Source organism: Narcine bancroftii, chromosome 11 (genome assembly GCF_036971445.1).
Source record: "Narcine bancroftii isolate sNarBan1 chromosome 11, sNarBan1.hap1, whole genome shotgun sequence".
NCBI lineage: Eukaryota > Metazoa > Chordata > Chondrichthyes > Torpediniformes > Narcinidae > Narcine > Narcine bancroftii.
The window spans coordinates 28,649,869-28,716,334 of NC_091479.1; the positions used below are offsets into that span (position 1 = coordinate 28,649,869).

A 66,466-nucleotide genomic window follows, 5' to 3' on the forward strand; every position below is an offset into this window, starting at 1 on the left:
ATATGTGCAGAGAGAAGAAGAAGATCAAAAGAAGGCGACAAAGGTTATGGTACAGACTATCCGACAGATGAATGCTGAATCCAGAGGGGAAAGAAAACAAAACCTTCCTCTAAACAATCCAAAATATCCAAGAGAGGGAAGACCCCGGAGATTCGTTAAGTGCTATTACTGCAATGAGGAAGGACACTTTAAGAGGGAATGCCCCCGATACAAGAGGGAATTGCGTGCCCTCGAACTTATGGAAGAAGATTAGGGGTGTCAGGGGTTCCAAATGTTAGGGACCAAATATAAGAGGGAACCCCTGATAAAACTAAAAATTGGTTCCAAGGGAGAAGAGGTGGTGTTTATGGTGGACACAGGAGCGGAACGAAGTAGTGTAATAACTGTGCCAATCGGAACTGAGCCTATAAAAAGTAATTTGACAATTTCTGGGATAGAAGGGGCTCCCAGAATGGTATCAATAATTCCCCAAGTAACAGTGAAACTGGAAGAAAGAGAAGGGGTACAAGACCTCTTGTTATTACCTTCGGCTGGATTTAACCTCCTAGGAAGGGACTTACAGGCTCTCCTAGGTTTGGGTGCTCTCCCTGTGGACGGAGAAGTGCGAGTCCACCTCTGCGCTTTAAAGGAAGAGGATGAACGGCAGATTGACGAGAGAGTCTGGTATAAGGAGGGAAATCGAGGAGGTCTGGACATCCCACCTTTACATGTCACATTAATACCAGGTCATCAGCCGGTAAGGAAACGTCAGTATCCTATTTCTTTGGAAGGGAGAAAAGGGCTACAACCGGTAATTGAGACTTTAATACGAGACGGACTATTAGAAGAATGCATGTCACCTTATAACACCCCTATACTCCCAGTAAAAAAGTCAGATGGATCCTATCGCCTAGTTCAGGATCTAAGAAGTTTGAATGCTATTGTTCAGACCCGCCACCCAGTGGTACCTAATCCCTATACTATTATGAGTCGGATTCCCCCAGACCATGAGTGGTTTAGTGTTATCGACTTGAAGGATGCCTTCTGGACTTGTCCGTTAGAAGAGGAAAGTAGAGATATGTTTGCGTTTGAATGGGAAAATCCATGGACAGGTAGACGGAGACAGTTTCGGTGGACTGTATTGCCCCAAGGGTTCACTGAATCTCCAAACCTGTTTGGACAAATGCTAGAACAAATCCTGATGGACTATCCACAATCTGATGATTCCCAACTAATGCAGTATGTGGATGATTTACTATTATCAGGACCCAAGGAACAAGAAATGAGGAGAGAGACCATTAGACTCTTGAATTATCTGGGGAAAAAGGGTCTACGAGTGTCCAGAAACAAGTTACAGTTTGTTGAGAAAACTGTGATATATCTGGGGCACCAGATAAGTAAAGGACAGAAACGGATTACCCCTGAACGAATTGCGGGAATCACTAGAATGCCTTTACCCCGTAATAAGAAGGAAATAAGACAATTCCTGGGACTCTTAGGATACTGTAGGTTATGGATAGAGGACTACTCAGTTTTGGTGAAGTTTATGTATGATAAACTGACAAATGAAAATGACTATCCATTGAAATGGACCCAGGAGGAGGAGGGATGGTTCGAGGACTTGAAACATCACCTAACACGAGCCCCAGTGCTCACTCTGCCCTCTTTAAAACAGCCCTTCCAGCTATTTGTCACTCATAACCAAGGAACAGCTGTGGGAGTTTTAACACAAGAAAAAGGCGGTCAGCGACACCCAGTAGCTTTCCTTTCCAAAATGATGGACCCAGTGTCTCGCGGATGGCCGACGTGTATCCAGGGAGTAGCGGCTGCTGCTCTGTTGGTAGAGGAAGCACGTAAACTTACTTTTGGAGGAAAGATGACTGTGTACACCTCCCATTCTGTAAGTGTTTTATTAACACAAACTGCCCATCGATGGCTGACTGATTCTCGCATATTAAAGTATGAAACCATTTTAATGGTTGGAGAAGATTTACAGTTTGCAAAAATTAATAGCTGCAACCCAGCTCAATTTTTATACGGCAGTGAAACAGAGAAAGAGGTGGAGCATGACTGTGTCGAGTTGACAGATCTTCAGACCAAGACCCGAGAAGACCTTTGCGATACTCCGCTGGGAGAAGGATATGAATTCTACATTGACGGCTCCGCCAGATGTGTTGACGGAATGAGAAGAAATGGGTATGCTATAATAGAAGGAAATACTTGGAAAGTAGTAGAATCCACGAGACTACCCGGAAGCTGGTCAGCACAATCCTGTGAACTATATGCCTTGCAGAGAGCCCTCAGAATACTGGCAAAGAAAATTGGAACGATTTACACAGATTCCAAATACGCATACGGGGTAGTGCATACCTTTGGTAAGATCTGGAAGGAGCGTGGTCTAATTACATCAAGAGGAAAGGAATTGGCACACGAACAGATGATTACTCTGACTCTAGAAGCCTTAACATTACCCCAAGAAATAGCAGTGGTCTACATACCAAGCCATCAAAGGGGAGATAACCCGACAGCAATTGGAAACAGACTGGCTGATGAAGAAGCCAAAAGAGCAGCCATGCAACAAGAAGTCCGTTTGCTGACTTTAATCCCAATAAGGCAAGGCATAAAGACAGCTCCCATTTTCACTGCTAAAGAAGAAAAGAACATGGATCAGCTGGGCGCAAGCCAGTTACCTGATGGAACATGGAAAACACCAGATGGAAGAATTGTTCTAAATAAAGAAATAACTCGCAATATTTTAAAACACCTGCATCAACAGAGCCACTGGGGCACCCAAGCCTTATGTGACACAGTGCTTCGAGAATATGTGTGTAACGGAATCTACACCTTGGCCCAACAAGAGGTGCAAAATTGTTACCTATGCACAAAAATTAATAAGAAGATAATGAGGACAGGGACCATGGGAGGTCAACCATTAGCCATACGCCCTTTTCAACGTATCCAGATCGACTTCACAGAGTTACCTCAAGTTCAAAGATGGAAATATCTGTTGGTGATAATAGATCACTTTACCCGATGGGTAGAAGCCTTCCCAACAATAAATACTACAGCCTCTACAGTAGCTCGCCTCCTCCTAGAGCAGATAATCCCCAGATATGGTATAATGGATTCTATAGACTCAGACAGGGGTCCACATTTTTCTTCAAAAATCCAGCAATTGATTTGTGATGCATTACAGGTCTCTTGGAAATTACATACCCCTTGGCATCCACAAAGCTCAGGGAAGGTCGAGCGTATGAATGGAACACTAAAAATCCAATTGACAAAGTTAATGGTGGAAACTAAAATGCCTTGGATAAAGTGTCTGCCCCTAGCCTTATTGAGAATTCGTACTGCCCCACGAAAAGATGTAGGGCTGTCCCCTTATGAAATGATGTTTGGGCTTCCCTTCTGGAGTACAGTTGAGGGGTGTCCCACCTTGGGGGAAGGGGATATATTTGTTAGGAACTATTTACAGGCACTGTCACGCTCTCTTACAGATTTACGAAAGAGAGGACTATTGGCACAAACACCGCCTCTAGACTTTTCTTTACACAAAGTGGAACCAGGAGACTGGATTCTTATCAAGACCTGGAAGACTGAAAAACTCCAGCCCCAGTGGGAAGGTCCATACCAAGTTCTCTTAACTACAGAAGCTGCAGCACGAACAGGAGAGAAGGGGTGGACACACGCATCCAGATTTAAGGGACCTGTAGAGGCGCCACAGGACCCTGATACGAACTCAGATTGGACTTGTATTCCTGGAGAAAAACCTCTTACCTTACGATTTCGCAAAAAGACTTAATTCACAATGTTATTGTTATGTTCTTTGATTTTTCTTAGTTTGCCTATGTCTTTATCAGGTGTGAAATGTAAGAAATGCAGAGATACAGTGGTCCTGTTTCAGGACCACATTTGGGGAAGAAAGGAAGGTAATTTCATTTCCCATACCTCAGTTCCTGAGAAATGCTGGGCAGAAAATACCACCCAACATCCATATACCCCTTGTGTGGAAAAAGAAGGAAATAATATGGGTCATTATATACAGATTCCTAATACCACTCCTTTCCCTCTTAACGGTTGGAAAGGTGACTCAAGCCCACCATGCCCTGATGGACTCTGGTTTTGCATACACCAACGTACTGTTCCAATGAGAAGTTACACTCCACACTCGAGATTGCCTGTCCCTTTAAGACAGCCGGACTTAGTTCGAGTCCATCCAAATAACCATGTAAGTTTCGGTAATGCAATTGGGGGAGATAACCTTTTTGTAGATCTGGCAACTAAAATTGCAGGAACTTTTAATGTAACTAATTGTTGGGTCTGCGGGGGTCCACGGATGTCAGAACAATGGCCTTGGTGGGGAGAACCTCTCAATTCATTGACCATGATTTCCCGCATTTGGACAACTAACCGAATGAGATCAAGAGAAACCTGGTCTCTCTCTAACGTCCCCTCTGGTTTTTATTGTCTCTCTCCTACTGGGTATTTGCCAGCTCTCTCCTAAGGACTTTCTCCTAAGTCCCTGCAAGGCTGTATGGATTCGCATTTCGCCTGGTGTTTTCACTTGGTTTCCTAAACCTCAGACTTGGTTCTTATCCACTGTTTTTAAAACTAATTGCCTACCCCTGTCTAATAGCAGTATTCAGTTTTGGAATTGTACCACTTCCACCATCACAGGACCATACCAATCAAATCCTGTTCTTAAAAGAGTTTGGGAAAGGGGGTATGGAGTATCCCCAAATGGATTATTCTGGGTATGTGGTAATAAAGCTTATACTCGTCTTCCCTCACAGTGGAGTGGAACTTGTTTCCTAGGAATAATCCGCCCAGAATTTTTCCTTCTACCCCACGATCACGGTCATAAATTAGGCGTGAAGGTCTTTGATACATTACATCGTGAACCCCGCTCTACCACGGTACATTTGGGAGAATGGAGAGATGATTGGCCTCCAGAGCGCATAATTCAATATTATGGTCCCGCTACATGGGCTCAAGATGGATCTTGGGGTTATCGTACTCCTATATATATGTTAAATCGCATAATTCGCTTACAAGCAGTGCTTGAAATTGTTACAAATCAAACAGCTATAGCCCTGCAATTACTTGCATCCCAGCAAGGTCAAATGCGCTCTGCTATATATCAGAACCGTCTAGCCCTAGACTATCTCCTAGCCACGGAAGGAGGTGTATGTGGCAAACTTAATTTGACTAACTGCTGCTTACAGATTGATGATAATGGAAAAGCCGTTCGTAAAATCGCTGATAATATTCGTACAGGTTCAAACCTGGCATCCTTTCCCACAATTTAATTGGATGGACAAATGGTTTGGAGGAACCTGGTGGCGTACCTTCTTGTGGGTCATCGGAGGTATTTTATTCCTCCTACTTATTTTGCCCTGTATTATTCCCTGTCTACGCAGCCTGGTGATTTCCATGGTCGAACAAGCTATGCAACCAGGGGGGATGGGAGACCCTGTAAGACTTTTATTTCAGCGTGAGATTAACGTATCATAAAACATTTCTCTTCCCTAGCTTAGAATCCCCATTCATATCTATACATATATTCAACACATTTTAAAGAGAGAAAGGGGTGGATTGTGATATAGAGAATTTAGGTTAAAAAGACTTAAGTTAAAATGTGATGATTAATCATAAACAGGGAAGCCAGAACGGACAGAGAGTTTACTAGCAGTCAAGGACAGAAGGAGCTGCTGAATATGTTTTTTTAAACCTATCTTTTCATGGTCATAGTGAGAGACATGCAGGAGACAAAGGATTGATAAGAAGTGTGAGAAACAGAATTTAGTGAATGTAGAGTTCACAGCGTACGTAACGAACGTGATAATTAATAATGCAGTTATACTTAGAATGTTTTTGTAATACTAACCAATTAAAACAGTATTAATAAGAAGGGGAAGGGCAAATAATAAAGGTATAAAAATCAATGCACTGTATGTATCGGGGCTTAACTGGTGAGAAACCAGTTGAGTCCAACTCTGCAGACTTGTAAATAAAGCTTGTCGTGTCATCAGTTTTAAAGAGACTCATGTGTGAGAAGTTTTATTTCTGACACCTAACCCCTATACCATTATGAGTAAAATTGATTCCCATAATCAATGGTTTAGTGTCATTGATCTCAAGGATGCATTTTGGACGTCCATTAGCTACAGAGAGCAGAGACATGTTTGCCTTTGAATGGGAAAACCCCTTTACTGGCCGTAAAAACCAATACCGGTGGACTGTCCTTCCTCAGGGCTTTACAGAATCGCCCAATTTATTCGGTCAGGTCCTAGAACAGATATTAGATGAGGCTCCTCGGAGAGAAAATTGCCAACTCATACAATACGTTGATAACTTGTTAATTACAGCGAGAACTTATGAATTAGCTAAAGATTTTACTGTTGCACTTTTAAATTTTCTAGAGAAGAAAGGTCTGAGAGTCAGCGAGTCCAAACTACAATTTGTGCAATCCGAAGTTAAATACTTAGGACATCTAGTGAGTCAGGGAACCAGGAAAATTAGCCCAGAGAGAATAACTGGTATTATGCAGATTCCCCCTCCCAAAAATGCCCAGGAACTCAGGAAATTCCTTAGGTTAGTGGGATTCTGTAGAATCTGGATGGAAAATTATTCTAACCTTGTCAAATTCCTTTATGATAAACTTCCCAGTATAGGAACCGAACATCTTGACTGGACGGATGAAGAGATCAAAGATTTTAACTTCGTTAAACATTGCCTTACGCGTGCCCCAGTTTTAGCGCTACCCGACTTAAACAAACCTTTTGACTTATATACTAATACCAAAGCTGGGGCAGCCACAGGAGTGCTCACCCAAAACAGGGCAGGCTATAGACAACCAGTGGCTTTCCTGTCAAAGCTTTTGGACCCCGTTTGTCGTGGCTGGCCAGAATGTGTACAAGCCATCACAGCCACTGCAATTTTAGTTGAGGAAGGGCAAAAAATTACTTTCGGCGCCCCTATGATAGTTCACACCCCTCCCACAGTCCGCAATATTCTCTTACAACGTGCTGGGAGATGGCTCACGGACCCTAGAATTTTAAAATATGAAACGATCCTAATGGATAGCAACGATTTGACCTTACTTACAACTAAAACTCTCAACTCAGCAGCCTTCCTCATCTCTCCAACTACTGACCAATCCTCAAACGATTTAGAACATGTGTGTTTAGAAGTTATCGACTTACAAACCAAAATTAGGGAAGACTTAACTGATGTCCCTTTAAATGAAGGAGAAAGATTGTTTATTGACGGCTCTTCACGTTGCATTGCAGGAACCCGCTATAGTGGGTATAGTGTAGTGGATGGTAAGCAAGGACTGGTGATCGAAGCCGGTCGCCTCCCTGGTCATTGGTCAGCACAATCCTGTGAACTATATGCCCTCTGTAGAGCACTCCACGAACTAGAGAACAAGGTAGGAACTATCTACACTGACTCTAAGTATGCTTTCGGTGTAGTCCATACCTTCGGTAAGATATGGAAAGAACGAGGGATGATAACTGGCAAAGGACAGAAGTTAGCCCATGAACACTTAATTATCCAATCCCTAGATGCTTTAACACTCCCGTCCGAAATTGCCATAGTACATGAGTGGGGACACCAGACTGGTAACAGTCCTGAAGCTAGAGGCAACAGGCAGGCTGATGCAGCTGCCAAACAGGCGGCACTCAGAGAAAAGATTCACATGCACCAGCTACTGCCCACACCAATAGAGATTAAAAAGACCCCCATCTTTTCATGGGAAGATGAGGTCTCAATGAAAGATAAAGGGTTTCGCCAGACTGCCGACGGGTTGTGGTGGACAGCAGACGGACGGCAAGTCCTTAACAAAGCCCTAACTCGCCAAATTATAGATCAGCTACATCAACAAACACATTGGGGAACCCAGTCACTTGTTGATACCTTTGGACGTTCCCTTCACTGCCCTGGCATATACACTATTACTAAACTCGCTACTAGATCTTGTCCCATCTGTCAGAGAATCAATAAGAAATCGATGCGCCCTGTACTGCCTGGCGGTCGCGACATTGCCGTTCGCCCGTTCCAGCGCATACAAATAGACTTCACTGAACTTCCTAACATCGGTATTTACAAATTCCTCCTTGTCATGGTCGATCATTTTACACGATGGGTTGAAGCTTTTCCCACCCCGAATGATCGCGCCAGCACTGTTATCAGAATACTCATTGAATGTGTCATTCCACGATACGGTAGGATGCAGACCATTGATTCAGATCGAGGTACGCATTTCACCTCTCAGGTTCTCCAGGGTGTCTGCAAGAAGCTAGGAATAGACTGGCAACTACATACCCCATGGCATCCCCAAAGTTCGGGTCGAGTCGAACGTATGAATCAAACTTTGAAACTTCAACTCACCCGACTTCATGAAGAGACTGGTCTTTCCTGGATTAAATCGTTACCATTAGCCCTGATTAGAATTCGCACAGCCCCTCGTAAAGACATTGCAGTCTCACCATACGAGATGATGTTTGGGCTTCCATTTATGGGATTCCACACTGATTCTCCCATCCCCGAGGCTAATGACCAATACATTTCAAAATTTTTACAAGGGCTTTCTACTTCCATCCACGACTTGAAACAAAAGGGACTATTAGCCCAAACTCCACCCTTAGACTTTCCTATACATTCTATTAAACCTGGTGATTGGGTTTATGTCAAAGCATGGCAAGATAACCAACTGAAACCTGCCTGGGATGGTCCCTACTATGTACTTTTAATTACAGACACCGCCGTACGAACAAGAGAAAAAGGCTGGACCCACATTCAAAGAATCAAACCAGCTTCCGAACCACAACATCACGACACACAGACTCAACCCTCAACCTGGTGTGATGTTCCTCATCCTTCAGACCTGAAACTTACACGGCACCGCGACAAAGTGCCGTGATGTTACATTTATTGTTGTATTGTTTTTTTAACTGTTTATGTCACTTAATTACTCGTTATGTTTTAAGTCCTCCTGGAATAGGGGCAGCAGAGGTTACAATTGTGCTACTTTACAGTGTAGACAGGGCATAGATTTCAGACAGATATTTTTTTCATAAGGCTTTCCAATACGGACCAGGGGAACAGAGTAGCGATAGTCAGTTAACAGCCTACATAGGTATTATTACTAATCAATGTACATTTCGCACACAGGGAGAGAATACATGTTCTCATTCACACACATTGGCTTCTACTCACAACCTCACTGATACTCGGACTAAACTTAACAGGCAAGCTGCAACACACAGTTAAATCACAAGAAACAATCCCCCCCAGCTTGGTCTCTTTTCATCACAAACAACACCCCGTGAAGGGGAGCACCAGTTACAAACAACGTGAGCTGCTACAGTACTCTAAAGCTGCTTGGCATTTCAATATCAGACTCCAGACAGCCTTCGGAGATCGGTGACCCGAGGGTTCGGGGCTGAAGAGGAATGTCAGATACTAGCCACAATTCAACGGAACCGCCTGACTCTCGCTACTCGTTCACTGCTGAAGGCAGCATTTCTCACAGACTTCTTCAGGACTCGTTCGCTGCTGAAGGCAGCATTTCTCACAGACTTCTTCAGGACTCGTTCGCTGCTGAAGGCAGCATTTCTCACAGACTTCTTCAGGACTCGTTCGCTGCTGAAGGCAGCATTTCTCACAGACTTCTTCAGGACTCGTTCGCTGCTGAAGGCAGCATTTCTCACAGACTTCTTCAGGACAATGCTTCCAACAGTTGGGCGGTTAAAGACACTGCTTCAAGACTTCAACGAGAATCTGCCCATGCTCATGTTCAGACTTGGCAACCTCGGACTGATGTGGGATGGACTAGACTCTTTACTGAGAACTGGAGCCTGATACTCACAACCCTAATAGCAGCTGGACTTGCTACTCTGACCTTTATGGTGCTCCCCTACCTAAAGACTTTAAATTCATCGAACCCTTCTGCAGAACACGACACCCCAAAGCCTTAACTCTCCAATGACACAGAGATTACAATTCGGTTATTGACCAGCTGGGAAAAACAACACCTTACACTTTACAGCATCAGTATTACTGATCTAAAAGAAAAGTGAGGATTGTGAGAGATGCGAAAACTGATCTAAAATTATGAACATGAAGGAAACTAAAATTCATACATCAGTTAATGGCTGTAACCAATACAAACAGGATGAGCTTGGGGATTAGGATGCAGGAAAGCAGAGTCAGCACGATTAACATAAGAATCTTCTAGTCTTTGTGACAAGAGCCACCATAAGTCTAGGATAAGGAGTGGTAAGGAACAATAGAATGTAGGAAGTTGAGGTAGTCTGGATCAGATAAGGGTCTCCTAGCCCTAGACAGAAGTACCAAGTCCTACATATCTAATTAGTTAACCTTTCACAGATTTATACATATTAAATTAGCCAACCCTAGACAGGATGAGCCAACTCTGCATACCAAGAGACTGTAGCCCCGAGAATCAGGAAGGTGTGAATAAGGACAATAACATGAAGGGACACCAACAGGATACCCCCTGGTCCTCCAAGTATACTGAAACTACACGTAGGCAGGAAAGATTGCCTATGCCAAACTCATTCAGGGGGCAGAAGAATGTAAGGGGGAGGGTATTCTGATACTGAAATTGACTGTATAAAAGTTGGGTGAGCCCCAGTGTATGTGTAAGGGGAAGCACCCAACTTTGCATTGTTGTTATAATAAATGTTCTTTGTTCTCAATTTTTGTCTCGAGCAATTTATTTAAAGGTAAATTCTGTTTCTAACAACCCCGACCTCTGGACTGGACTGACCTTTCAAATTGAGGGGTTGGGAGGGGCGGTCACCCTGGCAAAGGAAATAAAAGTCCGTGCCACGGTGGGTGATAGCTCTTCCCCTATCTGGTTACATGACCTGGTGGCTGCTACTGACGAGTGTATCCTGGGTATTAATATGTTGGCCGGTTCGGCCCTTAATACTAGCCAAGGGGGATTTGCATTTGGAATTCGGACTATTACAAAAAAACTAGTAGTGGGTCAGGCTAAGTGGGATCCTGTGATGGTGCCACCCCTCATGAAACCAGTGTGCATTCCACAATATTGTCTCCCTGGGGGGCAGGAAGAGATTACTGCCACCATCGATGCTTTGCAAGAAGAAGGGGTAGTGAGACCCGCAACGTCGCCCTTTAATAGCCCTGTTTGGCCGGTCCAGAAGCCGGACGGCTCCTGGAGAATGACAGTTGATTATTGCTTTTTGAACAAACATGCCCCACCACTTGCTTCAGCAGTTCCGGACATTGTTACCCTTATTGAAAACATTGCTACTGGGAACTCGGGAACATGGTATGCTGTCATTGATCTCGCTAATGCAAAAAAAACTAGTAGTGGGTCAGGCTAAGTGGGATCCTGTGATGGTGCCAGTATCGCCTTCCCTCTCAATTCACCATTATATTGATGATGTCATGATCCAAGGGGCCACAGAAGAGATGGTACAGGAAGGTTTGGAGAGTGTCCAAGATACCCTGATGCAAAGAGGGTGGGCCATTAATCCCGCCAAGATACAGGGCCCTTCCCAGACATTTATTTTCCTTGGAATTCAGTGGCATGCTGGAGAACAAGTGGTTCCCGATAAAGTTCGCAATAAAATCGCAGACTTGGCCACTCCTAATAACAAACAAGAGATCCAGCGTTTCCTGGGGTTATTGGGATATTGGCGACGCCATATTCCACACTTGGCATTGCTTTTACATCCTCTGTATAAGGTTACCCGAAATAAAACAGACTTTGTATGGGGTGACGATCAGGAAAGGGTGTTCCAGTCCGCCAAGCAGGCTATTCTTCAGGCCTTGCCCATTGCTCCCCACATTCCAGATACCCCCTACGAACTACAGGTCTCCATTACTGATGATGTGGCCTGCTGGAGCCTCTGGCAGAAACAAGAGGGTTGCTGAGTCCCGCTGGGATTCTGGTCACATAGCATGCCTGAGACTGCCACTCGTTATTCTGCTTTTGAACAACAGTTACTAGCCTGTTACTGGGCCCTGCTGGAACTGAAAGAATGACAAGTGATGCAGATGTTCAATTGAGACCTGCACTTCCAATAATGAATTGGGTTCTGGTTAATGACGCTAATCTAAAGATCGGGTGGGCTCAGCAGTCTTCTATTGTTAAATGGAAGTGGTCTATTCAGAGTTGAGCAACTAGAGGGCCTGAAGGGGTGGGCCGCATACATGAACAGGTGGCTGATCTTCCGTCTCGTCATGAGGACGTTGAACCCGCCTTGCCCCCTCCCCTACCTCCTTCATCAATTCAGAGGGGTAAACCATATGATTCGCTCACTCCAGCAGAACAAGAGGATGCCTGGTTTACTGATGGTAGCAGCCGGTGGGTGCAAGGAAAGCAGAAGTGGAAGGTAGTGGCTTACCATCCCAAGTCAGGAACTCATTTATTGGAGGAGGGAGATGGTGGCTCCAGTCAGTATGCTGAGTTGAAGGTGGTCACTTTACCACTAGACCCCCATGATCACCCTCTTCGCTTGTTTACTGATTCCTGGGCCGTGGCTAATGAACTAGTGATATGGATGCCTGATTGGCAAAAGAACGACTGGCTGATACATGACCACCCAGTATGGGGCAAACAGTTGTGGCAGCTGTTGTGGGATGCTTCCCATCATTGGGAGATAACCATATATCATGTTGACGCCCATACGAATGTGACGACGAGCATAGCACGACAAAATGCAGTAGCAGATCAGCTTGCCACTATCAGCCGCGCCGATACCGACCCCCTGGCTCGATGGGCACATGAACAGAGTGGCCATTTGGGGGAGAAGGGATCAGCTCTGTGGGCCCGTACACATGCCTTACCCATCCATCAGGACAATGTCCGCCGGGTTGTGCGGACATGCCCAGCATGCCAGCTTGTAAAGTTCCGCACCGTTCCTCCTGGTCTGCATGGCCGAATAAGACGGGGAGCTCGCTATGCCAGACTGTATAGGCAAACATTACATCCTAGTAATGGTTGACACCTTTTCAGGCCTGGATTTGCTCTTCCCACCAAGATGGCTGACCAAGCTAGCACTATCCAAGGACTAAACCATTTAATTTCTTGTTATGATGTACCAGAGGGAATTCAGTCTGATAATGGCTCACACTTCTCCAGGAAGGCAATCTGTGATTGGGCAGCTGACAACAGTATTTTATGGGTCCACCATATTCCTTATTACCCGCAGGCTGCCGGGTTAGTTGAACGAATGAATGGCTTACTGAAGGAACAAATTTGTTTAACACCACTGGGGACCCTGAAGGGGTGGTGCCATGTGCTGCAGCAGGCAGTCAACCATTTGAATCATCGCCCAATGAAGGGACGCACACCTTTCCACTGACTTCTGAACGACAGCCTATTCCAGAGGAAAAACAGTCATTGATCCCATTCCCGAGCTAGAGAATGTCGGACAAAAGGCATGGGTGGCATCACCAGGTAGTGGCCCTCCTGTAAAAGGGGAAATAGTGACACCTGCCCAGGGTAACACTCGGGTAGCTATTGGGGCAGCAGAGTTTATTTTGTGTCGGACTCTGGCCTTATCCTACCCTCAATTTGGTCTGTGTCGTCTGAGTCCACCGTGCTCGTTGAATGAAGTGATAGGAGAAGGTATTCGGTTTCACAATCAGTTTATTACATAGTACAAGAATAAAGCTTAACAGAGCTCTGGTTCAGTCATTGGTTCATAAATCACCTTCTCGGTGAGCTATTCCCCAAGACTCACACCTACTGTCCAGTCTCTTCTGTTTATATAGATCAACATTTTTACATTGACCAAGAGTTGGCTTTCTTTGATAGACTCCTTGCATAACATTTATCTCAAGCAATTTCCTGCTCTGCAATTATCGATGGTGTGGACCTCCTATCTTAATCCCCAAGGCCAGAACATCCTGTTGTTTTGATCAGAAGTCAATTCATACCCCAGATATTTCTAATTATTTCTTTGTTCTCGGCTGGCCATAGTCTTCTGTTGTAATCAACACCTCCCGTGTACCCTTATGACATCATTCCTACTAAATTGGTTTATCCATTTTATTTGTCTCTGACATTCTCAGTCATGGTACTCTTATCGCTTATCCTTGCAATACACTTATCTTCCTGTCACTGGCCTGTTTCAGAATAAATCACTGTCCCTATGGTTCCTCCAACCTCATCCTGTCTAACTTCTCCTATCTGCTATCCTCTTACTCCCATGTGTGCTTTACAATGAGCAGTGTAACTTTGGGGATGAAAGTATTTTCTCTCTTTGTATTTGGAGGCAGCAAATTCTACACATACTATAATCAGCCAACTTTTCTACATACTGTGGCTGTTACTTAATTGCATTAATATTTCCCTTAAACAGTATAATTGAAGTAAATAGTAAATTGTTACATAGTAATGGATTAATGAATATATAATGAATAGTACATAGGCATATTTTCCATGATTATTTAACCCCTTGGTTCCAACAGGGGAGACCGGCAGTGCGAGTCGGGGAGAGGAGGAGAGTCTTCATGATTTGGAACGAGGTTAGTTGAATTCCAGACACTAAAGCCAAGCCATCAGGGCCCTTGCTCGGTCTGCAGGCTTATGATGTTTCCACATTCTCTTTGACAAGCTTGTCGCACCGTCAGCTGTTTGTGGGCGGGAAGCCATTTATGAATGGGCTGCATCTGACAGCTGGTTCGTGTAACAGCAGGTCCTCGTGTTATTGTGCAGAGGACCAGGAGCTGGCTTTAGGGAAGAGGTGAGAATGGAGAGTTGTCTGGAATGTTGTGAGTTGTAGCTGACCTGTCTGTGTGAGTGTCCCAATACTCATTTCTTAGTCATTCACAACAATCATTTAAAAGTCTGCTCTATCTTTCAGAATACAGTTATAATAACATCTTAACTCTTCTACCCAGCACATTCACTTCATATGCAGAGGGCATGAACTGCCAAGGTAAAAGCAGATAGGACACTTGCACTCTCGGTTTTTTGAAAGTGAACCTTCCATATTTTATTAAAATTTTAGACCTATTATCCACTTTCGATGCAGAGATGATGGGCAGCGTAATGTTGATGTTGTCATTTAAGCAACTGACTGGTGCACAAGGATGTTTTTCGGTCAGGGAATGGTCTATGAGTGACCGCAGCACATTCTGCAGGCCACTGCCACCCGGTTCAGGATCTTTCTAAGGAGGATCTGCCATGGTCTTCGAGGCAGATCCTCCTCCCAAGCAATTCGAATGGGATGTTCTCTGGGGTGACAGTGACCTGAACTTCCCTCATCTTGTAGGAAGATGGTGAAATCTTGTTCCTCTGAGATCGTACTCATTCGATGAATGGTCCAATGTGATGGGAAGTAAATCGGTGTAATTCTTTGCGGCATCGTGATATGTGTTCAGCTAAGTCGTCAGGATATCCAAGAGTCGTGAAGTAGTCTGACAACTTGCCCACTGCACGATGTTTATAGAGTAAATGGCGATTGTGATGTCACTGAAACCAGCCAATTAAAACCCAAAGAAAATCTCCTTTTAAGGTGTAAAAGCTGCCTGATGTTGATCTATTATAATTTATATGATTATAAGTTGAGGAAACATCCCCCCCCAAAGAAAATCTCCTTTTAAGGTGTAAAAGCTGCCTGATGTTGATCTATTATAATTTATATGATTATAAGTTGAGGAAACCCCCCCCCCCCAAAGAAAATCTCCTTTTCAGGTGTAAAAGCTGCCTGATGTTGATCTGTTATAATTTATATGATTATAAGTTGAGGAAACGCCCCCCCCCCCACAAAGAAAATCTCCTTTTAAGGTGTAAAATCTGCCTGACCTTACAGTTCTACACGACGAATTACCAGACTTTGGACATGGTACAGATATTCAAAGATGATTCCTAGAACCATCTCACAATTCCAGCTCTGAAACAGGCAGCCTGGCCCTTCTTGTCCAGGCCCAACACTTTCTCTCTTTCTTAATATTTCATCTAAAATCACAGAACAGAACATGAATTACTCCATTCCAGTACATATTGTTACGGAGTCCAGAGGACCCCAAAACCCAGCAGCAATAGAAAGGCACCACAGCACAGGGTTACTTCAAGAAAAGTAGTTGTTAATTATATTTGAAGAAGAAAACAGAATTAAATTGTAACTGATTCCTGTGAGAAACCCAGCTAAGTGAAGAAATAATTTCACAGAGTCAGTGGGTGAAGTGATAGAACCTTTTATTCAACGTTCTTGCAAGAGCGGGTGTCCTTCAGAGAAGGGACATTCACTGATATATTTACTTTCATTTTTATGCATTTCTTTGTGTTCATAAACCACTCCTTGGTTAATTGAATTGGTCATTTAACTGAGGAACTGTTCATTTAACCTCTCAAAAGCTGTTCCTCTCCTCGTCTTAAAGCCCGCCCTTGTTTACTTCTCCCATTCCCCTGATTTTGCGACCCCAAACTCTTTATTTAGTCTTATCCTTATTTGGTCAGATGCTTTGTCACATGTTCCTTTCAGTCTTTTAAATAGATCATTCTTGGGCGCTCTCATTAGCCCCAATATGACTCGGACAAAGACTGAGGGGAATGATAGGCTTTATTGTACTAGAGACTGCTGGCCCGGGTCCAAGGCTAGGAAGGAGCGGGAAGGAGAGGGGCCTCGACCTTTATGGCTGGGGTCACATGCGCAGGACTAAGGGAGGAGCCAAGGTAGAAGGACACCCGGAGAGAGGGGCAGCCAGCACATACAATCATATCTCTACAGTCACCCCCTTTAATAAAAATGGAACCCACCAGAACACAATCAACAAGCGGGGGTGACACCACAACCATACTAACAGCTACATATAGTAACACAACAGCAGCAGGACAAAACCCAGCAAACCAGGGGTGGGAAAAGCACCCCCACCCCCCCCCCCACCACCACCAACAGCTAGAGCAGAGGTGGCCGATCAGCGGCTCGTGAGCCACACGTGGCTCTTTTACCTTTAATATGCGACTCGCTGCCAGTCTTCTCCCCTCCCTCTTTGCCTGGCACTCGTGCTGCTGGTCTCTCCCCACCCCCACCTGACTCACACTGCCGGTATCCTCCCACGCCCCCCCCCCGACTCACGCTGCTGATCTCTCCCCCCCATAAGGTGTATTGTGGGTTTGCATGGATGAGATGCACTGAGTCAACCAGTGGGTCCGTCTTATGGCCCCTGACGTGCTTCCGAAGCAGAACCGTCTCTGGGGTGGTCAGCCAGGGAGGGATGGAGGAACCATTCGGTGATCTAAGAAAAGCAAAGAGGTGTTAACGTGGGGTGGTCATATTAGCGGTGCATAGTAAAGACCAGATGGCGTGGAGGGCTTTGGGCAAGACGTCCTACCAAGCGGGATACTGGCAAATCTTTAGATCTGAGGGCCAGGGCCATTGCCTTCTAGATGGTGCTGTTCTCCCTTTCCACCTGGCCATTACCTCTGGGGTTAAAGCTGGTGGTCCTGCTGGTGGCTGTGCCTCAGGCCAAAAAAGTACTGTTGCATTTCTTCACTCATGAACGAGGTCCCCCGGTCACTATGGATGTAGTCAGGGCACCCAAAAGGAGAGAAGATACTGCTCAGGGCCTTGGTGACCATAGCTGAGGTCGTATCTGGGCAGGGGGTTGCAAAGCGGAACCTGGAGAAATTGTCCGCCACCATCAGGATATAGGCGTTCCTATTTGTGGTCAGGAGGGGGCCCTTGAAATCGATACTGAGTCATTCGAAAGGGCGGGCAGTCTTGATGAGGTGTGCCTTTTCTGGTCGGTAGAACTGAGGTTTACACTTGGCGCACATTTGTCAGTGTCTGGTCGTGGACCAGTCATCCTCTACAGAGTACTGGAGGTTTCACGTTTTAACGAAATGATACAACCTCATGACTCCGGGGTGACATAGGTGGTCATGGAGGATGTGGAGATGGTCGAGATGCATGCTGGCGCACGTCTCTCGGGCTAGGGCATCCGAGGGGACATTGAGCTTATCCGGCTGGTACAAGATGTCATAGATGTAGGTGGACAATTCTATCCTTCACCTCAGAATCTTGTCAATCTTGATTTTACCCTGTTGTTTGACACTGAAAATGAAGGCCACTGCCCTCTGGTCAGTCGACAGGTAAATCTTTTACCGGCCAGTTAGTGTCGCCAGTGGCCACCACTTCAACGATCGCTTGAGACTCCTTCTTGACAGAGGAGTACCAGAGTTCGGAAGTTCGGGACTGTGCAGGGTGCAAGATAATCGGGCTGCCTGTTTGGTTTAACGTGACAGTCAGTGCGACATCGGAGGCATCGCTCTCCACTTGAAAGGGGACAGATTCATCCACGGCATGCATCATGGCATTTGTGATGTCTCCTTTAATTTGGTCAAAAGCAGCCTGGGCCTCCGCCGATAATGGGAAGGTGTTTGTACGAATTAGGGGGTTGGGCTTATCGGCGAAGCTTATTGAGCATAATATGAAAATAGCCCTGGGCACCTCTTAAACGCCTTCTGGGAGTTTGAGACAGGGAACTCCATGAAGGGTTGTATGCGGTCTGGGTTGGGGGCAATGACACTATGAACCATGGTACATCCAAGAAGGGCCAGGCGCTGCGTGTTGAACACGCACTTGAAGGACTTGGCCATATGCATGAACTTTGCGAGATTCACGTCGTGGTCCTGCTGGTCATGGCTGCAGATGGTGACATTGTCAAGGTAGGGGAACGTCGCTGTCAGCCCGTGTTCCTCCACCATCCATTCCATCACTCTCTGAAAGGTAGAAACACCATTAGTAACCCCGAGACACACCCACAGGAAATGAAAGAGGTTTCCGTCTGCCTCAAAGCCTGTATATATTTGATCAGCTGGACGAAGGGGGAGTTGATGGTAGGCTAACTTGAGGTCACAGTCGAAAAAATGCTGTACTAAGCAACTTAATTGACCAAGTCGACAATACGGGGAAGCGGGAACACATCCAACTGGGTGAAATGGTTGATGGTCTGAATATAATCAATTACCATCCAGGGCTTGACCGCACCTCTGACCACGAGGACCTGCGTCCTCCAGGAACTGGTGCTAGGGGCTATGATTCCCTCTGCCAGGAGTCATTGAACCTCAGCCCGGATGAACTGCATGTCTTCCAAGCTATAGCATGTACTCTAGGTGGCCATTGTTTTACAATCCAGGGTGAGGATCACGAACTGCGATGGAGGGCAGCACCCGTAGCGTGGTGTGGTTGCAGTATGGTGCCGGAGACTGGGTACTGAGTCCGCAGGACGGTGCCGGTGGCTGTGTGCTGGGACCACAAGGCAGTGTCGGGCACTGTTGGCTGTGGATGGTCAGCGGTACTTAGGGTCTCCTGAATGCCATCATCACGCTCCTGAACTGATTCTGAAAGTCGAGGCCCAGGAGGATTGGTGCGCTGAGGTGAGGCCAAATTAACAATACGAAATTGTTATAACACTCCCCCCACCCCCCACCACCATAAGCGATGCTACACAGATACCCCCAGATTCTGGTCTGTTGGTCCCTTGCAGCCATTGAAACCATCCTGGTTATGGGTCGGACCGGTAGGGAGAGTCTCTGGATCATGTCGGGGTACAAGAAGCTTTCCGTGCTGCCGCTATTGAAAAGACCGTTTGTTTTGTGCCCATTCACCTTGATCCACATCATGGAGTTTGAGATCGCGTGAGGACTGGCTTGATTGAGGGTGACTGATGCAGGATAGGCATCCCTTCATTGTTGTCATCTGCAGGGAGGCCTTCCCAAGATGGGAAGAGCCTTTTGAGTGAGAGCGAGTCCTCCTCGAGGAGTCGTTGCCAGATATAATCTGACCTCAAATCCCACACGCAGGTGTCTCAAATCAGTTCTTCCACGCATTGGGTCAGGAATATAGTGGACATGGGTTTCCCTAGTCTTTTCCTTGTGTGACCAGGGACCAGACAAACTCTTCAGTGGACTCACCAGGCTGTTGCTTTCTGGACGTCAGCAGGTAATGGAGGTATACCACGTTCACTTTAGTCTTGTACAGCAGCCATTGCCTCGTTGTGAGTCGCACTGCCTTGGATTGTCAGGAAGGCCCACTGGCCGACTCGTGCCTGAGGATTTTTAACTTCTTCTTGTCGATGTCGACCACCTCAGCAGCAGCATCGAGGAAGTTATTGAAACAGTTCATCCACTGCTTGAAGAGCACCAAAGCATTTGGGACTTGGGGGTCAACTCATCACCCCTCTCTCCCATCACTCCTGCCTACCCACCAACTCTCCCTCCCCATCACCCCTCCCTACCCATCACCACCTCCCACCCCATCACCCCTCCCTACCCCTCACCACCTCCCTCCCCATCACCACTCCCTCCCTACCCATCACCTCCTCCCTCTCCATTACCCCACCGTCCCCACCAACTCCTTCCTACCCAGCATCCCCTTCGACCCAAAAGAAAAATTAGGAAAAGGAGATTATCAAAGAGAAATATAAATTCGAACCAACTGCCGTGAAACTGCAAATCTCCACCAGGATGAGCCATTGAGAGCTTCAGTTTTCCAACCAACCTCTTGTAAATATGGCTCCATATTTTCCAAACCAAAGTGATATTTATCATGTAAATGATGTTATTTTTCCAGAGGAATACAAGATCTCATTTTGAGATCCCAGCTCTGAATCCCCAAATCCATCCACCATCTCCAAATCATGGCTGAACATTTCCTTCAAACACCTGAAGTTGATCGTTAAAATTCAGTTTGAGACATTGTAAACCTTCATTTTCATCTCTATATTTCCCCTCAAAATTAACATTGGATCCAATGGAAGTTTAACCTTAATATTTTTTCTCCAAAAATACTTTAATTTATATCCCAAATGGTTGAACCTTAAGACACAGACAAGTCAAATGACAAAAAGAACCTATCTCTTTATCACATCTGAGACATAATTCTGAAGATATCAAATCTTTTTTCATTTTTGAGGCAGGAAATAGAGTTGATGCAAACAATGATTTTGTACAAATCTGTAGGTAACATTAATAATTTGCGTTGTAGCTCTGGGAGTTGAAGCTCTGCCTTTATAGAGGCTGGAAAGGTGCATTTTATACAGTTGGAGTTCCCGCCGTTAGATTGATTGGCTGACATCAGCCGCATGAATAACATAAGCAGGATTCATGCCTACGGGAAAATTCTTCCATATGAATCCCCTTCTTCCCCAGCCTGGTGTTGCTCTGTTAGCTGGGCAGCCTGGCCAGCCCCATTTTAGGGCTGCCTGACTTGTACTGTCCTAGCTTCCAAACATGCTGGTTCGTGATACGGGTGTCAAGTTAATGAGTTATGCCGCTGTTTGTTACTGTGCGTTGTGCCAGTCTGATTTCCATGGTGGCGGTTCATGACCCACCCCGTCCCCTAAGAAACATTGCTACAGTTCCTAGTGTCCTTGGATGCAGTCCCTAATGCCTTTGGAGATCTGCCTCTGCGACGAGGTGCTGGCATCTCCACAGGTTTGTCGGGTTCGCGTGTGTCAGCTTGAGCCTGTCTGTGGTGGAAACCTATGGTTTGCCACCAATGTCTAATTCGAAGATGGCTCCGTTGTTTGGGATGATTTGGAAGGGGCCTTCATAAGGCTTCTGTAGCGGTGGACGGTATTGGCCCTCTGTGCATGAACATGGACTCACAGTCTTTGCGGACTTTGGAGATGTTCAATTTGGCTTGCCTGTGTCTGGAGGGTGGGATCGGAGCCAGGTTACCGACCTGTACACACAGACTGTCCAGGAAGGTGATTGTATCCTCCTGTTGTCTTCTGGACAGTGGGACAAAATACCCAGGGACCATGAGTGGTGCTCCGTTGACGAGCTCGGTGGAGGGTGTGTGGAGGTCTTCTTCTTCTGCGGTGCTGTATGACTGCTGAGCAGACCCCACAGAAGTTCATCCACTCAGTTGGGGCCCTTGAGTCTGGTCCTAAGGGAAACCTTGAGGTGCCTGTGGAAGTGCTCCACCATCCCGTTGGACTGCGGGTGGTATGCTATCATGTGGTGTAGCTGAATGCCCCACTGGTTGGCATCATCAGTCCACAGGCTGGGGATGAATTGGGCTCCTATGTCAGAGGTTATGTGGTGTGGTAGTTCAAACCTTGGTACCCAGGACTAGAGGAGTGCTTTGGAGTAGGACCTGGTGGATGTGTCAGCCAGGGGATTGCTTCTGGCCACCGGGTGAAACGGTCAACCACCATGAACAGGCAGTGGAAAGCCTGTGAGATTGGTGAGGGCACCACTATGTCCACGTGGATGTGGTCAAACCTTCCTTCCATTGACTTGAAAGTCTGCGGGAGGACCTTGGTGTGTTGCTGTATCTTGTCTGTTTGGGACTGCATGCACGTCTTGGCCCACCCACTGGCTTGTTTCCACAATCCATGCCACACTGACTTCCTGGTCTTTAGCAGGACCGTAGTCCTGATTGATGGCTGCACCAGCCTGTGGATGGAGTTGACAACTCGTCGCCACCATGCCTTTGGGACGATGGGTCAAACCAGTCTGGCGGCCACATCACACAGGAGGTCAGTGTTACCTGTATCTTCTGGGATGTCCTGAAGCTGCAGCCCCATGACGGCGGACCATACTGAGGGATCTCGTCGTCTTGCTCCTGTGCCTTCTCCAGTGTCACGAAGTCCAGTCCATTAGCCAGACAGTAGATACTCTGCTTTGACAAGGCGTCCGTGACCATGTTGTCTTTTCCTGAGATGTGTCACATCAGTGGTGTACTCCGAGATGTAAATCAAGTGTCTCCATCGGGGTACCGACCAGGGATCGGAAATCTTAGCCAGGGTGAATGTCAGTGGCTTGAGGTCCGTGAAAGCCCTTCCCTTGAGAAAGTACCAGAAGTGGCAGATGGCTAAGTACAGCGCCAGTAGCTCTCTGTCGAAATCCCGAGGGCTGCAGATGCTTGCTGAAGAAAGCTAGCGGAAGCCAACTTTCTCCTTTCTGCTGCTCCAGAACTTCACCAATTGCTGTTCCTGAGGCATCGTCTGTGAGAGCTGTGGGTGCGTTTGGCCTGGGTAGACTGGAGCGCAGTTTCCACAAATACTCGTGTGGAGTCATCCCAGGTCAAATCCTTTGCCAGGGTGAAAATTGGGCACATCACTCGAACAGCTGCAGCGATTAACCTGTGAGAAAACTTGACCATCCCCACAAACTCCTGTAGTCCTCTGGTCGTTCTGGGCCTCGGGAATTTGCGGATGGCCTCCACCTTGCTGGGTAGTGGTGTGGCCCCGTCTTTGGTAATCCTGTGACCCAGGAAGTCAATCGTGCTCAGTCCAAACTGGCATTTGGCCAGGTTGATTGTAAGGCCCAACTCACATAGGTGATTGTAGAGTCTACTATGAAGAAACCCACACACTCTGACTTTACTGAGGCTGGATAGGCTACTTTCATACAGTGGGAGTTCCCGCCATTGGCTTGATTGGCTGAAATCAGCCGCATGATTAACGTAAATGGGATTCCCGCCCATGGGAATATTCTTGCATTCTTGCCTTCTTCCCCAGCCTGATCTTGCTTTGGTAATGGGCAGCCTGGCCAGCCCCATTTTAGGGCTATGTGTCTTGTACTGCCCGAGCTTCCAACCGCGCTGGTTTGCGATCCTGGGGATCATGTTAGTGAGTTTTCTGAGTGGCAGGCGGTGACCAGTGGGGTGCCACAGGGATCTGTACTGGGACCCCAGCTGTTCACAATTTACATTAATGATCTGGATGAGGGGATTAGATGTAATATCTCCAAATTTGCAGATGATACTAAGCTAGGAGGGGTTGTGTGCACGGAAGAGGGGGTCAGGAAGCTCCAGTGTGATTTGCATAAATTGAGGGACTGGGCAGATACATGGCAAATGCACTACAATGTGGATAAATGTGAGGTTTTCCACTTTGGTAATACAAACCGGAGGGCAGATTACTATTTGAATGGCAATATATTAAGAGATGGGGAAGTGCAGAGAGACCTAGGGGTACTTGTACACCAGTCTCTGAAGGCGAGCATGCAGGTACAGCAGGTGGTTAAAAAGGCAAATGGTATGTTGGCCTTCATATCAAGAAGGTTTGAGTAGAGGAACAAGGATACCTTACTGCAGCTGTACAGGCCTTGGTGAGACCCCACATGGAGTATTGTGTGCAGTTTTGGTCACCTTATCTAAGGAAGGATGTTCTTGCAATGGAGGGAGTGCAGAGGCGATTCACCAGGCTGATACCTGGAATGGCAGGAATGATTTAGGAGGAAAGATTGCGCAAATTGGGATTGTACTCGCTGGAGTTTAGAAGATTGAGAGGGGATCTCATAGAGACATATAAAATTCTGGCAGGACTGGACAGAATGGATGCAGATGGGATGTTTCCAATGGTGGGAAAATCCAGAACCCGGGGCCATGGTTTGAGGATAATAGGCAAACCATTTAGGACCGAGATGAGGAGGAATTTCTTTATCCAGAGGGTGGTGAATCTGTGGAATTCATTGCCACAGAGGGCAGTAGAGGCAGGTTCATTAAATATATCTAAGAGGGAATTAGATCTATTTCTTCAGTATAAGGGTATTAAAGGTTACGGAGAGAAGGCGGGGATGGGGTACTGAACTTCAGATCAGCCATGATCTCATTGAATGGCGGAGCAGGCTCGAAGGGTCGAATGACCTACTCCTGCTCCTATCTTCTATGATTCCATGCCTCTGTTTATTACCGCACGTTGTGCCGGCCTGATCTCCGCAGTTGTGGGATTATCTTTACGTAACATTTTCCAATCATTTTGATCTATTTTTCTGCCTAAAACATTTTCCCACTTTCATCTTGATTTATGCAATTGTGTGTGAGAGTCTGTGAGACCATGTGTGAGTGCATGTGCATGCTGTTTTTTCTTTGGTTTGGCTTCGCGGACGAAGATTTATGGAGGGGGTAAAAAGTCCACGTCAGCTGCAGGCTCGTTTGTGGCTGACAAGTCCGATGCGGGACAGGCAGACACGATTGCAGCGGTTGCAAGGGAAAATTGGTTGGTTGGGGTTGGGTGTTGGGTTTTTCCTCCTTTGCCTTTTGTCAGTGAGGTGGGCTCTGCGGTCTTCTTCAAAGGAGGTTGCTGCCCGCCAAACTGTGAGGCGCCAAGATGCACGGTTTGAGGCATTATCAGCCCACTGGCGGTGGTCAATGTGGCAGGCACCAAGAGATTTCTTTAGGCAGTCCTTGTACCTTTTCTAAGGTGCACCTCTGTCACGGTGGCCAGTGGAGAGCTCGCCATATAACACGATCTTGGGAAGGCGATGGTCCTCCATTCTGGAGACGTGACCCATCCAGCGCAGCTGGATCTTCAGCAGCGTGGACTCGATGCTGTCGACCTCTGCCATCTCGAGTACTTCAACGTTAGGGATGTAAGCGCTCCAATGGATGTTGAGGATGGAGCGGAGACAATGCTGGTGGAAGCGGTCTAGGAGCCGTAGGTGGTGCCGGTAGAGGACCCATGATTCGGAGCCGAACAGGAGTGTGGGTATGACAACGGCTCTGTATACGCTTATCTTTGTGAGGTTTTTCAGTTGGTTGTTTTTCCAGACTCTTTTGTGTAGTCTTCCAAAGGCGCTATTTGCCTTGGCGAGTCTGTTGTCTATCTCATTGTCGATCCTTGCATCTGATGAAATGGTGCAGCTGAGATAGGTAAACTGGTGATTAAAACCATGTACCCAGATGCTTTTTGCTTATGTGGAACTGACGACACTGGGTCCACACGCAGGTCACCTTACTTTCAGAACTAGCAGATGTAATTAAACTCAGCCATGGGGACTTATCTGAAGATACACTTTGAAATGGAATTCCACTGTGAGGCCCAGGGAAAGCAATTGTCAAATGCAACACTCTGAAATTGACGAATTGGTCACAACCTGTCTTGCTCGAGAAGTTTTAATAAGTCTTTGTATCTACGAGATAAACCAGGAAATCATAACATCCTGGTTCCATAATAATTAATCTTCTAAATTGTAGAATGTAATGTTCAGTTTTGATTTTGACTGACAAATATTAGAAGGAGTAGGCGCATGATTAATTGTTTTTGGGGTATATAAGCCTGTGGTCCTGCTGCTGAAGTTTGGACTCTCCGAGGGGTGGGAACACCCCTTGTCAAGAAGGAAGAACAGCCAGAGTCCGTGCAACATCCCGGTCGGTGGAGGTGGAGAAGCTGCTACCAGCGCCCTGACAACCTACTACAAGTGTGCAGTCGTTGCCTTGCTTCGGCAGTTGGGACCAGTCCAAGCGTTGATAAGTATAGTTGGGAAGGGCTTGCATATTGTAGTGTGAAATCAGCTTTTGAATTAGTAATAAACATTTGTATAAATTGAACTGCTCTCGGTGTGTGTGTCTATTTTCTTTTGGTAGCTCAAACACTGTGACCAATCTAAAATGAACAAAATGAGAGGTATAAGTTTACCCAAGACACATGCGTACATGTTTTTGTGCATGAGTTCATGAGGATGGAGGCGTAGGTGCATGTGTGTGTGTCTGCACGCTTGTGTGTGTGTATCTGTTCATTTGTATGTGCACATGAATGTGTGTCTGGATGTTTGTATGCGGGTATATGTGTGCATGCACTTGTGTGTGTGTACATAAGTCTGCATGCCTGTGTGTGAGTGTGTGCAGGAGTGGGTGAGTGTGTATGCATGTATGCATGTGTACATCTGTATGATTGTGTGTGTGTTTGTGTGTGCGCATTTATGCATTCACATGTGTGTGTGTTATGGAGAGGCAGCGTCCAACACCAGGTGGCGATGCTGCACTCATATTCAGAGGACACACTACCTGCCAATCAAGGTCACCCCAAAGCCATCAAGGTGACCCTTGCAATTGGCCTACCTAAATCACCAGGAGCTGCACTCCAGCCAGCCCAGCCAGACGCAGCCCTGACCTTCACCCAATTGGCCCACCTAAATCACTAGGAGCTGCAATGCAGGCAGCCCGGCCAGACTCACGCCTCACCTTCACCCAATTGGCCCAACTAAATCACCAGGAGCTGCAGTCCAGGCAGCCCAGCCAGACTCACACCTCACCTTCACCCAATTGGCCCACCTAAATCAGCAGGAGCTGCAGTGCAGGCAGCCCAGCCACTCAGCCCTGACCTTCACCCAACTGGCCCAACTAAATCACCAGGAGCTGCAGTCCAGGCAGCCCGGCCAGACTCACGCCTGACCTTCACCCAATTGGCCCACCTAAATCACCAGGAGCTGCAGTCCAGGCAGCCCGCCCAGACTCAGACTCAGCCCTGACATTCACCCAAATGGCCCAGGTGAATCACTTCGACTGACCCCTGCTGAGCCCCTGCACTTAGCTTTGAGCCATTGGCCACAGCAGCCAACGGGGCCCAGCCTGCCCTGAGTGACTGGCCCTCCCAGTACTGCCCCGAGAATTAATAAGGACCATGTGCCCCTTTGGTCGGCCTCTTTCGACTCCTCGTCGCTCAAAAGTAGCACCTTCCTCACTGGGTTGGGGTGAGTCTCAAGGTCAGGTAGCTGGAGCCGTGTCTGTACTGGTCAAGGGGTGGGGGATTGTAGTATAACCTTGATCCTAACTGTTGAATGTTTACGTTCATGTAATTTCCCCCAGTCTCTGTTGGTTTCTCCCTTGTTATTGGAAGTGTATATTTACCCCCTGCGTACTGTGCGTGTTGAGGTTTGTCCCGTTTCCATCCCCGAAATAAATGTGTGCTTTGTACCTTTGCTTTGGTCTGGTTCTTAACCTATGGGACTCACACGAACCTGACAACAATGGAGGTGGGAAGCAAAGTATTTTATCAATAAATGGAGAATCAAATCATGAGAAAAAAAAAGACAGATATATCCAATCAGAACATGGCAAGAAATTAATGTAGTGAAAAAAGGTAGGGATCTCAAGAAAAGTACCAGTGTGTCAAAATATGACCAAATGCAATAGAATATTAAATTTGGGTTATGACAGAGGTATAAGATATTTTGAAGATTGCTACACGGAAGAAATTCTTCAAACAATTAAACACAAATTTGGAGTGGCCAATGGGACCTTCTATTTCCTCTCGCTTAGATTGTTCTTAATAGAAAGATGGGGACCAACATTGACCCCACCTAAAATTAGTGAAATGGAACAAAGAGTCTGGATAGGGAATACACCCAAATTTATCAATGAAATGTACGATGCTCTCCTGAGAGAAAATTCAAAACCAGGATAGCAGAGTTCACAGGAAAAAGATGGGAGTCGGACTTGGATTTGACGATTTCAGAAAGAAGCTGGTCAGATTGGTGTAAGGACAGCACGACATCAATTAGAAAAGCAGGATATGGACTGGTTCAGTCTAATATTTTACACCAATTTTATCTTACCCTAGAGAAATGACCTAAATATCAGAAATGTGTTTCAGATGTGGGAAGGATGTTTTCTAGACATCAAATATAATATGAGGAAAATGATTTATATAAATTAAAACAAAGGTGGAAAGAAGATTGAAACATACAAATTCAAGAATAGGGTCAAGATTGTGTCAAGAGAGTTACAAATATGATTAATGCCAGATATAAAAATAAAAATCTCCACATCAATTCTGCTATAGTCCATATAAATTAAATGGACTTATCTCCAATTATTCCGAGAAATGTTTTCAATGTAATCAGGTGATCGGGACTTTTTTTTTCCATTCGGTTTGGACCTTTGTAAAAGTGGAAGAATTTTGGAAGGATTTCAGTAAATTATAAGGACAAATTATGAAGATTAAAATACAAAAGGACGTGAGAATATTTGTGCTTGGTCACATATATGAAGCAGATACAAAACTGAAGTTAGATAAATATCAAACAAACTTTCTGAGTCTAGCAATAGCAGCAGTGAAGAAATGTGCACTAACGTGGAGAGCAGAGAGTTTTGTAACGAGGGATGGGACATTGAAATGGAAAACGGTGTCACATTAGAAAAAAAATGACTTCTGGTTGAAGGAATCAGATCGGGAACGGTACATGGATATGGAGAATAAAACTCCATCCACATCCTCCACATCACCCACTCTTCTTAGTTCATGGTTAATAATTATTAGCTAGAAAATCAAATAACTCTGGGAATAATACCTACTGTATAGATTGAGGTGTTTTCTCTTTCTCTTTCTTTAGGGAGGAAGAGGGAGGGGGTGGGGAGAAAATAGACCAAAGGTTTTGGATCATTTTGTATTCTGTTGTTATAAGATATCCTCTTTATTGAGTTAATGCTTGTATTGATGTAAATGATAAACAAAAAAAGATTTGGGACTGAGACAGGAACCTTTTGATGGGTCACGTGGTCATGGGTGAAGGTGAGGCCATTTTGGCAAGACATCACCGAATAATTAACCAGAATAATAGGAATGGCTTTCACGGGCAGCCCAGAGTGCTATCTACTAGGTAATGTTATGGACGTCAGCAAAAAATTTAACAAATATACAATCTCATTGATAAAAATAGCATTGGCTGGAGCAAAAAAAAGTGGTGCGATCACTTGGACGTCGGACTCCCCTCGACTTATCGCAGAACGGATGGCAGAAATGGACAGCTGTAAACCCATGGAAAAAGTCACATCTAACGTAAAGAACAAATATGACACTTTTGTAAAGATCTGGCAGCCAGACCTGGACCACATTGGGGCCCAGATATAGACATAAAAAAGAAAAAGGACAATAAATGTAACTATTATATTTATTTAAGCATGGTTTCCCCAATTGGATACTATATATTTTAAAGATATATAAACTTTGATGGTGAGCGGATTCATTTGTTTGGAAGAAGGGAGGGAGGGATCTTTTGGCTTTTGTTTATTGTTTGTAAGAAAAAGTTTCATATATTATGATATTGAAACATTTAATAAGTATATTTTTGAAAATATTCATAAATAAATATGTTTGTTCCCCAGGGCTGAAGCGGCTCCTGGTGGTCAAGGAGGTCCTGCGCGCCCCATAACTGCCTGGAGATGGGGATGTACGCCCAGATGGCGTTGTCCTTGGCTGAAGGATGCAGCGTGCGGCAGCCGATGGCAGACAGAGGCATGGAGAGCATCGGCAGAGCGGCCTGGTAATCACCTGTGTTGACTACGTCATTCTCATCATTGTCAGGAGCCCTCCGTGTCGTCCACTGCCTGACCCAATCTGGCATCAGCACGTGGGGGCCCGCTGTGTGGCTGTCCTCCTTCCCCACTCATGTTCATTGTGCCGGGAGAAGTGACGTCATTGCAGATGGTGGCATCGACGTCATTACATCAGCCAGAAGTGACGTCACACCATGAGCTTGAAATGACATCGCTGTAGTTGTCGCCAAGCGTCACTGTCTGGGGCGGGGGCTGGTCCAGGTGCTCAGGGCACACACGGCAATCGTCGCTGGCGGAGCCGGATGCTGCACCTTTGTAGTCAGGGAAGGCAGAAGTTGTAGCAGGGAGGTCATAGAGGGCCGCTGAGCTGTTGGCTGGTTTTGAGAGACACCTGCCGCAGCGACATTCTCCTCCCCAGCTCGGTCTAGGGCTGCAGCTGCAGTGTGAGAAGGCCATGAGGGAGCCTGGGGGAACCTGGAATCGAATGCTTCGATGTGCAGGGCTGAGGTTTCCAGGGTTCGGACCACTTCCACTGTCTTAGTTAGGGTGTAGATATTATCTTCCAGCAGCTTCTGCTGGATGGCCCTCGAGTGTAGCCCTCAGATAAATGGGTCCCGGATCAGCCTTCCCCGGGTTCAGCCAGACACAGTCAGGCCAACTCTCGCATGTGTCCCAGGTAAGACTCAGCCATCTCCCCGGGTTGCTGGGCTTGGGAGCTGAGGAGGTATCTTGCACAGACCACATTCGTGGGGTGCTTGTACAATTTCTTGAGAGTGTCCATTGTGCTCTTGTACGTGGGGCAGCCTTTGGTGCCTGGAAGTCATGGGGACCCAGCTTTGACCGGAGTAGGTCCAGCCTCTTCCGATTTGAGTCCAGGATGCCGCCTGCGTGTGCCTCGATGATTGCCTCGACCGCGTGCTGCCAGATCTCGAAGCATGTCTGGGCTTCTGGGACGACTTCAAGGCTCCCTGCACTCAGGAGTTTTTCCATGGCAGCCATGGGAAAATTTTGTGGATTAAATTGTGGTGCGCTGTTAGCCAGAATCAGACACACACAAGACTGCACAACAAGCTTTAAATCACAAAGACTTCCACAGAGCCAGGCTGGCTGTAGCTGTAGTAACTCTGAGTGAGCTTTGGGAAGCTGGCGCAGGCTTATATCCCATAGGGTGATTGACACCCGATTGGGTGGGGCTTGATCCATTCAGGCCGACTGATTGACAGCCGGCCAGGTGTTGTCCAGTCCCCTTACAGGTACAGAAGATTCCCCCTGCAGTAGGCCGGTGGTGTACCTCCACAAATTCCCATCCAAGCAAACCTTCATCAAAATCTCCTCGTGAGGGTCACATGATGTAGTGAAGTGAGACGGACGCTGGCCCAGGGGCTCTCCAAACACATACATTTTACATCTTTTAAACACCCTCAACCCCACTTATGGTCAGACAGCTGCAGTATGGACCACAGACCAAAGTCGAAGCAACTAGATTCAGCTATTGAGCAAATTCCAACATCTGTGGAGAAAACTATTCTTGGGGCTGGCTGCCAAGAAAAAGGAGTCCAAATACTTACAAATAAAGAAGGAAAGAACTTGGATCAGCAGAATGACATAAAAAGTAAATCTGAAAGCAAACACGGTAAGGAATAGAAATGGAAACCTCCAGAATAGATCGAGGTGTCTCATGGTGATGAAAATGGCGGGGTCACTTCGAGGCCTGCTGGTGAAGTCAGTGGCCAGTCCATCTGACAGGAAAAAAACCTGCAAATTGATATTGCCTTTCTATAAGAAATCCATCTTCCCACACAGGAGCATAAGAAACTGAGGAAAGAATCGGTAGGACAGGCATCATCGTCATTCTTTCACTCCAAGGCCAGGGCGATCAATAACAACACTTTGAGAGACGATGATTGATCCACAAGGCTGAGATGTATTAGTTGATGGTCAGATTTACTCAGAATCCTGGATACTTTTAAATTTCCCTCCACCTAACAGTGATGATTCTTTATTCAGGATATTTTTCTCAGGGTATCGGGGGAACGACAAAATATACTTGGAGGGGTGACTTTAGTTTTTGCTGGATCCTGTTCTGGACAAGTCAACCTCGACAATATCCCAAATAAAAGCAGCCAAAACTACCTTGGATTTTCTGAAAGATTGAAATTTGATAGATGTGTGGAGGCCAATCCCCCCATTATTCCTCGACTCGGATTGGCCTTTCTTTGTTATCAACACAGCAAATTCGGAGAACATTCGTGCGAATACTTATCTTGAACCTTTGACCCTGTCTATCTTGATGCCAGAAAAAAAACAACTAATTCACAGAGATGGCCTTTGAACCCCACCCATCTTCAAAAACCAGATTTTGGCAAGGATATTAGTGACCAGATAAAGTTATTCTGGAAGTCAAACTGTGCCTCCTCGCCCACTAGTTTTGTATATTATGGGGACAAACAATATCACATACAAAAGGGATGAAGAAGAAATACATGTCAGAAATAGAAGAGCTGGAAACAAATTTGGAAATTGGAAAAGGTGTTCCAACAGTCTGGTTCCAAAGAATTCACATACTTAATAATGAAACAAATCAAATACAAATACATGTGGCATAGTTAAAAGAAAGAAGAAAGAAATCTCCCCATAGACCACCCCCATTGCCCCCTCCATCCCCTTGCTAAAAGGAAAAGAAGAAAAATGAGTACAAGGGACCACCAACGGGAGCATTGATTACTTTATTGTCCCTTTTCATAAACTGAGGCCTAAAGGAGAAAGGGAATATTCACACCCACCCTTTGTAAATATGGGCTCCACATTCTTCCATAATATATGGTTGTTGCCTCCCGCTAACCGGGACGCAACCCAGTACACAAGATGCCTGACGAACCCGGTGACTGCGAAGATCACGCGGGAACCAACAAACTTCATCCCAGGTGACATCCTGCACAGCGGGAAGCAATGAGCAATGGCGGGAACACCCACCAATCCTAGGCCAGTGCTGACGTCTCTTAAGTCCTGTCGTCAGCAGCGGGAGGGTATACAAGAGATTCCTGTTCAACAAACCATTCTTCGACTTTGACTTCTTGGGTGTGTATCGTTCATTCCACACTTCACGGTAACTGTGAAGACTTTCACCATTGAACACCTCAAGCCACCACATCTGGACATTAGCAAACTGGTCTCCACTCAGCCCCAACAATGCAGATATAGGTGACCAAAAGCAGCGAACAGTGCTCCAATCACTGGTTCTGGGGTGGTGGGGGATCATGTTAACTGGGATGCCACCCTGTACACAAGATGGCCGATGAATGTGGTGACCACGCAGAGTCAATGGGGACCAACAACGTTCGTCCCAGGGGCGAACCCACACAGCAGGAATCAACAAGGATGGGAACACTGACCAATTGGAGGCCGACACGGATGTGACAACACTCTAGTTGACAGTAGCGGGGAGAGAATAGAAGTAGAGCTGCCAGTGTAATAAAGGAGTCTTTGACTTTGATTTCTTGAGTGTGTGTCCTTCTTTCCACCCTTCACAGTAGCGCGCATGCTCCAATTAAACATCAAATGGTCTTCCTCATTTACATCGGGAGTCACATGTATGGTTTCCTTACCTAAAGCGTGAGAAGTGCAGCAAAGATCGTCAGACTTGTTTCTGGTTTGTTTTAAGCGGGTGATAGGAGGAAAGTTTGAATATGGATCTCTTTGTCGTTGGGAACGAGGGAGATGACCTGACAACATTATGAGAGGACACGGTAGCTTGGATCGAGAGAGGATAATGCAAAGAAGCCGAACACCAAGTGTCACAATTTCCCAATAACCGATCGGCTGCTTGGACTTGAAGAAATGTCTTCAATGAAAATGTAATATCATTGGAATTCTCTTCCCTGTTGAAGGTTCATTTGAAATTGGGATCCATGGACTTGTGATGAGTTTATTGCCATATCCATTCGTAGCGGGATAATATGCATCAAACTTAGATGCAGATACTTTGAAAAAAGTAACAGGCATTAAATTGTAAGTGGTAATAAATATGAAGGAAAAGATTGATAATAAATAGTCTCCCTTGCAGTTGGGGTACAATGTATTCCTTGAGATCAGAGGAATCTTGGAGCCAGGACAAAGTGATCCCGTGTTTCCCAAGGATTTGATTGAGTTGTTGGGGTAGTTGTAAGTTGATGGGCCAAATGGTTTGCTGCTCCTTCCTCTGGCTCTGCTTTCTGTCTTGCGATGCTGATTGGGTGCGTCTGTGTGTTCGCTCGCTCGCTGATTGGTTGCATCAATTGTGCGAGCCAATGGGTTGATTCGGTGAGGCTGCTATTGGATTGGACGCTGAGTCAGGTTGGATTGATGGGCGGGTTCGCGGGTTGATTGGCTCTTGTTGTGAGGAGGCGGGACGTTGGCGGCAGCATCGCCTGATCGGAGTCTGTCGCGTCGCCGCGAGCGCAAAATGGAAGAAGTTAGTGGCGGCGTCGGGACCTTCCTCAGCCACACGGTCCTGCAGCCCGCCAGGCTCCAGAGCCGAGGCGTCGGTGCAGGGCCTGATGGTGCCGACAGGGCGAGGCTGGGAGCTGCCCAGAGGGAGGGGGTGGGCAAGGGGGTAAGAAGGAGATTGGCGCATGCGTGGTGGGTTCGCGACTTGGTGTTCGGTTCGACCATGTGCGGCTGATACGCATGTGCCAACGGACGGCCAATGAGTGAACCTTTTGCGCAAGGACCAACCGAGGACTCGCGCATGTGCACTGAAATTAAGATGGCTGCCCCCAGCCCATGGACCCCCAGACACTGAGTCACAAAGTCAATCCACACATTTTGGGTTTGACGTGTCCTGTGTCTCTGTTCTCATTTGTCAAATCATTTGATTTTAAAAATAGGCTCTAAGACTTCAGATCTCCTCGCACGCGGTCAAAACCTTGACTTGCGACCATCGTGGACCCACCCTCCCCCGACGTGGTACTACGGTCGCAGGTCGGGGAGGACCTGTCGGGGTCATTGAGTCGCTTAGGAAGGGATGGAAAACCAATCCAATGTTCTTTGCTTCCCAATGCTCATAGAATGTGTCTGATTCCATTCCTTTTTCCTGTTGTAGCATCACATTCTTCATAAAGTTAGATGTTATTTTTTAAAGTTGTGTCACCTGAACAATAATGCTCCAACCCTTCTGATCCTGACGTACCATGTGTCTAAAATGTCATGTTTCTCAGTTACGTCCGAATGCCTTGAAAAATATAGGGACTTTGGTGTTAACAATACAGAGTAAGAGAGAGCGCTGCTCAGGGAGCTGAAGAAGGAATTCGTCCATCGTTATTGAATGAAGATCTACCAGGACCAATGCCTGAAGAGGGTGCACAAAATCAGTGAACAAGTGCGGACTCGAAAGGCCAACATGGCCTGTTTCCGCTCTGTAAATAGTTATATGGTTATATTTCACCAATCCTTTTGAATTTATGATCTCTTGAATTTCTGGTCATGTTTTCTATTTAGGTTGGTGTATCTTGCAGACCTGTTTGGTTGCAGCAAGTAAGAAGTTATCACCTTGTAGCATCCGCTGTGGAAGTGCTACCACATACTGTTTTAAACTCCCCATGTGTGCTCGCTGGCCCACCCACTTCTGGTGACGTACTTCCCGACTTCCAGCTTTATGTCATTGTGTCGTGTTGTCACTCTCCAGCTGGCTGCCGCTACGTGGAAGTGTAGGGCTCCTCAGCCCATACATGGTGCTAGGAGTGGGCTCCTTCTCATCAGTGAAGGGGAGTCCGTGCCATCTTGGACTATCCGAGTGTGGCAGTGATTTGACCTCTTTTTGCTCACCTGGTCTCTTGGCGCACCATAATCTCAGCGTTTATAAGGGGGAAATTCTTTCAATGTTTCATTCAACTTTATTACAGAATTCTTCCTAGATTATCTGTGTAACATTGAATGTTATGGGTTTTCATGAACAGGGATCATGATTTTACTCATAATTTGGTGAGCCAATGGATGGGACATTTTTTACTAATGCCCCATGGGAATCCAAATAAAAATGAAGTGACAAAATTAGGAAGGTTTGTTGACCCTTGTTTTTAAGCAGGACGTCAGGATGATTTTCATCTTGCTTGCTGAATTAAAATGTGATTTGTCAGTTCTTAATGGCAGCTGCCATATTGGCATTGCAAGGAGAGATGGGAAATGGATCAGGTCCTTGGTGGTCCCAGTAATGCAACGTAGAAAGATGTCATGGGGCTGAATGTGGTTTAGGGAGGGAGAGGGTATTAATTTTTGGGAAACGTATGTGACCAGCCACCTATCAATATTTCCCTCAAATAGAAACTCCTGCTGGTAGAAGCCATTTCCTATTTTAAACAGGCCCAATGTCATTACCCAAGCAGATATTGTTTCGAGCCCAAAGGATCCCAAAACCAGTAGCAATAGACATTCACCCAGACAAGTGGTTTTTAAAACAAGTTATTTTTAATCAAATTTAAACATGAAAATAGAATGAAATTTTAATTTAACTCTATACTTAACTAACCCAAATTAACCCCCTTCTAATTCTTAGTGCACATGTTTGTAATGTGTATAAATTTAAGAAAAGTTCTTTGGTTCACATTTCAATCTCACTTCTCCTTCTTCCAAGTTCTCTGGATGCATGGAAATCTTCTGCTGTGCACAGAATTGAACATGTACAAACTTCACCAGGTTTTGGTGCTTGAAAGGTAAATGTTTACCAATCAGGACGGTTCTTGTAGGGTTTTTAGAGAGAGATTTGTTGTTCCAGGATTTCCACATCTGAGGTACCACCATTATTCACCTCAATGTCTCGCTGATGAAACTTGCCCCGTCAGGGTTTTCCAGATGGTAACTTCTTTCTTCTCGCTACCACAGAGTTCATTGCTCACAACAGAACTAATTTCTTCTGCTCAAGCTGCTATATAAACAAAACCCAGGAGTGATTTTCCTCAAAGCACCCCGCAGAAAGGTACTTTAAGTCATCCGGCTCCATTTCCAAACAATGGTCATTCATTTTATGACATCAGTTCGATAAACACCTACTTGTGAATGTGAATAACATTCTCCAGAGATCTTCAATATTTCTTCAGTCTTTCAAATAAGATCTGTTTTAAAATGTGTGTGTGTATTTATGTAACCTACACTCAATCTTACCAAAATCCCAAATATTACCAACTTCTCCAAATATATTTATCCATTACAATAACATAAAGAGCATTTAAGAGACTCTTCGACAGGCATACATGGGTGAAAGAAAAACAGGGTTGAAGCGGGCGCACAGTACGGTATTACGAACTGCCACCGTCAGTGCACAGACTTATCTCACACATCGTGGGCTAACAGTGCTGGGAGGCAAAGTACAGTGAGTGGATCAGATGAAGGCCCCTGCCTAAAGGCGTGGGGCACTCATGGCTCGTAGCCTTAACCTGCTGATCCTGTGGACCGGAAGGTATTCACTAACGAGCTAATTTACAGGCAGGGAACAAAAGGTCTGTGTATGTCTGCAATAAAGCAGTATTGAGTTGACTACCTTTGTATGTGTTTGCCTTTATTTAGTAGCATCTACTTTCTTGGGACCTTCCCAAGATCGTGTTATATGGCGAGCTCTCCACTGGCCACCGTGACAGAGGAGCACCAAAGAAAAGGTACAAGGACTGCCTAAAGAAATCTCTTGGTGCCTGCCACATTGACCACCGCCAGTGGGCTGATATCGCCTCAAACCGTGCATCTTGGCGCCTCACAGTTTGACGGGCAGCAACCTCCTTTGAAGAAGACCGCAGAGCCCATCTCACTGACAAAAGGCAAAGGAGGAAAAACCTAACACCCAACCCCAACCAACCAATTTTCCCCTGCAGCCGCTGCAACCGTGTCTGCCTGTCCCGCATCGGACTTGTCAGCCACAAACGAGCCTGCAGCTGACGTGGACTTTTTACCCCCTCCATAAATCTTCGTCCGCAAAGCCAAGCAAAAGAAAAGAAGTAGCATCTACCATAGTAGCTGCTACAGTGTATTATTCTTTTGTTAGGAATATCTAGATCAACACAACATCGTGGGCCAAAGGGCTTGTACCGTGCTGTAATATTCTGTTATTTCTGTTATTGCTTCACTTTGAATATCTGTTGTAAGCTGTGTGAGACTTCAATAATGTAGCAAATGTGCACCTCAACATTGCGGTCAGGAGTTTGTATCTCCTGGTTGACTTGAGCTTTTCTCATTTTTACTCAATGCTTTATAGTTGTGGTCAGTAAGAAAAGAAATATTGTGCATGTTGAGTATGTCATTATGATTGAAAGTAACACTGGAAAAGAGTCAGTAACACCAAGGTAAATAGCACCCTGTAGTGGCTGGTGCAGTTTCCTGATGGGCAGAAGTTATCTCTCAGTGGCTACAGTGATGTGAAAATGTGGGTAAATTATTTTGCATATGATTTATACATGGAAAAATTAGTTGTTGTTTGTTCCAGTTTCAGGTAGGTGTGGTCGCAAAGTGGGTAAGGATAGAAAATATTGGGGATCAACAACTGGGGTTGCATTTGATGGCGTGGAAGTCGATATGGATGCTCAGAATAAGGCTAATCTGATTAGGCAAGCCACTGGCTCTTATACTTCCACCAGTGAATTGAGAATTGAATTTTGAGTCATTTACGGTGGGTAACTTCAAAGTCTGTTGATTGTAAGACTAAATTAAGAGCCCTTTTGCCCCTGGCTGTGCTGAAGATTGTTTTGTTTATAACTAATTCTTTCTGAGAGGGAGAATAGACTGAAGCTACTTTCCTACTCATTGTTGATATATTTTGCAGTAATATCTTTCAAATAATTACGGATTCCTAATTACCACATGCAATCCCCAGTCACTTTATCATTTCTGCCACCTACGACACGCTGGAGTCACATCTTCCCCTCCCCCTTTCTGCTTTTACCAGGGACTGCTTTCATCCTGTCATTCTGGTTTGCTAATCTCTCTCCACACATTCCTCCCTGTCCTAGGTCACCACCCTTCCCACCACCCCTGCCCACCACCCTTCCCCTCCCCAGGTTTCACTCTCACTCCTGTTGATTCACCCAGTTCCCCTTGTATTCTCTCTTCCAAACCAGATGACTTATAAATGTGGGCAGAGAAATGGCAGATGGAGTTTAATCTGGACAAGTGTCTTGCACTTTGAGAGAACTTGTCATACTGTTGCAAAGAGGGATCTTGGGGTCCAAGCGCGAGCTCCTTGAAAGAGGCAACACAAGTGGAGGGTGTTAAAGAAAGTATTCTTCATTGAGCAGGGCATGAAGTATAAATGTGGTTAGGCCACATTTCGAGTGTTTTCTGCATTTCTAGTTGCTGCATGACAAAAGGAGTTTATCAGGGGGTTGCTTGGTTTAGAGCATTGGGTCTAAGGAGAGGTTGGACAAATTTGGAGTATTTGAGGCTGAGAGATGACCTGGTTGAAATTTATCCAATTATTTTAGTCCTGGAGAAGGTAGATTTCTTCTTCCCCCACCCCTGTGGGAGATGTAAAAATACTACAATACCTATATTGAACATGAGAGAGGAAAGTGAGACAGGGTTTTGCACAGTGCATTGGGGGTTTGGCATACGCTGCCAAGATAATGGTGAAATCACCACGATTTAAGAGGCATTTGGTTGGGCACATGAACAAGAGGGAATGGGTGATGTGTTTGGACCATGTGCTGACAGATGGGATTAATTTAAATGAGCATCATGGTCACCACAGATATTGTTCACCAAATGGCCTATTCCTGGGCTGCTCTGTTGGGTGATGATTCATCTCTTTTCAAGGATAGTTGCCGATGGGCAGTAAACTTGTCACAGAAGCCTAACTCCAATGAATGTATTTAGAACATTTCCATGAGTTAATTCCCAGTACAAACACCATTTTATCATTCAAGATGTGTAGCCACAGCAATAATGCAAAGTTTGAAGGCCATCATCACTGAATCCATTTTAATCAGCCTTCACCTTGTACAATGTTCAGTTGAGACAAGAAAATCAAAATGGAACTTTTAACCTCTAGGAAAGATGAGTAATCCTCTGTACCACAGAATTATTGCTGAAAAAATATTTGGAAAATTTTGTGAATTCAGCTTCCAAAGAGGGGATGAAGAGGAACCACAACAAGATTTTAAAAGATTAAACCCAGAACATTTATTAGAAGATGTTCATCACAATAAACATGTTCAGGTTCAGTAATGATCGATTCTGGAATGGCATGTGGCCGTAATAAAAGGAATGCAGGATAGATATATTCCAAGGAAAAAGAAATTAATGATTTAGATTGTGGTTTAAATGGTTTTGTGGCCAAATTTGCGGAGGTCACCAAGATAGGGGACAGAGTGGGAAGTGTAGAAACCGTAAAGATGCAGAAGGGTATAAACAGATTAGGAAACTGGGCAAAATGATGGCAGATGAGATTTAACACCGAGAAATGTACAGTTGTACATTTTGGCAGTGGAAATAAACAGGAAGCATACTATTTGGATGGGATGAAAATTCAGATCTTGGATGTGCAAAGGGACCTGGGTGTCCTTGTGCAAGGAAGCCTAAAAGTTAATAACCAGGTGAAATTGGTCATGAAGAAAGCGAATGCTATGTTGGCATTCATTTCAAGAGGAATGGTGTACAAGAGTAAAGAGGTGTTGATGAGGCTCTATGGGGCACTGGTGAGACCTCATTTTGAGTACCATGTGCAGTTTTGGGCCCCCTATCTGAGAAAGGATGTGATGTTGTTGGAGAGGGTGCAGAGGAGAATGACTAGGATGATTCCCAGAATGCAAAGGATAACGTACGAGGAGTGTGTGACAGCTCTTGGGTTGTATTCATTGGAGTACAGGAAATTAAAGAAGAAATCTCAAGGAGGCATTTTGTATTTTGAAAGGTTTAGATAGGGTGGATGCGGGTAAGATGGTTCCCTTGGTGGGTGAATCGAGGACAAGAAAATGAGAGGTTATCCATCCAAAACAGAGATTGGGAAGAACTTCTTTTGCCAGAGGGTCATGGAGCTGTGGAACTTACTGCCTCATACAACAGTGGAAGTCAGATCACTGGGAGTATTTAAACAAGAAATATACAAGTATCTCATCGTGAGAGCATGAAGGGATATATGGAAAAGTCTAGAAATTGGAAGGAGTGTCGAGTAGCTTAGTGTTTACGGAGCAGACTCAATGGGCTTGGTGGCCTGGTTCTGTTCCTTTGTCTTGGAAGCTTGTTCTCATTTGAGAGAGATTATTGAAGGCAACTGGGAAAATGGAAAAATACTCGGCAGTTGTTAGAGTAGGTTATTAGTTTGGCATCTCTCTGTAAAATTCCAAACCTGTCTGTCACTTTGGATCAGTGCCGGTCCCACCAACCCCTGAAGAACATGGACTTTCTAATATGTCATGTGTTCTTTCAGCTACAAATAATTCTCTTAATCATACATGGCCAGAGGTCACTCACATTTCATATCAGTCTTGCAATCATTTTGGGTGTGTTTTCAGTTGTAAATGTGGCAAATTCCATTTTGGGAGTGGATTTCTTGTCACATCTTTCAGTGATGTATTTGAAAAAACGTTGTGTGGACTGCAGCTCTCGAATGCAAGTGAGCTGCATTTGTTGTCCTTCCAATGCCATCTGCTGCCTGACAAGCCTTCAACCTGACTCCTGCCCTTTCCGAGCCTTGCTCAAGTGATTCGTGATCCCATTGTAATAGTGTACGGACATGCAATAAGCCACCATTTAAAGGCAGGGTCTGAGACGCAGGCTCGTAAAACCCCCAGATTATCTTAAAATTGCAAGATTGGATTGGCAAGAGTTGGGCGTAGCCCACAGATCTGACAGCTGCTGGGCTTCACGGTTGCATATGGTTCTGAAAAATACTAGGGATTGGCGGCCTTGCAGAGATGATCGTCCCCTGAACAATTCCACCGTGCCTGACTGAAACAATATTCCAAATTTAGAAGACTTCTCAGCAAACCTCCTTGGCAAATGTGCATTTGCCAAAATAGATCTAGAAAGTGCTTACTATTAGATTCCATTTGAGTCTTCGGATGTCACGAAGACAGCAGTGATGGTTCCGTTCGGCATGTTTGAATTTCTGAGAATACCATTCGGTCTATGGAATGCAGCTCAGACATTCCAGTGGTTCATGGACCATGAACTCACTGGCCTTGGGTTTTTTTGGTGCTTGTGTTGATCGAGGAGATTCTGGTTGTAAGTGTGGATGAAGAGGAGCACAAGAGCCACCTTATCTCATTGTTTCCGAGGCTTGAGGAATGTGGCATCGTGATCAATCCCAGGAAAGTGTTTCTGGTGTTTCTGATCTTGTATTTTTGGGAGCTCGAGTTATGCCACATGGTATTTTGCCGGATGAATGGAAAGTGCATGAAATTGAGAATTTCCTCCCCCATTACATTTGGCCAGTTGTGATGGTTTTAGGTATGAGGAATTTTTATTACTGTTCCCTGGTGAATGTCGCAGCATCTCTATGACCTCTTGCTGAACAACTCAAAGGATATGATGTCTGCTTCAAAAAGACATTATCTTTGGGAGATGCTTTTTTTCCAGCCAAGCGGTCACCGGCTCAGGCAAAGTATAGTACATGTGGGCAAGAACTCTTAGCTATCTATCTCGCAGTGAAACGTTTCTGTTTTAAAAAATATATATTTATAGTTTTGTATACAGTTCAATATAATAATAGAATCATATCCAAATGATACGTTCAATGATCAAAATAGAATAAAAAATAAATGGTTGTACTGTACATAAAAGTGAGAAGAGAGAAAAAGTATAAAAGAAAAAAATACAGATCTAGGTGCAAAGCTCCTGTGATAACTATTCCCTCCCAAAAGGAAAGGCCGGAAATTTGATATAGTAGAATTAAACCAACATGATAAGGTTCAACCATTAAGATTAAAGAAAAGTGGTGGTGGGGTGGGGAAGTGAAAACATTAGATATCAAAACACATATCTAAATATGGTTTGCATATTTTGATGTATGTATCATAACCATTTCTAATATAAAACATCAATTTTGCTAAGGGAATACAATTTTGCATTTCCCCACAATCAATTTTAAGATGGGATTCAGATTTCCATGGATTTGCTTTTCAACTCCTGGCCACTGCAAATGTGACTTTAAAAAATACTTAATTGGTATTTTGAGAACTTGAATTAGGCTTCTAAATCATTTACATTTCCCAAAAGTAAAAGCTCAGGTGTTGATGGGAAACATGATTATAATTTGTTCCAAAAAATTGCTCACATCTTTCCAAAATGATGTCACCTTGAGACATAACCAGAGAGAATCTATAAACGTACCAATTTCTGTGCCACATCTAAAACATAAATTTGAAAAATTTGGAATAAATTAATTGATGTGGCATTAAGTATAATCGATGAATAAGTTTATAATTAACTTATCTATTGAAAACATTAATTACTGTCCCAACAAATGTCAGACCAGCAAAATGGGTCAATTTCAGTTGTCAAATCCAATTTCCATCTTTTTATTTATTCAAGTCTGGATTTGGAGATACCTCTTGAAGTAGAAGATACAATTTGGAAATAAGTTTATTTGTAATTCCCTCATGAATCCCAATCTCCAAATCAATATTTCAACTTTTTATTGGAAGGTCATCCTTTGACCATTTGTACAGACCACCAGCCTCTTTTGCATACTGCAAGTAGAAGCACACATCTCCACTTGCCCAGAGAGATTCAGCACTTGGACTTCATCCTACAATTTTCATTGGACACACAACACATCTGAGTAAAGGCGAATGCTGTGGCTGGTGCCCTATCCAGGTGTGACATTACATTCAACTACTGCCATTGATTTCACTGCCATGGTTCATGCACGGCACACTGATCCCGATTTCATCCTGTGAAACCAGATCAACTCTAGTCTCCTTCTTCAAGATGTGACCCTGGATGAATTGGGTGAAGAGTTGGTCTGTGATTTTTTTTCCCCAACAGAAAGGACTATGCCATTTGTGTGGGCGGCTATGAGGCAGGAGATTTCTCTTCACAATCTATCTCTTCCTGGTAGAAGAGCATCAATCAAACTGGTTAAGGAACATCTTACCTGGCTTCATGTTAAACAGAATGTTGGATTATGGGCAAGGACTCACTTGCTGGATCAACGCCCGAAAGTCTCCAGGCACATGAAATTCAAGCTGGGGGAATTTGTTGTTTTGGATTCCCATGTCCAGCATGTGCACCTTGTGGCTTGGAAGGTCCACTTCCGCCATCTCGGCAATGTACTTATCTGATCACATTTGAGGACAGGACAACCAGGTGGCAGGATGGAATTCCTATCATCGGCATCTCTGCAGAGACAATTGTTTGGGCTTTCATGGATCATTGGATTCCATTTTTTGGTGTTCTGGGCACTATTACAACAGATTGAGGGGTTCAGTTCGAGTCAGCATTGGTTTGAGTTCTCACAGAGCCTCTGGGCACTACATGAATTACGGCTAAGTATTTCAGGCTAACAGCCTTTTGAGCACTTCCATCGTTGGGTGGGGGGGGCTCTGGATTTTTCCCACTGTTCAAAAAGTATGGGGGGGTGGTTGAAGGTGAATTGGGAGGCACAGGCTTGTGGGCCTAAAGGGTCTGTTACTGTGCTGTAACTCATCTTAAAGTATCGCATTGACTCTGATATGTTACTCATGTAAATCTTGGTAGTAATGGTGTGTATGATTCTGCTTTGTCTTGATCACTGCGGCTATTGGCCTCGCCTCTCATGTGGAACCCTATAACTTGTGTGTTTTGGAATTACCTTGTTGTGAGGAGTATATCTGAATGAATAGCTTCACTAATTACTCACCATGTTCATGTTTAAAGTCCATCTATCCTTGTCTGCCAAGTCTGCACTGGGAAATTGTAAATGTTACTCCACTCTTTAAGAAGGAAGAGAGGCAAAAGACTGTAAATTTTAGACCATGTCTTCACATAAAAAAAATTATTATGAAAATTATGTTATCTTTTCCTAACAAATACAAGCTTTCTTTATGCCAACGATTCATATTTAAATCCACATAATTTATCCACGTAATAACAATACATTCACTAGCCAATACTAATGTGAACCGAATAAATTCAATTTGAGATTTATCCATTCTTAAACCCATTGTTAAAGTTGTAATATACACTATTTAAAAAAAGCAGTGGATCTAACATTAAAGTAGTCTCTCATTAATCCGCCTTAAACTCTTTAATTTTTTTCTCCAAAAAGACTTACTTTATCACACAACCAGACAGAATTGAAAAAAAAAGTACCAATTTGAGTCCCACAATGAATACACAAATCTGAATGACTAAATCCATATCTATTTAACTTTTCCGGCTTTTAATACAGCTGATGTTGAAAATTATAGTCCACCAAATTTAGTCACACTATCTTCACACATAGTAGTCCATCCTTCCTCAGATAATTTTAAGGTTAAATCTTTGATTTATCTAAATCCAGTTTAGCCATTTTCTCTTGCAACAAAGAATACATTTCTGAAATAAATCCCTTTCTGCCCCATTTACAATTACATTTTTAAATTTAGTTAACTTAGGCATCTTCAATTCCTGCCAAAAATTCTTCACTACTGGAGCACATACTTTAAAATATGCAAAGAAAGAATTTAATGGTACCTCAAATTTTCCTCAAGCCTATCAAAAGAAAGAAATATCCCATCTTCAAAACAATCTGCAAACACTTGAATACCTTTCAAATGGCAAATCTTTAAATATTGAGATTATTCATCAAGAAGGATATGAATTTATCCTGATATAATGGAATTTATAATGAAACCTTATCTCCAGTTCCTATTTCCTGATTTCTTTTATTCCAAATATCACTTAAGTGTCATAATACTGGCACATTATAATAATGCAAAGGATGAGGAGTCCATCAAAATATACATTGATGTATAATAGAATGAGAAATCTGTGCAAATGCCTCTTTAGCCCAGCGAGGAGATTGATTAACATCTAACATCATATTAATAAATTTTAACTGATAATTAACTAATAGTTTAATAAATAATTCTGAAAATGAGACCATTGTAGTCTCGAAAGCATATTTTCCTGTCAATGTTTGCAATAATACTCTAGTCAATATACTTTTCTATAAAAATATTCTGATTGCTGCATAACTCTTTAAAAAAATATGTTTGGAAGTGAACATAGAATTGATTGAAAAAGATATGAATACAAGGAAAAATATTCATTTTAACACAATTCACATGTGTCATTTATGTCAGAGGAAGACCTTTTCATTTAATTAAATCAGCTTTAATTTTTGTCTTTAGTAAAACATAGTTCAACGTACACAAATATTGATAAGACGCATCAAACAATAGCCATAAATATTTAATTTTCTTAGTCCATCTAAGCTGTGTAATCTGTTTACCAGCAGTATAATCTTCCTCTGTAATTGATAATATGTACCTCTTATCCCAATTAACCTTATAAGCAGACATTTTTCCATATTGTACCAAACAGGTTTGCAGATGTCATAATGATTGCTGAGGATTTGTTAAATATATTGGTACATCATCTGCAAACAAATGAATCTTACATTCCTCTTCATTTATTTTAATCCCACTAATTTTATCATTTTATCTTTTAGCCTGGGCTACCGGTTCTATCACCAATGTCGACAAAGGACAACATTGCCTTGTGGAGCGTGTTAAATTAAACATATCTGAAATTTGTCCATTCGTCACCATACTCGCCAAAGGATTTTTATACAAGGCTTTAACCCAAAAAAGGTAAAAAAGGTCCAAACTTAAACCTTTCAAATATTTTAAATAAAAAGTACCTTTCAACTTGATCAAAGGCTTTTTCCGCATCTAATACCACTATCACTGATTGATTCAAACAACGTCAACAGTCAAGCAATATTTTCAGAAGAAAATATATTCTTAATGAAACCTGCTAGATCAACGTATTAAACGTGTCAAATACTTTGCAAGTCTATTAGCTACTATCTTATAATCTACATTTAAAAAATAAATTGGTCGATATGAGACAACGTTGAATGGGGGTCTCTTTTTCCCCAAGCCTATTCCTATTGGGCATCTCAGCTACTTCCTTGCACATTTGCTCTTCTAGTTCCCTCTTCCCATTTGGCGGCCTATAATATACCCTTATAATAATAACCTCACCCTTCTTATATTTTAGTTTTACCCACACTGCCTCCCTCGAAGAGCAGTTCAGTCAAAGAAGGATGAAGACGCTGACGGGCGGCAAAAATGGTGTTTTTACCATCGCCATTGTGGGAAAAATGCCCATAAATGTGTCCTGCCACGTACCTATTACAGAAGAAAGGCAGGAAACGAAAAACCAGCTTCTATTATTGGCCTCGGCAGCTGGTACAAGAACGGGCCTATTTTATCTTCAAGACGACACGTTTCTTGTAGACACAAGTGCTGAGGTCCGTTTGCTCCCACCCAACCTATTTTGAAATATAAACCACATCAATAACAATACCTGGCTCTTCAAACAGCAAATGGGATGATAATTCCCTGCTTTGGCACATGACGGGTCATGTTTGGGATAGGAGGTGTGACATTCCATTGGAATTGCGTATTGGCTTCCATTGCACAACCCATTATGGGTGCAAATTTTTTAAAGTCCCATGACTTGCTAGTAGACGTGAATTGGAGGAAATTGGTTCATGCTACCACTTTTCAAACATACCCACTAGTCTGCAGCAAAGGGAGAGTTTCCCATCTCGGGGTCCAGACCCTGCACAAAGATGCCTACGCTGTCCTGCTCAATGAATTTCCCGGTATTATCTCTCCGAATTTCAATACCTCCAAAACAGTACATCGAGGGCCATTGCCAACATCTCACATTCTTTAGCCGACATTGATGGCCATTGGAGATGAAATATCGTGCATTGTATCAAGGCACACGGCACTTCTGATTTGTTTTGGAGAGTCGGCATTTCACTGTGTTCACAGACCACCAGCCACTCGTTTTTGCCTTCAGCAAAATAACGGATCCATGGTCAGCAAGACAGCGGGTTAGTTTCTGGTGACGGTTCTGGGGGGGGGGGGGGATGTAGCAGTTGTCTTGTGGGCCGAGTGGGCAAGGTTCTTTGGCAGGTGCGTGAATTCATAAGACAGACAGCTGGGAACTCATTCATTTAATTGACTGACCACGCGTGGTGCTGTGTGCTGAGGAATGGCACATTGATCTATGGATTCTCCTGCTGAAAGGCGTGGGACACTCTCAGGGCTTAATTTAAACCTGTGGTCCTGTGGATTGGCAGCAAACTCATAATGATGTTCCACCTTGACCCATGGAGCCCGGGACATGCAGTAAATTAAAGAAGCCTGTAAAGTCTGAATAAAGCAGTCTTGTGTTGACTAGCCTGGTGTGTGTGTGTGTGTGTGTGTGTGTGTGTGTTGCTTTAGTAGCTCTATCGAAGTAGCCGCTAAATACATAAATATTTGGGGTGATTATCGCACTTACAGGATACTTTTCATCCATCTCACAGCCTGTGGGAAGAAGCTATTCCCCAGCCTGGCAGTCCTGATTTTGATGATGGACGTGGTTAAAGATGTTGTACACTGCACGGAAATGGTCTTTTTACTGTTCCTTGAGCCCTATTTGAACAACACTCCCAGTAAATGTCATCTACAGAAGGAAGGGACACCCCAGTGATCCTCACAACTCTTTGCATCATTCCTGACTGATGCTTTACAGCTACTAGACCATCCAAAGGTGTAGCCAGACAGGAGACTCAACTGCGCTCCTGTAAAATCTCAGGATGAGAGGCGTTGGCCTTGACCTCCTCAGCCTCCTTGGGAAGTGTAGGCCCTTCCTGACCAATAAGGAGGAGTGATTGTTTGGTGTAGTAATACGTGTGCTGTGTGGATAAGAATTTTATGTGATTGTATTGACTATTCTTGCTCTTTAACAATCTTTAGTGGATAGAAGTAGTCATTGTACTTTAGGATGTACAATCATGTACAGATTGTCTTTAAATAGCCATTTGGCCCAGATGTCTATTCAGTCCAAGAATACGTTCGATCACAGGCAGATTTTGAACAATAACCTCATTCATTCTGCAACAACTGCCACTTAATTTTGCCAGTTGTTCAAAGGTAAACTATATGGAGAAAACACCACTGTCAAGTCTTCTGCCTTCAAGGAGTAAATATATTGAAATGGGCAATAGATCAAGAGATGGAAACAGTGAAATCAGACAGAGGTGAGTGGCGACTTAAATTAGAAACATTTGTGTTCACAGATCCACAGAGCCCAGGTGTTTAGCAGAGTGTTCACCCAGTCTGTATTTGATCTTGCAGATATCGAGGTCAACTGAGTCATCCAAATGTAGGAAATTAGGATGGATGGGGTTCATGTGAAACTCTGCCTCAACTGGAAGGTCTGATTGTGGCCTTGGATGGAGGTGAGAGGAGATGTAGGGACAAGTTTGGCAATTTCTGTAGTTCCAATGGGGAGTGCATCAGGTGGTGGTGGGTGGAGAGGGTAGTGCCGTCGAGGGAGTCACAGAAAGACGTGCACCTGTGAAAAGAGGATATGAGTGGAGCAGGTTAGATGTTGCAGGTTAGAGGATGGTGCTGAAGTTGGAAGTGTTAAAAGATAATGTGTCAGATGTGGCAGCTGTTGGGTAGTAAGTGAGAAACCTGTGAGATTCTGTCCTTGTAGTGCCGAAGAGGAGGTGGGGTAAGGGCAGAAAGAGAATTGGAGATATAGGTGCAGGCTTTTTCAATGACAGTAAGGGGGAATCTGCATTTATTGAAGAAACAAGACATTTTGGGTGTCCTGGAGTAGAAGACCTCATCTTGGGACTGTTACAGGCCCAGAGGACCCCAAAACCTCGCAGCAATAGAAAATCACCAAGACAAATGGATACTTAAACAAATGAAATTTTTATTTTTTTTAAACAAAAAAACAATCAACCTTAAACTTATCACTATTAATGTAACTCCTAATTCTAAATGCAGGTGTATTTAAAGTGTATAAAGTGCTTTGACACTCCTACAAATTCACTGGTGTCTATCAATTCTTATGCTATGCACAGAATTCAACATTTATGACTTTTCACCAAGATCTGGTGCTTAAAAGTAAATGTTTACCCTCCAGGAAGGCCCTTGTTGGTTTCAGAGAGGGATTTCTTGTTCATTGGACACACAAAACGGATTCCCTCTGATCAGTCACTTTGGTGACTTGCCAAAGAAACTTTCACTATCAGGGTTTTCCAAATAATAACCTCTTCTGCAGGACACCATTGAGTTCCTTTTGTTTCAGTTGAAACACCATTTCTAGCCAGCCATTTCCTCTTGTATGTAGAACAAGGTTTTTCAACAGGCTGAACTGAGAACTCACAACCCGTCTTCAAAATCGGGTTTCAACAAGATGCCAGTTTGCATCTTTATCTTTTAGAAAAAAGCCTATTTGGTGACTCTTCTCTGCTTGCAAAAGCACATGACCTTCTTAGAACAGAAAACTTCTGAGTCCATTTATTTGTTGCTTTAAAAACAATAATCCATTTACACCTGCTTTTGAAATTATTTAGCAAAACAGTCTCCTTGTTTTGTTTTTGCAAAGGCTCTCGGCGCCTGAATGACTCACTCTCAGCAAAGCTCTTGCATTTTAAGTAAGAGATGTTTTGCGAATTGTTAGTGTTTGTTTGTGACCTACATGACTCCTACAATCCGTCCATCAAAAACGTATTTACATACAATATAAAATATATAATCTGTCACAGGACAGATGCAGCAGAGGAGTTGTGATAAAATCAATGGTGTCCTTGCAAAAAAAAACATGGGAAGAGGTATAATCCAGTTGGCTCTGGTGAGTGGAGTTTGTAATAGTTTGAAACTTGAACCTCTCTCTCTATTTTAGGAGACAATTTACTGTCATGTAATTAAAAAGTATCATATGATACAAAATTGATTTGATTTCCTGCTGTAAGACAGACAGATTCGCCATTGACAGAAGTTGCCTGAAATGCCTCTTGCGGTCAGAGAAGGAAGCAAAAAAAATTCATACTCTCCTGCTCCCCCCCTCCACCATCCTGAATCCTGGGCCAAGTCACTGATGGTCTGTGGATTGTCTTTCAATGCTCACAGACCAATCCAAGTCATTGGCAATGTGAGCTCCACTTTTGAACCTCTGACATGATTAGGAACCCATTAGGACCCACTCTTATCCCAGGTCTGATACCTGACACCCTTTTAGCCAATTTCCAACCAGTATTTAGCAATCCACAGCGTGGTGTAAGTTCCTTGACTTCTTTGTCCAGAAGCCCACAGCCTGCGTAGATTCCTTTCCTCAATTTACCAACAGCCTGTCACCTATGTGGGTCCTTCAGCTGCAGAACCCCTCACTGGTCTGCTTCCATGGTCACTGTATTGAATCCTCTGCTTCTCAGATGTTGATGTTTTCTTGTGCCCTGTGCTAGTCCTCTATTTCCACAGAGTTCGCGGTGGCGAGGAAATCTAACACACCTAATTAAAAATTTTACATCTTAGAGGAGAATCTCACATGTCTGGAGGGATGGAAAGGGCATTATTACAAATTGAAGCCTAATATTTGAATATTCATGTGCCAAATTTGCAAAAGGATAGAGTATATATTTCTCAAGCTATATGTAATTTTTTCTAAAGGAAGACAATTTTGAAATTTTGCATGTCATCTTGGCATCCCTAAAAATTTATCTGATTTCCGAGTAAGTTCAATACATTTCCACATCCCTGCTAATGCTAATTTAACAAATTTCAATTGATATATTACTAGTTTTAATTTGGGCCTTATTCCTTCAATATTTCCTAATAAAAATAGAGTTGGATTTTGCGGATAAACAACTCTGTAACTTGTTCCAAAAAATTTGTAATTCTCCCCAAAAAGATCTCACATTAGGACAAAGCTAAGTTGAATGCAATAAAGTTGCTACATCTTCACCACACTTCAAACATCGATCTGATAATTCTGATTTTATTCTATTCAATTTCTCTGGTGGAAGAAGTAACTGTAGAAGAAAAACGAGTTGTGAATTCCTTCCTCACTGCTGCAATGTGGAACTCTGGTCAATAGTTCCAGACTGCTGAGTTGAAGTGAATTAATACAACTCCCCTGGATCAAATGATCTCTGTTGCCAAATCAGCTTCCTGTCGAGCTTTTCAAATCCAACTGCCTGAGTCACCTGACTCCAGGTGCAGCTTTCAGATAAAATCCTTGCTGACATCTGCTACATGACTGATGTAAAAACAATTATGCTGAACTAATTGGTATCATACATTGAGAAACTTGTATGGATCTGCCAATATTTGCCAATCAATTACAATATTCAGATACATTTCCCACGTTTGTCTCGACTTATGAACTCCTCATTTAAAAGTTCCTACTTGTAATCAAGAGGACATCACAGAAGTAAACTTTTTAACAATTCCTCTTTATAAGGAATTTCTATTTCAGTACAACATGGTTGGTTCTAACTTATCCTTCAAATATGCTATTAGTTGGAAATAGCAAAAAGATTGCAATGAGTTATACGATATTTATTTCTCAGTTGCTCAAATAACATGAATTGACCCCTTTCATAACAATCTTCAACATTTATAATCCTCTTACGAAACCAGCTATCCAGAAATTGATGATCCTTTGAAAAAGAGACGAGGATTTCGAATCAAAGCCATTCTGGGTGATGTACATCCACTTCCACCAATTTCATCAATTATTTTATTCCATATATTAATCAAATGTTTCAACAATGGTGTATCTTTATTACCAACCATTAATTTCAATTCCCACTTGTATAAAAATTCTTCTGCTTTTCTCTCTCCTATTTTATACATTTTAAAGGCAATTTTTCCCCTTTCACAAAAAGAAGCAAGAAATCTCATTTGAGCTGCTCGATAACAATTTTTAAAATGAGGAAGCTGCAATCCTCTGAATGCAGAATTTGTTTTGTGTCACATGTAATATGGGATTCAATCAGAAATGGGTTCACGTGACGTAAACTCATGATGCAGACTGTTTTCTGAAAATGGAATACAAGAGGAGGGTTGTCTAGGTCTTTCGCAGGATATAGATTACAAGATATAGGGGAAAAGTAGGCATATTGAGTCTGTTCCACCATTCTTCCACTCACCCCCACTGCCCAGCTCTCTCCCCATTACCCGTGATTCCTTGACTAATCAACTACCTGTCAATCTCTGCTTTAAATACACCCAATGACCTCAGTTCCACAGGTTCACGACCCACTGACAAAATCAATTTTTCCACATCCGTTTTAAATTGACACCCTTTTATTCTGAAATTATGTCCCTTGTTCTAGAATCTCCTACCATGGGAAACATCTTTGCCATATGTACTCTGTCCAAGCCTTCCAGCATTTGAAATGCCTCTGAGGTCTCCCTTATCCTTCTGTACTCCAACTAGTACAGTCAAAGAGTCGACAATTGTTCCTCATACACTCACCACAGTATAGGCCAGAATTTATTGTACATCACTGTTAAACTTTTTCACTGCACTGATTCCGGTGTCAGCAGTATCTGTCAAAGTTAACTGTACATCACCTTCAGCATTCTTCCCACACTGAACCCAGTTTCACAGTATCTGCCACAGTTTATCGTACATCACTTTTAAACCTTCTCAGTACTGTAAACCTGGTGTCACAGTACCTGCCACAGTTCATTGAACCTGACTGTTAAACCTTCTCACTAATGTTGGACCTTCTCCAACACCAGCACATCTTTTCTCAAATACAGCACCCAAAACTCTAATTCTGATCGAACGGAAAGGGAATTCTCCTACGATACAGACACAACAGTGAAATGATATTATGTCTTGTTGATATTTACAAAAATTATTGAAGAGTCAATTAATAACTTTGAAAAGATGCCGGGACCCATTAATGGAATATTATTATAACCTAAAGAATGGGGGTTGTTCTGAAGCTTGGTGCTGTGTTACAAGACCAGAGGATCCCAAAACCCAGCAGCAATAAATATTCACCAAGACAAATGGTTACTTAAACAAAAGCTGATTTTAATTATCTTTAAACATGAAAACAGATAAGACTTTAACTTATCACTATTTTACTACTTTAACTTACTTTATCTAACTTACCCCCCTTCTAATTCAAAGTGCACGTGTGTGTAATGTGTGTGTAAGTTCAGAAAAGTTCTTTGGTTCACAGTCCAATCTCACTTCTAATTCCTCCAAGTCCACTGTTTGCAGGCCATTCTTATACTGTGCACAGAATTTAACATATATCAAGTTCACCAGATTTTGGTGCTCAAAAGGTGAATGATTACCACTCGGGAAGGTTTTTGTTGGTTTTCAGAGAGAGGTGTGTTGTTCAGGGAAGCATTAGTGTTTTTGTGACTCAACGTACCAGCATCTGAAGTCCGCTATCTCTTCAGAAAAGCTCTGAGAGCTTTAGCATGCAGCAGAGCTGAACCAGGACTTTGCAGGTATTTAAGGGAGTGTGTGGGCAGGGTTTGTTCTAGACCAACAATCTAACCAAATGACACTGCTTGAAATCAAGATTCAAACCATTTTGAGGAATACAACAGAAATTGTTCAACAAGAGCCTGGTGTTCCCTGAGGAGTTTTCTTTCAATAGTGGAAATGATTTTTTTTTAAAAGCCCATTAATCTTCCTGATAGAGATCTTTGTATTTAACTTTCAGGTTGCTCTCTGTTGTTAACTTGGAGACCTTTAATGGGGTGGCTGGGTGGAATCTTTGCTTTAACCAAGTAGTTCTCTTGCAATTTTCCAGCTGTAGGATGCGATGCAGTTGCTTGCAAGTTTAGCAAGTGGACTTATGATGTGAAACTGCAAATCACAGCACCATTTTTGTTTTTGAAAATGCAAATGTGAAAATTTTATCTTTGATCTCCTTGGTTTGCTTAAGTTTACAGAGGAGATGTTGGGTCAAGCTGAGAAGACAGAGGTTGGATGCCTATTTGGCGAAACGGCTGGGCATAGCAGAAAACACAAAACGAGGGACTGAAACAATAATGAAGCAGACTGAAGTGCCGTTGAACTAAACCCAAGTAAAAATTTAATTTTGTGCAGTGTACTTAAGAGACCAAACGATTTGGGCTTTTTGTGGTGACCTATTTAAATGAACAAAATCTGTCTAGAATAGAAGTTTATGCAATGTTTGGAAGTTGCCACAAAAAAATGGAGATATAAATTAGATGTTGTAATTAAGATAAATGAACAATACAATGAGCCTGGTGTCACAGTATCTGCCTCCCTCTACCATATATCACCGTTAAACCTTCTCCCCAATATGAACCTGATGTCACAGTATAGGCCAGAATTTATTGTACATCACTTTTTCACTGCACTGATTCCGGTGTCAGCAGTATCTGTCAAAGTTAACTGTACATCACCTTCAGCATTCTTCCCACACTGAACCCGGTTTCACAGTATCTGCCACAGTTTAATGTACCTCACTTTTAAACCTTCTCAGTTCTGTAAACCTGGTGTCACAGTACCTGCCACAGTTCATTGAACCTGACTGTTAAACCTTCTCACGAATCTGAATCCTGTCTCATAGTTTCTGTCTCTGTCTATCGGACATCAACGTTAAACTTTCTCCCCCCTGTGAACCTGGTGTAATAGTATTTGCCTCAGTCTACCGTCCATCATCTTTTAACCTTCTCCCCACTGTAAACCTGGTGTTACAGCATCTACCTCAGTCTCCCATACATCACCCTTAAATCTCCTCCCTACTGTGAACCTGGTGTAAATGTATCTGCAATAGTGTTATATGCATCACTTTTTAACATTCTTCCCACTGTGAACCTGGTTTCACAATTTCTGCCACAGTTTATCGTACATCACTTATAAACCTTCTCAGTACTGTAAACCCGGTGTCACAGTACCTGCCACAGTTCATTGAACCTGACTGTTAAACCTTCTCACTAATGTAAAACGGTGTCACATTATCCTTGTCACACCTCCATACATCACCGTTCAAGCTTCAACCCACTGTGAACCTGGTGTCCACAGTATCTACCACAGTTTATCGTACATCACTGACACAACTCCCCACTGTGAACACAGTGTCACAGTATATGCCTCAGTCTACCGAACATCACCATTAAACCTTCTCTCAACTAAGAAACTGGTGTCACCCGATCTGCCACAATTTATCCTACATCAATGTTAAACATTCTCCCCACTTTGAACACGGTGTCACAGTATCTGCCTCAGTCTCCCGTACAGGACACTTAAACCTTCTCCCCACTGTGAACCTGGAGTCACAATACCCGCCTCAATATACCTTACATCACCCATAGACTTTCCCTCCACTGCGAACCTGATGTAACAGTATCTGCCTCAGACTCCCATATATCACCATTAAACATACTCTCCACTGTGATCCTGTATATGCCAGAGTTTTTTTATACATCACTGTTAAACATTCTCACTGCCCTGAACCTGGTGTCACAGTTTCTGTCCCAGTCTACTGTACATCACCATTAAACGTTCTCCACACTGTGAACTCAGCGTCACAGAATCTGCCAGAGTTTATTGTACATCTCGTTAAAGATTCTCCCCACGGTGAACCTGGTGACACAGTATCTGACACAGTTTATCGTACATTAATGTTAAACATTTTCACTCCCGTGAACCCATTGTCTCAGTATCTATCTCAGTCCACCGTACATCCCTGATAAAAATTCTCCCCCCTGTGAAGCTGGTGTCAGAGTATCTGCGTACGTCTATCGTACGTCACCATGAAACATTCTCCCAACAGTGAAAACAGTGTCACTTTCTCTGCCACAGTTTATCATACAGAACTGTTAAATGTTCTCCCCACTGTCACAGCATTTGCCTCAGTTTCTCGTACATCACCAGTAAACTTTTCCCCCACTGTGAGGCCGGTTTTACTGTACCTACCACAGTTTATCGTACATCACCATTAAACCTTCTCCGTGCTGTACACCTAGAGTCATGGTATCTACCTCAATTTACTGTATATCATCATTAAATCTTCTCCCCACTGTGAACACAGTGTCACAGTATTTGCCTCAGTCTACCGTACATCACTGTTATACCTTATTTCCCATTGTGCACCTGGTGTCACAGTATCTATCTCAATTTACCATACATCACCATTAAACCTTCTCCCCAATGTGAACCATTTGTCAAAGTTTCTGCCAGTGTTTATCGTACATCACAGTTAAACCTTGCCCCACTGTGAACATGATCTCATAGTATCTGCCTCAGTCTACCGTACATCACTTTTAAAACTTATCCCTACTGTGCACCTGGAGTCATGGTATCTACCTCAATTTACCATACATCATCGTTAAACATTCTCCTCACTGTGAACACGGCGTCACAGTATCTGCCTCAGTCTATTGTATATCTCCCGTATATCTCAATTAACTCTTTTCCCATTGTGAACCTGGTTTCACGGCATCTGACAAAATTTATCGTACACTGTTAAACATTCTCAAAACTGTTAATCTGGCATCAAAGAATCTGCCTTACTCTATTGAACATCACTGACAAAACTTCTGCCCACTACAAACCCAGTGTCACCGTATCTGCATCAGTCTACAGTATATCACCATTAAAACTTCTCTCCACTGTTAACCTAGTGCCACAGCATCTGCTATATTGTTCATCAATGTTAAACCTCTCACTGCTGCTGGGAACCCGGTGTCACAGTATCTGCCTCAGTCTGCTGTACCTCACCGTTAAACCATCTCAGTACTGTGATCTGGTGTCTGATATCCTGCCTCAATCTACTGTTAAACATTCTCCCCACTGTGAACCTGGTGTCACATTATCCACCACAGTTTATTGTACATCACTGATAAACTTTCTCATTGCTGTGAACCTGGTGTTACATGATCTGCCACAGTTAATTGTACATCTCTGATGAACCTCCTCTCCAGTGTGAACCTGGTGTCACAGTATCTACCTCAGCCAACCATACATCACCATTAAACCTTCTCCCTACTGTGAACCCAGTGAAATAATATCTGCCTCAGTCTCTCGAAAATCACCATTAAAATTTCTCCCCACTTTTTACTCTGTGTCTCTGTATCTGCAACCTTTAAACCTCTTCCGCACTGTGAACCTGGTGTCACAATACTTGCCACAGTTAATTGAACCTGACTGTTAAACCTTCTCACTAATGTGAACCTGGTTTCACAGTATCCGTCTGAGTCTCCCGAACATCACACTTAAAACTTCTCCCCTCTGTGAATTCATTATAACAGTTTATGCCAGAGTTTATTATACATCACTGATAAACCTCCCCACTGTGAACTGGGTGTCATAACATCTGTCTCCATGCACTGTACATCACCAATAAAGCTTCCCCCCACTGTGAACCTCATGAAACATTTTCTGACACATTTTATCATCCAACACTGTTAAAACTCTCATTGCTATACAACCATATAAAGCACAGAACAGGCCAGTGTGGCCCTACTAGTCCATGCCGGAACAAATCCCCACCCTCCTAGTTCCACTGACCAGCACCTGGTCCATACCCTCCAATCCTCTCCCCTCCATGTCATCATCCAGTCTTTCCTTAAATGTAAATAACGTCCCTGCTTCAACCACCTCCGCTGAAGTTATGCTCAGGAACTATGAGAAATACAATAAATACGAGATTACGTGTGATACAACATAACTGGATACACAGGCTATACATTACACCTCAAAAGTTAAATAAATGGGATCCAACAGTATCTGACAGATGTTTTCGCTGTAAAAAGGAAATGGGAACAACAATTCATGCAATCTGGACATGTGAAAAAGTGAAAAATTTTTGGGAAGATCTAAACCAGATATTAAATAAAATCACAAAAAGCAATATACCAAAAAACCCACAGATCTTCCTCCTAAGTAATATAAAAAACAAGAATTTGGACTTGATTTGGATGGTGCACAAAAAAGATTTGTTAGGATAGCCCTAGCCGTAGCAAAAAAATGTATTATGTCAGCCTGGAAATTAGAAGATAACTTGAGAATACAACAATGGTATATAGAAATGAATAAATGTATTCCATTAGAAAAAATAACATATAATTTAAGAAATAATATTACAATATTTGAACAAATATGGGAGCCATACATGAAACATAATAGAGAAAACCTACTGGGGACATCTACCACCTAAAATGACAGAAGGAGAAGAAAATGAAAAGAACTGACTCAGTGGAATTTTTTGTTTGTTTTTGTTGAGTGACAACATTGTTTGGCGGGTTTGATGTATCTTGGATTCTGAGCTTTGAATGAATGGGAGGGCAAGTAGGGAGGGTGGGAAGGGAAGAGGGAGGGGGGGGAGAAAATGACACTGTATATATTTGAAAAGGAAAATGTATGTATCTTGATCAATGTTGTTTATAGTATGAAAAATAAATAAAAAAATTTTAAAACCACCTCCGCTGAAAGCTTATTCCACATCCCAACCACCCTTTGCGTAAAGAAATTTCCCCCTCATATTCCCCATATAATTTTCCCCATTCAACTCAAACCATGGACTCTGGTTTGAATATCCCCCACTCTTAATTGAAAAAGCCTAATCACGTTGACTCTGTCCCTTTTAAAATCTTGAAAACCTCCATCAAATCCCCCCTAAATCTTCAACACTCCAGAGAAAAAAGGCCCAGGCTGCTCAACCTTTCTCTGTAACTCAAACCCTGACATCCTGTCAACATTCTCGTGAACCTTCTCTGCACTCTCTCTATTTTGTTTAAATCCTTCCTATAATTTGGTGACCAAAACTGCACACAGTATTCCAAACTTGGCCTCACCAATGCTTTGTACAATTTCATCATAACATCCCAACTCTTGAATTCAATACTCCGATTTATGAAGGCCAACATTCCAAATGCATTCTTCACCACTCTATCTACCCGAGTATCAACTTTGAGGGTACTATTTACCATAACTCCCAAATCCCTTTGTTGCTCTGCTCTCCTCAATTGTCTACCATTCAATGTATATGACCTATTTAGATTTGCCTTTCCAAAATGCAACACTTCACACTTATCGGTATTAAATTCCATCACCCATTTCTCAGCTCACTCCTCTAGCTTTCCTATATCTCTTTTTAAGCTATGGTAATCTTCCTCACTGTCCACAATACCACCAATCTTTGTATCATCTGCAAACTTACTTATCCAATTCACCACCCCTTCTTGCAGATCGTTAATATGTATAACAAACAACAGTGGACCCAGGACCGATCCCTGAGGAACTCCACTAGTCACCGGCCCCCAATTTGACAAACAATTTTCTACCACTACTCTCTGACACCTCCCATCTAACCATTGCTGAATCCATTTCACTACCTCCTTATTTATACCTAATGCCTCTACCTTTTTACCTAACCTCCTATGGGAAACTTTGTCAAAAGCTTTACTAAAGTCTAAATAGACAACATCCACAGTCTTCCCTTCATCAATCTTTTTTGTAACCCCCCCCCTAGAAAAACACTTTAAGGTTTGTTAAGCATGATCTACCCCTGACAAAACCATGCTGATTACTCCCTATCAATCCATGTTCTTCCAAATATTTGTAAATGCCATCCCTCAGAACACTTACCATTAAATTACCCAACACAGACGTCAGACTCTCGGGTCTATAATTTCCAGGTTTACATTTGGACTCTTTCTTAAACAGCGGAACAACATGAGCCACCCACCCTCCAATCCTCTGGCATTACCCCCATGACCAGTGACATCCTAAATATCTCTGTTAATGGCCCCACTATCTGTACACTTGCCTCCCTGAGTGTCCTTGGGAATACTTTGTCTGGACCCAGAGATTTCTCCACCTTTATCTTTTTTAACACTGCCATCACTACCTCCTCGGTTATCCTTATATGATTCATGACCTCTCCACTATTTTTCTTTACTTCAACTGGTACAATATTTTTTTCCCTAGTGAATACTGAGGAAAAGAAATCATTTAAAATTTCCCCCTTCTCCTCTGACTTCTCACATAGCCTACCCTCCCTATCTAAAGGGGTCCAATTTTATCCCTCACTATTTTAATGTACCTATAGAAACCCTTTCGATTTATTTTTACTCTGCCTGCCAAAGCCTCTTTGTGTCTCTTTTCGGCCTTTCCTATTTCTTTCTTAAGATTTTTTCTACACTCCTTGTAGTCCTCTTTCAATTTCTCATCACCCTGTTGTTTATACCTCTTGTACACCTCCCTCTTTCTCCTAACCAAATTTCTAATATTCCTCTAAAACCAAGGGCTCCCTATGACTTCCAGCCTTTCCTTTGATCCTCACTGGGACACATCTACTCTGTACTCTCAACATTTCTTCTTTGAATATTCTCCATTTTTCATTTACATCCTTTCCTGAAAAAATCATGTCCCACTCAATACTCCCCAAATCCATTCTTATTCCTTCGAAATTTGCTTTTCTCCAATCCAGAACCTCAACTTTAGGCCCTTCTTTGCTCTTCCCTAAAACTACCCTAAAATTAATAGAGTTGTGATCACTAGACTCAATTTGTTCTCCAACATTAACCTCAGACACCTGACCTATCTCGTACTCTAACAGGAGATCCAGTATTACACCGTCCTGAGTCAGTTCCTCTACGTATTGATTAAGAAAACTATCTTGTACACATTTGACAAACTCTAGCCCTTCCAGCCCTCTTACTGTATGGGTATCCCAATCAATGTGAGGGAAGTTAAAATCTCCCATGATCACTACCTTATGTTTATTACACATATATGCTATCTCCTTACAAATTTGTTCCTCCAATCTTCTTGGCCCATTTGGTGGTCTATAATACACTCCTATTAGTGCCCTCATGCCTCCTCCACCCCTCAATTCCACCCAAACTGCCTCACTGGACGATCCCTCCAAACCATCCTGCTACCTCACGGCAGTAATGTCCTCCTTCACAAGCAGAGCAACTCCTCCCCCTTTTTTACCCCCTGTTCTATCACATCTAAAACATTTGTATTCTGGAATATTGAGTTGCCAGTCCTGTCCCTCCCGTAACCAGGTCTCACTATAAGCCCCCACATCATAATTCCAAGTGCCAATCCAGGCTCTAAGCTCATCTACCTGTCACTCTGCTTTTTGGATTGAAGGACATGCATTTCAGTATCTGTCTCAGCCCACTGGACAACAACATTAAACCTTCTCCCCAGTGTGAAACTGATGTCACAGTATCTGACACAGTTTATTGGACATCAGTATTGAACATTCTCACTACTGTGAAACAGGTATCACTGTATCTGCAACATTGAATCGTGTATCACTGTTAAACCTCCTTCCCACTGTGAACCTGGTGTCAAATTATCTGTCTCAGTCTACCGTACATCACCATTGATCTATCTCTCAACTCTGAATCCATTGTCACAGTGTTTGCCACATTATAACATACATCATCATGAAACCTTTTCCCCACTGTTGACCTGATGCCACACCATCTGCTGTAGTTTATTGTACATCTCTGTTAAACCTCCTAACTACTGCTGTGAACTCGGTCACACAGTATCTTCCTCATTCCTCCGTATATCACCGTTAAACTTTCTCCCCACTGTGAACCCAGTGTAGCAGTATCTTCCTCAGTCTGCTGTACAGTGCTGTTAAACATTATCACCTCCGTTAACTTTGTGTCTCAGTATTTGCCACAGTTTATCTTATATCACCGTAAAACTTATCCCCACTGGAAACCTGTTGTCAGATTTTCTGCCACAGTTTATCATACATCACTGATAAACCTTATCTCCACTGGAAACCTGTTGTCAGATTTTCTGCCACAGTTTATCATACATCACTGATAAACCTTCTCCCCACTGAGAACTCGGTGTAACTGTGTCTGCCTCAGTCTGCTGTACATCACCATTAAACCTTCTCCCAACTGATAACCTGGTGTCACAGTATCAGCCAGAGTTAATCGTACATCAATATTAAACCTCACTTCGGTGAACTCATTTTCATGGTATCTGCCAACATTTACCGGACATCACTGTTAAACCTTCTCACTACTGTGAACCCTGTGTCATAGTATCAGCCTCAATCTACTGAAAATCACTGTTAAACCTTCTCCCTAATGTGAACCCACTGTCACAGAATCTGCCTAATTCTACTGTACATTAACCTTCTACCTACTGTGAAACCGGTATCACTGTATCTGCAACATTGAATCATGTATCACCATTAAACCTCTTTCCCACTGTGAACCTGGTGTCACAGGATCTGCCCCAGTTTATCTTACATCACTGATAAACCTTCTCCCGACTGTGAACCCGGTGTCACAATATCTACCTCAGTCTACCATATATCACCGCTAAATCCTCTCCTTACCCAGTTTCACAGTATTTATCTCAGTCAACCATACATCAGCGTTAAACCTTCTCCCCACTGTTAAATCTGTGTCTCTGTATCTGCACCAATGTATCACGTGTCACCTTTACACCTCCTCCATACTGTGAACCCGGTGTTACAGTACCTGCCACAGTTCATTGAACCTCACTATTAAACCGTCTCACTAATGTGCACCTGGTTTCACAGTATCCATCACAGTCCACCGTACATCTCCGTTAAACCTTCTCACTACTGTGAACTTGTTGTCACAATATCTGCCATATCTACCGTACATTAAGTTAAACGTTCTCCCCAATGTGAACCATTTGTCACTGCGTCTGCCAAAGTTTATCGTACATCACAGTTAAACCTTTTCACTGCTGTGAACCCATTGTCTCAGTATCTATCTCATTATCATTAAACCTTCTCCCGACTGTGAACCTGGTTTCACAATATCTTACACAGTTTATCGTACATTAGTGTTAAACCTTCTCACTGCTGTTAACCCAGTGTCACAGTGTTTGTGACAGTTTTTCGTACATCTCCGTGAAACATTTTCCCCACGGTGAAGCTGAGGTCAGGTTACCTGCATCAGTCTGCCAGATACAGCACCGATTGCTCTCAGCCATAGGTGCTGTAGATGAGTTCGTGTGGCCAGAGGTGTCTGCTCAAGAAGGCCAGAGGCTGCCATTGCCCTTCAATGAATTGCTCCAGTGCGCCCCCTACTGCTGTGCTGGAAGCATCTACTGTGAGAGTGGTAGGTGTCTCTGGCCTGGCATGTACCAGAAGGGTGGTGTTGGGCAGTGAGTCCTTGGCCCTCTGGAACACTTCCTGGATGTCTCTGGATGCTCTGCTCCGTGGACCACCCCACAGTATCCCATCAAGCCTAGAGTCTCTGTGTCAGCAATTCTCTGCTGACCACTGGCTGATGGCTTTGTGGTCAAATATGTTTGTTTATGAAACCATTCCCAGGAAGGTGATGGGGCAAAGCCCTGCTGACTGGGACATTGTGCGGCACCAGGGCCAGACCAATCTTTCGCAACACCTCAGCCAGGTAGAACCTCAGCACATAGCGCCATTTGGTGCCCTTGCACTTTGGTTCCATGCACAGCCACACACAATGATGGCCATGCTTGTAACACCCTTGCCCCCATTGATTGACCACGTACATGGACCCCCACAAGAATAGGAAAACTGTTTTGAGAATTGCCAGGGTGGAGGTGTAGGGATGGGCCACACCTGCCCCACGTGCAGCAGTACTGAGAGTTCCTTGCACCTTGCAACTGATGATCAGGTTTTATCCGATTGACAGAGTTGGGCATCTTTGTGGTTCTCCCTGTCTCCTGGAGCTGGGGGTCTCTGTACTGCTCCACATCTCCTTGAGTTGGTGCTTTGTTCTCCACTAGCCCCACAAGACAACCAAGACCCTTGGATGGAGGGTAGAGGTGCAGAGAGATCAGTGAGAACACGGGTAGTTTCAACAGGGTGGGGTCCATGCAGGTACCTGATAACAGGAGGAAACCAAGGGGGAAGGAGAATGCAGGACATTCATTTGCAAGACATTGCGAGAGTGGATTCCTGGAACTCTTGAGGGGAGAAGGTCCTGATCGATCCATTGGTTGAGGTGGGCCAGGGTATAGATATGGCAGCTGTCTGGAATTGTCAGTGGGATACTGAGACTTGGGAGAGGAGGGAAAGGAGGGTGCAGTAGTGTTCTGACGAGAGAGTGCTGAGCGAGAGGTAACATGGGTGGAACCTCAAGGCAAGGGACCCCTGATTGTTTGCAGGGATGGGATTTGTAAATAGACTCAGATATCCAGCACAGAGCATCTTTGTCCCCCTGCCATCAGGAAGGAGATATGGAATAAAAGCAGGACAGCCAGGCAGCTTCTTCCCACAGGCCATGAGATTGACAAGGCAACATGAACTGGATGGGAGCAAAGAATGAAAACGGGGAGAGGAATATGAACTGATTACAACTCAGCCAGCAGGAGAGAGGGGCCGATGGGCCTTATTCTGTGTTGTCTATCTGGACCAGCCTTTTGCATTCTAGCTTTAAAAAACTCAACCATTTTTTAATTTAATAATAACGGTACAGAATGAATCAAGAGACAAGATGTCTGTCCAGCAGCGAACGTCTAAGGCACTTCCTGAAACGGAGGCTCTGAAACCACGGGAGGTTCTGGCCGGAATGAGGCCCGACTTCTGCTAGATGGAGGAGAAAATAAGCAGCGATAATGTGGGGGAAGGGGTGGGGAGGGGAGGGGGTAGGGTTGGCTTCCTCCGTTCACATCCTTTTTCCTCCACCCCGTTCCATGTCCTGCGTAAACTTGTACTTCTCACTTTGTTCATTTGAGATTGGTCACAGTGTTTGAGCTACCGAAAGAAAATAGACACCCACACACACCGAGAGCAGTTCAGTTTATACAAAGGTTCATTACAAATTCAAAAGCTGATTTCAAACTACAATATGCAAACCCTTCCCAATTATATTTATCAATGCCTGGACTGGTCCCAACTGCCGAAGCGAGGCAACGACTGCACACTTGTAGTAGGTTGTCGGGCACCGGTAGCAGCTTCTCCACGTCCCTCGACTGGGACGTTAGCTGGACTCCAGAAATTCTTCTTCTTGCTGACAGATGTTGCCACCTCTCAGAGAGTCTCAAACTTCAGCAGCGGGACCATGGCTTATATTACCCAAAAACTGCTTACCCAAGCACCAATTCCCAGCACAGTAAGAAAGATAAGCGAGGAAGCTAGCATATTAGGCTTCGTTTGAATAACATAATTTTCAGCTTATCAATTTGAATACAATGGTTATTTTGCATCAAGGCTAGGCCTCTGACAGTCTGTGACCAAAACAAGCAGGAAGATTAAATGTTCTTGGTACACAGATGCCCTTTTGTCAGATAACTGCATCTCTGACCCCTTGGTAGAATTTAGCTTATGTCTGCTGATTGTAAAAAACAAGCAGGTTCTCAGCCTTGCAGAAGCAAAGTCTGCAAAAGGATAAAACACGGTTTAAATCTTCCATTACATTCTCCTCCCCATTCCCCTCCCCCTTCCCATTCCCCTACTCTTAACCCTAACCCCTAACAAACCCTAACCTTAACACTACCGATACCCCCTATCACTACTCCACGTCCCCTAACTCTATCTCTACCCGTATGCCGTCCCCTAACCCCAA

The 66,466-nt window shown here is 43.8% G+C and overlaps 1 long non-coding RNA gene across 2 annotated transcripts; it reads left to right on the plus strand.

Annotated features, from left to right (window-relative positions):
- Positions 1 to 14,450: 14,450 nt before the first annotated feature.
- LOC138746348 (uncharacterized) lies at positions 14,451 to 46,802 on the plus strand. 2 transcript variants are annotated; one of them, XR_011346886.1, is made up of 3 exons: positions 14,451 to 14,514; positions 29,835 to 29,992; positions 46,594 to 46,802. It is a non-coding gene; the product is annotated as an uncharacterized lncRNA (long non-coding RNA). The 2 variants fall into 2 exon arrangements; XR_011346887.1 differs by lacking the exons at positions 14,451 to 14,514; positions 29,835 to 29,992 and adding an exon at positions 36,303 to 36,691.
- Positions 46,803 to 66,466: the final 19,664 nt, after the last annotated feature.